The sequence below is a fragment of the Taudactylus pleione genome, unplaced genomic scaffold (genome assembly GCF_031769625.1).
Source record: "Taudactylus pleione unplaced genomic scaffold, aTauple2 ptg000161l, whole genome shotgun sequence".
NCBI lineage: Eukaryota > Metazoa > Chordata > Amphibia > Anura > Myobatrachidae > Taudactylus > Taudactylus pleione.
The window spans coordinates 6,147,920-6,220,008 of NW_028284563.1; the positions used below are offsets into that span (position 1 = coordinate 6,147,920).

A 72,089-nucleotide genomic window follows, 5' to 3' on the forward strand; every position below is an offset into this window, starting at 1 on the left:
GCTGACCTGCCATCATACAGTGTGTTATACAGTGTGGGTTGAATAGCATGCAGGGTACAGTGTGTGTCGATTACAGTGTGAGTCGGATACAGAGTGGGTTGAATACAATGTGGGTTGGATACAGTGCAGGATACAGTGTGGGTTGGATACACCATTAGTGCACTTACTGTGACAGCTGTGTCTGCAGTGCGGGTGCTGGTGGCATCCTCAATTCAAGGTGGCGTTGAATATGGTCATGCTTCCATTCATCCACGCCTCTGCTGATCGGCAGCCATTGGCCATGGTTCTACGTGCAACTTCCTGAAGAAGAGGATGGAGAGATATAAATAGGGGAAAAGTGGAAAATGAGGGGGGAGAAAGTTGTGGCAGACTAGCAAAGTATATGATGGTGGCAGATAGGAGAAGAAGATTGAGGAACAGAAAGGATGGGGAGAAATATGGGAGGAGGGGCAGAGGCACTCATAGGGAGGGAGGAAAGGCATAGGTACATATGGGGAGTGGAATGTTGGGCAGAGACACACATGGGGGAACAAGGGGAAATGGCACACATGGGACAGAGGCACTCATGGTAAGGGGATGGGGCAGAGGCAATCATCAGAAAGTGGAAAGGGGGCAGAGGCACACATGAACAGTGGAAGAGGAGCAGAGGCACACAAGGGAAGTGGAGGAGAGGGAGAGGCACACAAGGGAAGTGGAGGAGAGGGAGAGGCACACAAGGGAAGTGGAGGAGAGGCAGAGGCACACATGGGAAGTGGAGGAGAGGGGGAGGCACACATGGGAAGTGGAGGAGAGGGAGAGGCACACATGAGAAGTGGAGGAGAGTGAGAGGCACAGATGAGAAGTGGAGGAGAGGGAGAGGCACAGATGGGAAGTGGAGGAGAGGGAGAGGCACAGATGGGAAGTGGAGGAGAGGGAGAGGCACAGATGGGAATTGGAGGAGAGGGAGAGGCATACATGGGATGTGGAGGAGAGGGAGAGGCACACATGAGAAGTGTAGGAGAGGGAGAGGCACACATGAGAAGTGGAGGAGAGGCAGAGGCACACATGGGAAGTGGAGGAGAGGGAGAGGCACAGATGGGAAGTGGAGGAGAGGGAGAGACACAGATGGGAAGTGGAGGAGAGGGAGAGGCACACATGGGAAGTGGAGGTTGGGCAGAGAAGTGGAAGAAAAGCAGAGGCACATATGGGAATTGGAGGTGGGGCAGAGGCATATACAGTATGGGGTGTGGAGTGGGAGGCAGAAACACTTAAGGCCCTTACACACTAGGGATGTGCGCCGGACCATTTTTGCCAGATTTGGATTTGGTTCTAATTCGTTGTCCGGCTTTGGATTTGGATTTGCCAAACTGCGGTGACTGGCTTTGGATTTGGATTTGGATTTTTTTTACAAGAATTGACAAAAAAAAGCTAAAATCACATAAATTGGTCTTTTTTTTCTTTCTAGAGTATTATTAACTTCAATAACATTAATTTCCAGTCAATTTAGACCACCTCACAGCTTATAATATTGTTTTCAACATTATTGGCCAAAGGTTGCAGTCAGCTGACTGGTTACTAAGCGACAAAGCAGCAGCACAACGGCACAGACACCACAATTTAAAGCACATCTATGACACATTGCCACACAGCAGTGGCAGAAATGAAAAGTAGTGCACCCACCCAGTGGGGTACGGTCAGCAGAGTCACAGTACTTGTTTACATAGTGGGCTACAGTGCACAATCTTATTCACATTCCATCACATAGTGCCCCTGATTCACATTACACCATAAAGTAGTGTCTCTTATTTATGTTATGACACACAGTAGTGCCCCTTTTACACAATGCCCACAGTAGTGCCCCTTTTACACAATGCCCACAGTAGTGACCCTTTTACACAATGCCCACAGTAGTGACCCTTTTACACAAAGCCCACAGTAGTAATGCCCCTTATACAATGCCCACAGTAGTAGTGCCATTTATACAATGCCCCCAGCAGTGGTGTCCCTTACACAATGGCCCCAGTAGTGGTGCCCCTTATGCAGTCCCCTTAGTAGTAGGGCCCCCTATGCAGTGCCCCCCAGTAGTATGCCCCCCAGTAGCAGTGCGCCCATTAGCAGGCCCCCAGTAGTATGCGCCCCAGTAGCAGTGCCCCCAATAGTTGTGCCCCAGTAGTAGTGCCCCCATGAACATGTCCCCAGTAGTAGTGCCCCCATTAACATGCCCCCAGTAGTAGTGCCCCCATTAACATGCCCCCAGTAGTGGTATGTCCCCCTTAGCAGGCCCCCAGTAGCAGTATGCTCCCCCTTAGCAGGCCCCCAGTAGTAGTAATGCCCCCCCTTAGCAGACCCCCAGTAGTAGTATGCCCCCCCTTAGCAGGCCCCCAGTAGTAGTACAGAATCCGAACCACTCATCTCTACTACACACTAGACAATATTTTGAACAATTTGGCTGATTCAGATTCCCACGCATTGGAACAACAAATTGTTCAAATCGTCCAGTGTGTACGCACTATGGGCCTGATTCAGACCCGCTCGCAATCGCATAGCACTTGAGAAATCACTCGCTCCGGGGCTCGCAACAAAACGGGGCAGCTGTCAATGTTGATCGACAGCTCTCCCCGTTTTGTAGGCGGGGAGGGGGGGTGGCTGACCAAATGGAGGCGTTCCTGAAGGAATGCCTGCCGTTTGTGGGCGGCCCTACTGACATCACCAGTGATGTCAGTACTGAACTTCCTGCTCTATTAGAGCAGGAAGTTCACTGGGGCTTGCGGTGGACGAAACCCTAGCACAAGTTTCTCGTCGCAAGCCCGATGGTCGTGATAATCGTGAGCAGGCCGGACCCCCAAAAAAACGCTCATCAGACCTGCGAGCTGCCTCCGGCTGCGAACGGGTCTGAATCAGGGTCTATGAGCGCTCCCGTGGCATCGTTCGTCGCATTTTCAGATCTTTTGTACATGCAGGAAGATCTGTCAATCTCTGTAATGATTTCCCTCGTGCAGTGTGTATGCACTACCAAACAACCAGGCGATATGGCGCCGCCCCCCCCACCCTCTTAAATCACAACAGCCCAGCACACGCTGTTGCGTGCTGGGCTGCAGTGGGAGACTGCTCGTGGCTGCTGAGCAGCAGTCACAGCAGTCTCCTATGCCGGTGGGGTAGGGATGGACATCGGAAACCGATGGTTTGCAACCATCAATGTTTCCGATTCAATGGAAGTACTTTTTCCATCGAATACCGGGAATTTGATAGTTGCCAGCCATCGGATGTAGCTCTCCGATGCCCATCCGATGACTGGCTGTAGGGGTAAAGCACACACCGCTGCTCTACATAGCAGAGCAGAGGGAGAATAGATGCCATGCCCATGCACTCTGCATCTATTCTCTGTGTAGGGGGAACCTGGGGCAGCCCAGCATTTTGGAGGGTGCTGGGCACGCTCCCACATTTATGTGAACGGGGGTTGCGAGGCCCCGCCCCCATTCACAGAGGCTCTGTCCCCTGCCACTAGTCATTTAAATAGTTTCTACCATCAAATTCCTTTTATGTGATGGTTAGTTACCATCACATCGAAAGTTTCAATAGTGGAAGCCCAGCCATCATTTGATGGTGGGCTTCCGATGTCCATCCCTACTGTGCAGGGGGAGCGATCACACTGATTATGCCCCCCGTCGCTTTGCTTCGGGATGAGGGGCTCACGCCCACTTCACCCGGGCCTGGCTGGCTGTCCTGTGACCTGCTGCATTCTTCCTGGGCTGTTGCGTTCACAAAAGTCCCTACCCGGACAGTAAGGAAGACAAGTGAGGAAGAGAGGAGGGAATGAAGTAGAGGAGTGAACATTACAATATATTTCAGCTCCCTTAAACCTTGGGAAAACCGACCTCGTAGAACACCATACTAATGTTGTTTCTAATTTTATTTAAGTAGAAAAAAAAAACATTTGAATGCAGTACCATATTTTGTCAATGTTGTATAGCAATAATAAATACCAAATACACACAAAAAGTTATATTTTTATATAATTTTTTTTGTAGGTTCCTCTTCATCTGAACTCTCAGGGGTATATTTACTAAAGGTCGATTTTGATCCCCCTACTGTTCTGCGTTCCTTCTAGTATGCACACTGGGCCTGATTCAGAGCTGGACGCTATTTGTGGACGGTCGTTCCAAAAAAGGGGCCGGCTATTTAAATTGAGCGCTCGCTTATTGCGGTTTGTTGATGCCTCTATGTCTGAGCGAGCGAACGAAAAAATGCACTCACTATTTTGTAAAGACGCCCCTTTGCCGTTCTCATCACACGTCATCTCCTGTATTTATTTGATTAATCGGGTACATCGAAAGGCATCTGAACTGCTCGCAGTGCTTGTGGTAGGTTTTTCCTACCGCAATCACTGCGAGCAGTTCAGGCTAAAAGACAACCAAGTGACGTGGTTGATGACGCTCCTTTACTAACTATGCACTCCCACTAAACGTCGTTTTGACCGTTAGGCACGCCTGCGTTCGGATCTCCACTCCCCCGTTTTCAAGCACCTTCCCCTGTTACCACCCACAAATGGTACATTCTGTCAATCAAATTAGCAGCCCCTCGCTGTTTTGCGAGCGCACGATTTCCAACCGCAATGGCTGGTTTGCGCATGCGCATTACAACCGGTATGCATGCGCAGTTGTGCGAGCATCCCTCATAGCGAACGAGCGGCCGCTTACGAGCGGCTCTGAATCAGGCCCATTGTGCATAGGCAAAGTCCTTGGCACCAATGTAGCTATTGTTCTGGTTACATTAAATGTCAGTTCTCTGAAGGAGTACAACCCGTCCGGGATTCCTCCGGACAGTCCAGAGATCTCATGATCTGTCCTGAGTCTGAAGACTGCCTAATCCCATACAAGAATTGTCTGAAATTCAAGGGTCTCTCTGTTGGTCCTCCTCTGCATGCCTCCGCGCTTCCCACGTTCTGCCTCCACCTTCCATACGTCCCAGCTCCTCTGAATCACTTTTATTGCTCCCCTGCCCGAGAATCAGCAAATGAAAAGTCAGAAATCCACAGTCAATTTAATGCACTCTCCCCTCTCCATTGGTGTATCTATAATGAGTGCAGTGTATGGTAACCACAGGCCCCAGGGGCAAATTATGCTAACAATCTCACGCTGTATGTGACCAGGTTGGCTTTGCCTATTAAAAAATTGCCACTTTCATTTTCACAGCAAAATAGCTGAAAAATCTGCACTTTCGTCAAATTGCCCATTTAAAAAACTGTCTCTATGTGTGTGTTTGTAATTACTCTAGATCTGTACTATATGTTATCCACCTCCTATTATATGAAACTTTATTTCCTTAATATAACTTTCTGCATTGAATTGCTGCAGGATCTAGCTATCTATTTAGGTACTGAGAATACTAAATATTCACTTTTATTTATCAAGGACTTTATATAGATTTTTCTTGACAGCAGTGATTTTGTAGAATTTAGCCAGTGACAACTTTTCACTCTGGTATTGATTTTTCCTCCGCGGATTATGCCTTATTGTACTGCATAGACTGGCATTGAATAAACCCTGCAGGCTGGCGTTTACGTCTCACCTGCCTCTGTCCTTAGAATCTCTGCTTTACTATACAAATCAATTTTAATGGGTCAGTAGAGTTCCCAGACACTATAATTATAGTATTGCATGTCATGTACTTTATACGTATTGTGGTAGACTGCTGTCTCAGGGCAATAGTAATGGTAAAATGAAATATACTGAAGATTAGCATTAAACAAAAAGCCATTGTAAAGACCCTAAAAAGATGGCAGGGTGCTTGGAAATTAAGCTCTGTGGAGTTTTAGGGACCGTAATAGAAGTTCTTTGATAAGTATAAAAATAGACAATTTTTTGGTTGCCTGGGAAGACATAACTTACAGCGTATTAGGTGCTAATGTTTTGAAAAGAGAGACGAGATGGCAGAGGGTATTCATCTTTTTGTTCTCAGTATAAATTAGAGAGGGATGACTACTTGGCACAGCAAACCTAGATCTGATCAGCATGACTCTGGGGAAAAATTAGAAAAAGAAATGTACTGTGGGAACCGGTCCCTTATTGCAGTTTGCCAAGAAATGAGGGGAAAGACACAGAAGAGAAACAGTTGGCTGTTAAATCTAAAGATGTGCGGTTTGGTTTTCCTGAAAAGCAAACGTACCCAAACTTAGGGGTTCCGTGACAGATCGAGTCCCAACTGGGATCACTTTCGGGGTTCCGAGTAAAACCGAGTCCTGGCTTGGGTAACTTTAGAACTCAGATTTAAAAAACGTATCTCGGTTTTGGATCGCATGAAAACATAGGTTCAAATGACACGGTTTAGCTGTTTTTATTAATTTTAAAGCAATCCAATGCCAAAACCGATAGGGCATACTTGCCAACTATCCCTGATTGTCAGGGAGACTCCCTGAAATAGCAGCAATCTCCCTGACTCCCTGAAGAGTCTAGCAATCTCCCTGATTGCACCTTATCCCCATTATGTAGCTCCCTGCATTGGTTATATAAGGCACAATGATCCCTGTGGCTAAATGCATTTTCTGAGAAGTATCAGTGTGTTTTCATAAACACGTTGATCTCACTGACTGCTTTTATGACAAGCCTCCCAGATGTAGCAGCACACGCCCACTGTAACACGCGCTCATAGGTGCTGCTTTCACAATCTCCCTGAAACGCTTTTTCAAAAGTAGGCAAGTATGTGATAGGGTTAGTCTTAAGTGTCTTTAAATAGTGTTTAGTGAGTCACAATATGACTCATCACTGACTAATGAGTTTGCAGGTTCCAATATTCATTGATTAAGTCTCAGACATCACCAGCCAAAATAGAAGAAAGCTTGGTAGAAGAGGTCTGATGTTTCTCTGCTGTCAATGGTGATGTGGCAATGGTCTTTTATTCTGTTGTATAGTGCTTAGCCCCACTCTATTATGGCACACTGTTTAGCTCCACACTCCTTCTCTGATTGGCACACCACTGTCATTTGTCCCCACTAGTGTCGCCCATTGATGGTTCAAACCATGAATGGTTTTCTGTCAATGGTTTCCTGCCATTGATGGAAAGTACCAATAGTGCCATTGATGGAGACCATTGATGATGAGCCATTCGATGGCCACTCGCTGCCAAGAACATCTCTCTCTTTAGTTCCACTGAAAATCCCACACTGCCTTGTCCCTCCTGAGGGCAGATATCTTATTACCATACACCCATGCGAAGTCCCAAAGAGGGATGTGTAGGACATGGGAGACCTTCCATTGATTGGCTAAATTTCTCTTTTTGTGCAGGTGCCACTGATTCTATCTGCTCTCTTGGTGTAACAGTAGGAACTACCCAATGTTAATGAGGGGGAACGTATATGGTAATGACAAATCCCGTCATACATTAACCACTTCCATGCTTCATACCCAAAATCCCTCCTCCAGCTGACTGGAACTTGATTGGAATCAGGTCTATGGAGAGTTTTTTTGGGGCCTTTTGTAGCAATAACCACTAAATCATAAGAGCTCCACAGAGTGTTCATTTATTCAATATGATTGAAGCTACTGGAGTTATACTGTTATAGGCACTATACACATGTAAGCCGAGTACATACTAGACAATATGTCGTCCACATCGGCCAGTGTGTACCCGCTATGTTGCTGACGATGCATGCTCCCGTGCGTCGTCAGCAATATCGCCAGGCGCGACAGGCGATATTATCAGCATGCCGCGCATGTACACACTTGCCGATGCAAGCACCCCCACCAGGAGCGCCGCACGACACATCGGCTGGGTACACATCGTTAAATGTATACCCAGCATTACATCACTACTAATACTTGTGGGTGACAGTCACCCTACTCTAATTTGTTAATAAAATTATCAACATATATTATGAGTTGTACATACTCCACATTACACCCTGTAATTACCACCTGCCCAAGGGTTACATAAGTTTTACCCAAACACGACACTATACTCTCAGCCAAACATGACACCTTCATTACAAACACTGAATAGAGCATAAATACAGTGTATACAGTGTATAATAAAATATATTACTGTACAGATTAACTATTTAGGGGTTTTACATAATTTGTTGTTCAAAACCAACATTTAAAAATGCATCTTTAGTGAAAGTGACATTTTAAACAACAATTTTGAACCAAATTCGCTCTTGCGTGACCTTCTGAAAGTGAATCACTGGCCGTGACGCGCTGAATCTCAATAGAACCTTGGGGCTAAATTTACTAAAGGTCGATTTTTGGTCGATTTTAATTCGCTCTAAAGCCGACCAACATCCACGTGGTTGTTTATGTGTCCAAATTGCTCATTTACTATCCGTCGATTTTATGTGTCATGGGTAAGTCGACTTTGATGTTGGTCGATTTTGGTGCACTATATTGTTAGTCTCTTTTTATCTAAAATCGACCATAAATCAACCTCAAGTCGACATTTAGTTGACGGAACATCGGCCAAAAATCGACTTGACCAAAAAAAATGACCTTTAGTAAATTTAGCCCTCTCTAGAATAGTAGAATGTGTTTTCCTTACAAACTAACAATTTATATGAATGTTCTGTAAAAAAACGTGGCCATACATTACTTTTATTATTTATTTAATACCAATTATTTATATAATGCACACATAGGGCCTGATTCAGAGCCGCTCGTAAGAGGCAGTACGCTCGTTCCGAGCGATGTTCGCACATCTGCGCATGCGTACGGATCGTAATACGCATGCGCGAACCAGTCAGTGCGGCCGAAAAACGTTTGTTCGCTATATAGCGAATGCCTGCTACTTTGAGTGACAGGATGAGGCGTATGTGGGTGGTAACAGGGGAAGGTGCTTGAAAACGGGGAGTGGAGATCAGAACGCAGGCGTGCTTAAAGGTCAAAACGGGCGTTTTATGGGTGTGCATAATTAACACAGCAGCGTCATTGACCACGTCACTGGGTTATTTTATAGTCAGAACTGCTCGCAAGATTGTGGTAGGAAAAACCAACCACAAGAATAGCGACCAGTTCATACGCTGGTCGATGTACTCAATTAATCTAATAAATAGCGGACATGACGTAGGATGCGAACGGCCAGGGGGCGTAGTTATCCAATAAAACGACCGCAAGATTTGTTCGCTCGTTCAGACATAGAGGCGTGAACAGACCGCAAAGAGTGAACTGTTCATTTGAATAGCCACCCCCTTTTCCTGAACGACCGTCCGCAAATAGCGTCCGGCTCTGAATCAGGCCCATATTCCGTAGCGCTTTACAGAGAATACTTACCCATTCACATCAGTCCCTTCCCTGGTGGAGCTTGCAATCTATATTCCCTATCTCATGTATACGCACATTCAGCACAGTTAATTTTGTTGGGAGCCAATTAACCTACCAGTATATTTATAGAGTGTGGGAGGAAACCAGAGCACCCGGAGGAAACCCACGCAAACACAGGGAGAATATAAATTTGCACAGATTGAAATTTACTGTTGAGCGGTGAGAAAGTTTGTTTCAATCTGTAGCACGTAGGCATTTTCTGCTTCTATCATATCTGGTTCCAATTCAGATCTACAATATGAAGGTTATTTATTTTTTCAATGTTCCTTTAATCGTGATCCTTCATAATACGATTTTTAAATATCCCATGTTTGATCCACACTGGCTGGAAAGACCTCCAAATCCATACAAGTCTGACTTTATAAACATGCTTTCATATACTTTAATAAACGTTGCCCCAAGATATTACTTTGTAGAATACAATATTTCTTTCATTAAAGCAGGTCAGTCTTCATGGCTTCGTGTAACGTGGACTCGAATATTTCAGGGAACAGTTCACCCTTGACGACTACCGTTATAGAGCCATCATTGTCGATGGATAATTTTTCCCGTCATGGTCCATACAGAATGTTCACTGCTCCTCGACCTGTGACTGTCCAAGAAAAATGAATGTGTTTCTGGGACACATAAAAAGTACTTGTCTCTGACAATGGACTTCATGGATTCTTCACAAGTCAACTGAAATGGGTGAATGCAAAGCCAGTGGATGCACTATAACTCATGGTAAAATCCCTTTCGGGTCCTCAATGAAAATGAATAGTGTATTCAGCAAAATATAAAGCACCTGCTATTTACAGTAAATAACTGTGACAATAATATATATTTCAGAAAAGCCAACAAATGCTGGAAAAGCAATGGCTGCAAAGCAGATCTAAATAAGGACACAGTTGCATGGCACAGAATGCAGTCAACGTGTTGGCATTTACAATGATGACAATCATAATGTCGGCACCACAAAGTCGACAGTTAATATGCCGGCATTGTTAAAATCTCGACATGGGACAAGTCGACATCTGCAGAATGTTGAAATGTTCCCAATGTCAACAGCGGAAATGTCGTCATTCTCAGAATGCCGACGGTTACGTTTTTGCTGCTGGAGAGGAGGGTTAGGCACTAGGAGGAGCATTAGGAGTTAGGATTAGGGGCAATACTGCTGGATGCCGGATGTCATCATCGGCTGACACCACTGGATCCTGCGAATAAAGTCACAGGAGGACCAACAAGAACGTCTTGTTGACATGGCGACTATGTCGTCATTTTCATCTTGATAAAATATACCCATCCCGCATGTTAAATAATCTTAGAGACAGTAAACTATATTTCTTGAAACACTCAGCTAGTTACTAAAATGCTTTATGTGGGATACTTTGCACCAGGGCTTTGTTTTCTTGAGCGGCGATTTTTTTGTGCAGTTTTTCTGGTTGCTTTTAAAACAGGAATTTTATTTAAGGCAAAATCTTCCGCGTGTTTATAATTTCCAACACAGCACCTCCTGTTTTTCCTTTAATTGAATTGCTGTTCTAAGGTCTGCCGGGAAAATCACAGAAAATCAGGTAGTTTAAAAAAATAACTTGATAAGTCGCTGCACTCATTGTTATCTACATATGGCCTAACACACCTGTTTGCGTAAATTGGAATGTATTGTAAAAGTCACTAAGATGTTCCGTGGCAAAATAATGGCACAAGAGAGAAGGCAGAAAAGTGTAATTCTGTACTTTACATATATAATAAGAACATTTAAACACACATACAGTAATACCCCTTTCACACTGCCATCAAGTAATGTGGGTTATGGCACATGAGCGAGCAGCAACCCGGGTTAATGCGCAGTGTGAAAGGGGCCAGTTGAAATAACCCGGGTTGAGCAACCTGGCATTTCAACACGGCTTGCAGTGCGGTGTGAACAGGTAACCGGGGTCGAGATGACCCGGGTTCCGTTCACTGCATAGGAAGCGCCGCCTCAGCGGCGATGGCGGTGGCATCATCTAATGCCGGGTCGAGCCGCCAGTCTGAAAGGGGTTTGAAAGGGGTCTCAGGCGGGTCGCACTCGGGATCGAAGAGTGCACATATATCGGGTGCGACCCGCCATTAGAGATATGAAAGGGGGTATAAATGACACGTAATAAAGACATACTGTAGATGTAATTGGGTGTAGTATAAAAGATCGACAGTTTCTATATAGGCAGTCAATAGGTCAATGCCAGATGGTAATAAAACAATAGGTCGACTGGGTCAAATGTTCGACAGTTTAAAAGGTCGACATGGACTATGGTCAACAGGGTCAAATGGTCGACAGAGTCAAAAAAGGTTGACACAAATTGTCAATACAGGTAAGGCGGACACATTTTTTCAACCCTAATTCTCACCCTAACCCTCTCATTAGTGCCTAACCCTAACCCTCCCCGTGGTGCCTAACCCTCCCCCTGATGTCTAACCCTTCCCCTCATGCCTAACCCTAACCCCCCCATGCCTAAACCTAATCCTCCCCCTGGTGTCTAACCCTAAACTTCCCCCTAGTGCCTAAACCCTAACCCTAACCTCATCCCTGGTGCCTAACCCTAATCTTCCCCCTAGTGCCTAACCCCTAACCATAACCTTGCCCATGGTGCCTAATCCCCCCCCCCTAGTGCCTAACCTTAATCCTCCCCCTGGTGCCTAACCCTCCTCCTAGTGTCTAAGCCTCCCCATGGTGCCTAACACCAACCCTCCCCTTAGTGCTTAACCCTAACCATCTCCTTCTGCAGCCTAACCCTAAACCCTCTGCCAAGTGCCTAACCTTAATCCTAAACCTAACCCTAACCCTCATCCTAAAGCTTACCCTAGCCCTAAAAAAACTCCACAATTCATGAAAAACCATGTGGCGACCTTCTCTGTGTTGACCATTTGTCACTGTCAATCTTTTGACCCTGTCGACATATTGCCTGTCGACCATTTGGCATCGATCTATTGACTGAGGGCCTGATTCAGAGCCGGACGCTCTTTCAGAGCGCTCGCTTTGAATCAGTGCCCTCCCTCTCTTTTTTTAGAGCGGCCTCTTGGCCGCTCGCATAGCTGTGGGTGACCACCCACAGCTATAGCGAGCGGTCAAAAAGATGGTCGCGATGGTCAAGACGATCACGACCATCGGGCTTGCGACGAGACCCTTGTGGTAGGGTCTCGTCTGCCACAAGCCCTGGAGTGCTTTTGGCTCTATCAGAGCCGAGAGCACCCCCACTGACATCACTTGTGATGTCAGTGGGGCCGGCCCCAGACGGTAGGCGTTCCCATGGGAATGGCTCCATATGGGCAGCCATGCCCCCGGCACGCCCACCAAAGGGGGCATGCTGTCACTCACCATCGACAGCACGCCCCCTTTGTAGCGAGACCCATAGCGACGGCTTGCCCGGGACAGAGCCGGGTCCGTCGTGCGCATGCGCACTGGCCCAACAGCGCTCGCGTGCGGGTCTGAATCAGGCCCTGTATCTCTAGATAGTGTAGATCTTCCATCCAAATGCCGGTAAACTGAATGAATACCGTATGATGATCCTAAAGAAGCATTAGGATGATCTCTGATGTGAAGTTTTCATTCTATCTACAATGAACGTTACTAGTCAAACCCACAATCCCAAAAATAAAGGGGGATACTTCCAAAACCAGGATATGTTAGGTGGTCATAGCTCTGCATGGTTTGCACTATTGTAAGGTCCTTTCAGAAGTCTACCCTTGGCCCATGAGGAGGTTCACAAAACAGTCACTGCTGGTGCAATCTTAGGATACTGGAGACAGTATATAAAAGGCATAAGTTTATTTCCAGTTCAGCAACTCAGAACAAAACCCTATAGCAAATGTCAAGGTAAATCTAATTTTGTAAAAAATCCCTGGTTATAAGTATATGATGCAGTATATATCAGTGAAATTACTGCCAGAATAAGAAATAGAAAAATATATAACCAGCGCTAAAGAAACAGTTATAAATGATGGACGGTTTTATAATAAATAAACAAATGTTTATTAAACAATCCAAAAATCCAAAGTCTGCAATTTCATATATAGATATCTCTCGTATTGAGGTGGCATACCACTATAGACACAATAATAAAATGGGTAAAATAGAAATAGACACCACTTTGATCCGCTCCTGGAATGATTACTGATAATAGAAATGAGAGTTCTCTCCTTATGTCCCAAATTTAAAAGTCAATAGCAGCAATGAAAACTTCACCAAATCAATGGCTAAGGTACTGTAGCTTTGCAGGACAATCCTCTGGCATCCAGCAGGTCCAGAAACAGGGCTGAAGCTCTATCCACAAGGAACAATCCAAACGCTGCAGTATATCTTAATACCAGGAAACAGGGAGCCCAGATGAACACATCCAAAAATCCATGGAGTCCGGATTGTGGGTCAAGTATAGGGGTCGATATGAAATACCGCCGGATGTATGTCCGGGGGTTCAAATCCCGACGCCAGAAGACTGGCAACTGAAGATCCCAACAGGTAAGTATTTTAACTATAACTAACCTTACCCCCCCTAACCCTCCCTTTGGGGGAGCCTAACCCTAACCACCACTGTAAGTGCCTAAACCTAACCCCCCCTTCCCGCAGCCTAAACCTAAATCTAATGGAGGGTACCTAACCCTAAACTCCCCCCGGGGGTGCCTAACCCTAACCCCCCCTTTTCGACGCCTGTCATTAGACCCCTCCCGGGATTAGACAGTCAGGAAGCCGACGGTCGGCATTTCGACTGTATCCCCAAGTATATGATGCAATATATATCAGTGAAATGACTGCCAGGGTGGTGAGGTGTCCTTAAATTGTGCTGCATAGCGATCGCAATGGATTGGCAAATCTTCGCAGTGAGACTGTGCGCGTCATCGCTGTTGCAATCACAGTTGTGATTGGTAATGAATCAGGCACTATGTCAAAACAAGATTAAAAAAATGCTATCTATTGTAGGCTTGCAAACACATTGCTAACATGAAGAAAGCTTTAGTTTATTGATTGGGGAAGTTGTAAAGCTACGTACAGTACCGTACTCTGGCTTATGTGGCGCTAATTCTTGAAGATCATCTCATACATTCTGCTAATGAAATGGTAACAAATATCGTTCTTTATCCTGTATTTCCTATGTAAAATGACACAAAAAAAGAATATATATATATATATATATATATATATATATATATATATAATAAAATATATATAATTATATATAATAAAAAACTATATTAATCTGTCTTGGCTGCTTTACCCCCAGAAGCGGCTTTTGGCAAACGATGGTAAATAGTCTGTATATAGAGGGCACAGCAGTGCCGACAAAGTACCATTTATGTGGCTCTTCCTTTATCTTAGTAGAGTCTGCAGCGGTTAGTCAGGGTCCAGTACTAGGCACTCTGGTCATCTGCAGTCCTCAATAATCCTGACATCCTCTTCTATCTATGGTAACAGCCCTAAAATCTCTGTTGCTGTTTATTCTTGTGCAGCTCAATATTATGACTGAAGTATATGTTACAGCCAGATGGGTCCATCGTGAACAATGAGTAAGTAATCTGTCTCCAGCCTTTCTGAAAATACACGCAGTACTGTGATTTTTTATTTTCTATTTATTTGGTTTACTAATGCGGAAGCACCGTCATTATGAATATATTGTCTGAAAATGGAGGCTGTAAAATAAGGGGAAATTGGGGGCTCAATAAAAAGAGACACATTTGTGCACTATGCCGACAATCCACAATGCTCAAGTGCCATTTACCAATTAAAGTGTATCAGCAGGAGAAAGGCTGTGAAAGGAGAATAGGGGACAGAAGTACGATTACATTAGCTTGTGTTGCACCCTGACCTCAGCCTTTGAGGTAGAGAGCAGTTCTGGCCCTGTAGACCTGAGGGTCATGCCTCCCAAGTGAAGAATCAGACTATCCCAGGGCTAAGACTTAGAAAGAGAGACCCCGTAATGAAAGTCAGTCTTGTGTCTTATGTGAATCTATCCCGACTCCTGAAAATATGCATGAAATAACTGGGTAATAGGGACTCTAATAAAAAAAAAGTACACAGACAGTTAGTTGAAAGAACAAGAGTTTAGACGGAGATCGTACATTATATTGGGACAATGATTAGCAGAACACTGAGAGCTCTATGCTGTGACTAGTAAACCAGGGCTGGTTCTATTCTCGTTCAAGTAACTTGAAGGCTGTATTCAATTAGGTGTGAAAAGGCCGTTTCTGCGGAAAAGTATCGCCGGTGACGTCATTTCGCCAGGCGAAAACGTATCCCCGTATTCAATTCCAAAGACACGGAAAGTCAGTGCATTGGAATAGGCGAGAGAGATTCGTCTATGAAAGCTGTTGAAAAAAAGGGCAGAATTGGGGTTTTAGGGTGCAAACTTGGGACAGGCCCCCAAAGGTAAACCATGTCAAAAAAAGTTTAAAAAAAACTTAAGAACACCCCAAAAATGACTTTGAAAAAGGAGGCGAAAAAGTCCAAAGTTGGGGGACAAACTTAAAAACTAGCAAAACAGACTCCAGGGGGGGTCCCCAAGTATGCCCCAGGTGTTTTTAAGTTTGCAGGTGGTTGCGGCAGGTGGATTTTTAAAAAAATTTAAAACTTCACTTTAGCAATTTTAAAATATGCTAGCACCCATTTTCATGTACCCCAAATTAGCTGGGACTACTTATTTTCACAAAAAAAACCTGCTAAATGCTATTCTTCACCACTTATGCAAAGACGCTAAATAGCAGTTATTGAGATCATTTAAGTACCCCAAATACCTTCACCAGGCCTATTTGGGGGTATCTATAGTGATCCCCAATGTCAGTGCATCTTTTGGGGGGTGTCAGGCTGATTTCCCCAGATCTGACAGTACTTTTTACATGTTACAGTTTCACCGGGTCCCGCTTTTCGCTGATTTCTAATTGAATACGGGGATAAGCGGGGGCGAGCGCGATACTTTTTCGCATTGAAAACCTGCAATGTCAGCAAAAAGTCCAGCATGCGATAAGTACGGGACTTTTCGCGGCTAATTGAATATGCCCCTTAGTGGGAAATGGCAATTTAGTGGGAAATGGGCAAATTTGATTTCTTCCGTGTACAGGACTAGGCAGTAAGTGTGACAGATCACATTATTATACAATGCCTAGGGTTAAATTCAATTAGGAGCGAATTGCGGGTGATGCCCGCAATGTTCCGTTGCATTAGCCTTGGAACGCTGACAAAGACACCCTAAATCGTGCAGATTTCACTTTCTATGTGCCCCTTAATTGCACATTTTAGTTTGCAGCCATATACTGTAGGTGTTCATTATAATGTTCAATTTAGGGGCTACCCATGTGTGGGGAAGGAGCATGCTAAATTGCGAGCATCTCCTGTAATTGAATTGACCCTTTAGTGACTCAGAATTGCTCTAAGTTGCATATGTCGGCTGAGGCGCATTGCGCATTTTTCTAAAAATTACGAGAAAGGGCCACATTTGGGAAAAAGCCCCTATATGTCCAACTGTACAGACAGCCAAAACCAAGGCCTGATTCAGATATGTACGTAAATCAGATTTCTCTTGTGTGTTTTATCGGGTCTTATAAAATAACTCCTGATTCCAAGAACAGCTTCCTACTCAGGCTGTCTGCAGTATAACTGGGAATCGTACCTGGCTGTATAGATGTTGTCACTGTAGTGCAGATCTCTAGTGGGCACATAGTTGAGGTCACGAACCTTGTAGTATGGGTTTAACCAAACTTATGCACATGATGAATTATCAGAGCCGGCTTTGGCGAGGATGCTATTGGCCTGACTGTGAGCACCATGCAGGTCCAAATGCGGCCACATCTAGCAAGTTTTTGCAAACTGCACTAGTGGTGTAGAAATTTGTGCATCTTTGACTGAGTTGAACTGATCTTGGATATTTCTCTCCCTGTGTGAATTGGGCGTTGAACATTTTCAATACCAGGCTCATGTAGCCCTTAATCTGGCCCTGGGCAGGCTCAGCATTGCCTGTGGCCTATGAGTGTGTAGGGAAAGAGATAGAGCACAGGCTAGCACTGTCTTAGGGGATAGAAATGCTCTTGTATGTAGGAGTAGGACCCGGTGGAGCTCCACTGCTGTGGCCATGGCGCAGGCAGAGTTGGACTGGTCCACTGGGGTACAGGGGAAATCCTTGGTGGGCCCCACTACCTGAGGATCCCACCACTTGCTCTAATGTCAGGTTCCAGACTGTGCACTTTAATGTTACATTGCTACTTTATTAGAGAGTCAGTTACATGGTCTCAGATGTCTGTCCAAGTCTCTGTGGAGGCTGGCCTCATCCCCTGTGGTAACTGACCATACCCTAAAGCATGAGGCCCTATCACGGTATTCCCCCAGTGGGCCCTTCATGCTCCAGTCTGACCTTGGGTGCAGGAGATCAGTCATCTGACATGGGGCGGATCACCTTCTGAGCCTGAAGCACATAGATCACTGCCTCTAGACAGGGGGCATGGTTTGGGTGGACCGGCGGTTGCTGCTCAGCCCACACCACGCTCCCAGTATGGAGGCACTGATTTCTCTATGTGCTCTAGGTTCATGAGGTGATTTGCTCTCCAAGGATGATTGATCTACTGCACCCTGCAACCCTGCAACAGTGAGGAGGGGACATCGGAGTGGTGGGGTGGGGGTAACTGAGTGAAGGGGAGAGATCTATGTGAGGGTGGAAGGGGGAGAGCTGTGTGTGTAGGAGGGGGTCTGTTTGAGGGGATCTGTGTGAGGGGGAGATCAGAGTGCTGTGTGTGGGGGTGTCTGTGTGAGGGGGATCTGTTTGAGGGGGATCTGTGTGAAGGGGAAATCTGACTTAGTGTAGAGTGCTGTGTGTGGGGGTGTCCGAATGAGGAGGAGGAATCTGTTTGATGGGGAGAACTGTGTGTCTTTAGGTGAGGTGGTATTGTGTGAAGGGGTCACCTGAGTAAGGCTGGAGAGAGCTGTGTGGGGGAATCTGAGTTAGTCGGGAGAGCTCTGTGCATTAGGGTGGGGGCTTTGTGAGGAGAGGGGAGCTGATGGAGATGTGGGGAGCTGTGGGAGGGGAGTGGAGCTGAGTGAGAGGGATCTGAATGAGGGGGAATCTGAGTGAGGGGGGAGATCTGAGTAAGGGGGGGAGATCTGAGTAAGAGAAGGCGATCTGAGTGAGTAGGGAAAAGCTGTGTGAGGACTATATATACTGTATGTATTTATATACACATTAATATGGGGCCCCGAGGCAGTATTTTGCCTAGGACCCTGTGTGGTCTTAATCTGGCTCTGGGACTGAGAAGAAGGGAGGAGGATTGTTGCTACAGGCAATAACAAAGTGGGAGGAGGAGGTGGTCCTCTCCCATTATCACCCTCGGCTCCCTCTCTTTGCTTCCATTGAGCTGGTTACCACCTCCCACCCTGGCCCTGATGCCAGCCAGCCCGGGACGCACTAATTGAGCGCCTTTCACACAGGAAGAGAGAACATGGTGACTGTTACCCTGATGCTGAGGGGAGGCCTGAGCCGGGTGCAGCTGCTGAGAGCCCGAGGTGGAGCGCTGTGACTGGGAGGAGCCTGAGCAGTAAGTCTTGTGAAGTCATGCCTAACTCTTCAGATGCCACATGCCAAGAAAGGGCACTACTGTGGAATGTGTACAAGGGGCACTACTGTGGCATAAACTGTATAAGGGGCACTAATGTGGCATAATGTTAATAAGGGGCACTACTGTGGCATAATGTGCATAAGAGGCACTACTGTCTTGCATAATGTACATTGTGGGCATTACTGTGTAGCATAATGAGAATAAGAGGCACAATTGTGTGGTATGACAAGAATAAGGGGCACTACTGTAGTGTAACATGAATAAAAGACACTACTGTGTGGCACAATGTAAATAAGGGGAACTACTGTGTGGCATAACATGAATTGAGGGTACTACTGTGTGACTTAATGTGAATAAGGTGCACTGCTGAGTAGCATAATTTGAATTGAGGGCACTATTGGGTAGCATGTGAATTTTAGGCACTATATGTGGCTTAATGTGAATTGGGGGTATTATATTACAATACATGTAATGTAACATTGCTTAGATTAATGTTATATTACCGATGTATATATTTTATTAGTGAATTACGTTGAAATATATCTAGCCCTCTATGCCCCAGTTTGAGACTGCCACTAATGTTTATTTTTAATTCCCTTTAATTTGCCTCTACATACTGGATACACCCCCTACCAGGCACACTTGAAAAAGGTTGGGTGGTAGCTCACACACATGCTTCGGGCACCATAGCTACATGCTACACCTCTGCCCTGGAGGCAACTACTTTTAGTTTTGTCCCAGGTACAACATGATGCCATTTGAGCAATATTTTCCAGGGTCACTTTTAGCTCCCAATCCTTCCTTGCTTGTGGGGCATGAAATATAACCCAAATTACAACATAACAGACTCAGGCCCTGATTCAGAGCCGGACACTCTTTCAGAGTGCTCGCTCTGAATCAGGGTGTTTTTTTTTTTTTTTTTTGGAGCCGTCCTCCAGGCCACTCGCTAAGCTGTGGGTGACCACCCACAGCTTTTGTGAGCGGCCAAGTGATGGTCGCAACCATTGGGCTTGCGACGAGACCCTTGTGGTAGGGTCTCATCTGCCGCAAGCCCCAGTGAGTTTCCAGCTCTAAAAGAGCCGGAAGCTCACTACTGACATCACTCGTGATGTCAGTAGGGTCGCCCCCAAACGGCAGGCATTCCATCGGGAACGCCTCCATTTGGCCAGCCACCCTCCCCGCCTACAAAACGGAGCAAGCTGTCAATCAACATCGACAGTCGCCCCATTTTGTTGCGAGCCCCGGAGCGAGTGATTTCTCGCTTGCTCCGGGGCTCGCGCACGCGCTTGTGAGCGGGTCTGAATCAGGCCCTCAGACAAGAAAGAAGCAGATGTATAGAGTGTTACGCTGGGCACACACTGGTCGATATATTGGCCCTTCAATTGAACGACCGATATATTGTGGGTGCGTCGGCCAGTGTGTACAAGTGATATGCCTGTGAACGACATCATTCACAAACATATCGCGTCAGCTGTGCAGCAGAGCCGATGGTCGATATGTTTGCAAATATATCTGCACATCGTGCTGTGTGAACGGGCGATCAGCCGACTGCCCGTACACTGAGGCTGCCGGTGACTGACATCAAAACTGGGCGGGCACATGTAAATGCCCACCCAGTTGTGATGTCCAGGCCCGATAACAGTGGCGGTCTATGAGTACATCTGTAGCAGGCCGCAAGGTCCAGAGGGGCCCTTAGGTCCAGATAGACCCCGAGGTTCACAGGGCACAAAATAGGGCTGCGGGCTCACTGCTCCAGTGGGTGCAGAGCAGCCTCCACCGGGACCGCCATGCACCTTCCTTGTAGACTGGCCTGGGCAGTGCTGAGCTCTTCCAGGTGGATCAGACGCGACCCGGGGTGGACCTTGCAGTTGGTGACGCGGCGGCGTGACGTCATAGGTCACGTTGCCGGCACCGCACATCATCCGGAACAGCCGCAACTTTCACTGAAATTCATGATTACTTTTAATTACTGAAAGTAGGTGTTGGGGCCATGCAGTTCTGTGGCATGGATCGAAGCAAGGATACATTACTATAATAGTTCTGGAGGGGAGAAATAATAAAATGTTGGCCTGGACGCAGCGACTCCAGAGACTAGAGCGGCCACTGTGACTTCTACGGTATTTTATTGCAGGGTGTATATGTCTTGCATTTTATATGCATCACATATACACCGCCCAGATGATAATACACTGCCCAGATGGGTTCGGTAGATTTTGTCAACATTCATAATGTCGACAGGATCATCATGTCGACAGATTTGATATGCACCATGTTGACCGGGCCGTATCTAGGGGAAGGTGGGCGGTTCTGCCGCACAGAGCGCAAGAGCTCTGTGGATGGAGAGGATACTGCTGCTGCTGCTCAGCAGCAGCTGTCTCTTGCCCCCATTGCAGCCCAGCACACATCAGCATGTGCTGGGCTACTGACAGGTAAGAGGGATGGAGAGAGGCCTCCGAACCGGGCTTCAACCCAGCCCCTCCAACAAGTCCAGGCCCGGGTAATTACTAACTGCCCACCCTCTCAGCGCCCATGCATGTAGTACCTGTAAAGCCCGGTCAGTGCAGTTCTTCCCAGTGGTTGGCAGCCCCGCCACCTCTGCATGGTGTCATGATGGCGTGACAGGCACTGGGTACCGTAAATCCTCATTACGACACTGCATGTCGCCATTCAACACGTCAACACAGATGCCATGTCTGGTGACAATGTCGTCAAGCAGTTTTTAGATAAAGCCTAATCTCAATGCTAACACTAACCTGAATGCTATTGTCGGCAATATCTCCATGAAGCCATTTTGCAGATGTCGTTTTGTTAGATGTCGATATTTTAACTGTGCTGACATCATAACATTCGACATTCTGGTGTTGCCATTATAAATCTGGCTTCATATTGCCCAAATTTCTACCCTACAAAGTAGAGATGAGCGGGTTCGGTTTCCAGAGAACCGAACCCAACCGAATTTAGCAGAACCGAGTCGGATCCAAGCAGGATTGGATGTTCCCGCCTTACTCGGATCTCTCAAATCGAGGCAAAACCATACAGACGAAATCTCGCGGTTCGCGAGCTTTTGTCTCTATGATTAATGTAGTATATAAGGGACCACGCGACGGACGCCATTTCACTCCGGCTGTGGAGACTGAACAGGGACGGTGGGTAGTGTAGGGCTGGGAGAGGTGCTGGTGCTGTCTGCTGTGTCCTGGGCTGGTGGCGGCTGATCCATTCTGGGCTGGTGCCTGTGACAGCTGTCACTGTGCTGTCTGCTCAGTCCATTTGGGCTGTCTGTGCTGTCTGCTGTGTCCTGGGCTGGAGGCGGCTGATCCATTCTGGGCTGGTGCCTGTGACAGCTGTCACTGTGCTGTCTGCTGAGTCCATTTGGGCTGGTGCAGAACTGTAGATACATCTGGGCTGGTGCTGTGTCCATCTGGGCCCAAGTTCTGGACTAAAAATAAAAAAATAAATATGTAGTCAAAAAAAAATCAATCAAAGTGACATTTATATTTTTCTGTGTGTGTGTGCGTGCGTGTTAGGCTTAACCGCAGTACCACACAAGATCCAGCCAGCAACGCAAGTTGCAAGCTAGTGCAGCCCAACTCCAGTCGTGATCAATCTGTGTTCTGGGCCCAAGTTCTGGAGCATAAAAAAAATAAAAATTAATTGTCTTTTTTTTAAATAATTGTCTGTGTGTCTGTTTGTCTGTGTGTGTTAGGCTTAGCCGCACATGATCTAGCAAGTTGGCAACGCAACCCGACTCCAGTCGTCATCAATATGTGCTCTGGGCCCAAGTTCTGGACCCGAAACCCCCCCCCCAAAATAGTGTCTTTTGTCTATTTATTTTCTGTGTGTGTTAGGCTTAGCCACACAAGATACAGCAACGCAACCTAGTGCTGCCTGACTCCAGCCGTCACCAATCTGTGCTCTTGGGCTGGGCCCAAGTTCTGGACCCGAAAAAAAAAAATAGTGTCTTTTGTATGCTTTTTTCTGTATGCGCACGACTGCACGTGTGTGAATTTTGTAACCGCACCTTGGCTACACTATTGGTGCATGTGACACTGCTTCAAGACCGCAGAAAATAGGGAGTGCTGTCACATGACAGGAGAGCAAGGCCAAGAACCACATGTTGTAGCTGCTGCAAGCAGTCATCATCATAATGCAAGGCCGTCAACTTCCTTGTCCACTATGAAGGCCCATGCCTTCAATCCTCAAAGGTATCCCAACCATCATCTTTGCACAGTCCTCAACTCTATTAATAATTGTATCAATCAGTTTTGAGCCAGCAAGCTGGATGCAACCTTTTGGCCCTTTAACTAGATGAAAAAAAAATCAATATTGTGAGCTGTGAGGTAACCAAAATTGACTGGAAACTAGGGGTGTGCACCGGCCACTTTTCGTGTTTTGTGTTTTAGTTTTGGATCTGGATCTTTCTTCGTGTTTTGGATCTGGATTGGTTTAACCAAAACCACCCTTTCGTGTTTTGGGTTCTGGGTTTTGTGTTTTGGATCTGTATTTATTTGAAAAGAAGCATAAAAACAGCTACAATCACAGATTGTGGGTTTTTCTGCTCCTATGCTATTATTAACCTCAATAACCTTAATTTCCACTCATTTCCAGTCTATTCTGAACACCTCACACCTCACAATAGTGTTTTTATGTCCAAAAGGTTGCACCGAGGTAGCTGGATGACTATGCTAAGCGACACGAGTGGGCAGCACAAACACGTGGCCCATTTAGGAGTGACACTGCAGTGGCAGACAGGATGGCAGTTTGAAAAACTAGACCCCAAACAGTACATAATGCAAAGAAAAAAAGAGGTGCAAGATGGAATTGTCCTTGGGCCCTGCCACCCACCCTTATGTTGCATAAACAGGACATGCACACTTTAACAAACCAATCATTTCAGCACCAGGGTCTGCCACACGACTGTGGCTGAAATGATTGGTTCGTTTGGGCCCCCACAAAACAAGCTGGCAATTAATCTGTCCCTGCACAAACTGGCTCTACGGAGGCAAGATGTCGTCATCATCCTCCTCATCCACCGATTCCTCACCCTCTTCAGTGTTGTGTACATCCTCATCCTCACAGAGTATTAATGCGTCCCTGCTGGAATCCACCACCACAGGTCCCTCTATACGTTCTGGAGGCTGGTCTCCCTGGAAGAGTTGATAATTCATTTTTATGAACATCATCTTCTCCACATTTTGTGGAAGCAACCTCCTATGCCTTTCTGGACAAGGTTCCTGTCTGCACTAAACACTCTTTCGGAGTACACACTGCAGGGGGGGCAACTCAGGTAAAATAGAGCCAGTTTGTACAGGGGCCTCCAAATTGCCTCTTTTTCCTGCCAGTACAGGTACGGACTGTCTGACATGCGTACTTGGATGCTGTCACCGATGTAATCCTCCAACATTCTGTCAATGGTGACAGTATCATATACAGTGACAGTAGACATGTCAGAAATTGTTGTCAGGTCCTTCAGTCCGGACCATATGTCCAAACTTGGTCCTGCCTGCCCTACATCACCGCCAGCGAGTTGCTTAGGATACCTAAGTTGTTTCCTGGCAGCCCCAGTTGCAGGAGAAAATGAAGAAGGAACAGTTGACATGTCACGTTCCGCTTAAGCTGACAGTGTTTTCACCAGCAGATATTTACACCTCTGCAGGCTTGTGTCGGCCGGAAAGAGAGACACCACATAGGCTTTAAACTTAGGATCGAGCACGGTGGCCAAAATGTAGTGGTCTGATTTCAACAGATTGACCACCCTGGAATCCTGGCAAAGCAAATGAAGGGCTTCATCCACAAGTCCCACATGCCAAGCGGAATCGCTCCATCTTAGCTCCTCCTTCACTTTCTCCAGCTGCTTCTGCAAAAGCCTAATGAGGGGAATGACCTGACTTAAGCTGGCAGTGTCTGAACTGACTTCACGTGTGGCAAGTTCGAAGGGCTGGAGAACCTTGCACAACACGGAAATCATTCTCCACTGCGCTTGAGTCAGGTGCACACCCCCTCCTTTGCCTATGTCATAGGTGGATGTATAGGCTTGAATGGCCTTTTGCTGCTCCTCCATCCTCTGAAGCATATAGAGGGTTGAGTTCCACCGCGTCACAACCTCTTGCTTCTGGTGATGGCGGGGCAGGTTCAAGAGTGTTTGCTGGTGCTCCAGTCCTCGGCACGCAGTCGCTGAATGGCGAAAGTGGCCAGAAATTTTTCGGCCCACCCAAAGCGTCTCCTGCATGCCCCTGTCGCTTATCAGAAAATTCTCCACCACCAAATTTATTGTGTGAGCAAAACAAGGGACATGCTGGAATTTGCTCAGATGTAATGCCCGCACAGTATTGTTGGTGTTGTCAGATATCACAAATCCCCAGGAGAGTCTAAGTGGGGTAAGCCACTGAGCAATGATTTCCCTCACTTTCTCTAAATGGTTGTCGGCGGTGTGCCTATTACTGAAACCGGTGATACACTTAGCCTGCCTTGGAACGAGCTGGTGTTTCAGAGATGCTGCTACTGGTGACGCTGCTGTTGTTGCTGCGTAAGGTGATACATCTACCCAGTGGGCTGTCACAGTCATATAGTCCTTAGTCTGCCCTGTTCCACTTGTCCACATATCCTTGGTTAAGTGGACATTGGGTACAACCGCATTTTTCAGGACACTGAGGACACTTTTTCTGACGTTTCTGTACAGTCTCGGTATCGCCTGCCTAGTGAAGTGGAATCTAGACGGGATTTGAAATCGTGGACACACTACCTCCATCAATTGTCTAAATCCCACTGCACTAATGGCGGATACCGGACGCACGTCTAACACCAACATAGCAGTCAAGGCCTCAGTTATACGTTTTGCTTCTGGATGACTGCTGTCGTACTTCATCCTCCTCGCTAAGGACTGTTGGAGGGTCAATTGTTTAGTAAGAGTAGTAGTGTTCCTACTTCCTCTCTGGGATGATGAACGACTCCCAGCAGCAACAGCAGCATCGGCAGCAGTAGGCGTAGCAATGTAGGATCCTCCGGAGGAATCCCGGATAGGAGAGTCAGTCATGCCAGTGACATGGCCTGCAGGACTACTTCCGATCCTGACTAAGGAGGAAATTGACGAGAAGGGAGTTGACAGTGTGGTTTGCAGGCGCTTGGAAACAATAGGAAAAAGGGATTTAGGTGTCCCTGGACTGCTTACGGTCTAACCCAAAGTTTCTGAACTCGACAGTAACTTTTTATGAACGCGCTGCAGGTGACGAATAAGGGAGGATGTTCCTAGGTGGTTAATGTCCCTACCCCTACTTATTTCACCTTTACATATGGTACATATGGAAAGACAGTTGTTGTCCGGATTTGGATAGAAATATTGCCAGACCAAAGAGGTGGAATGTTTGGTCTTCTGCCCAGGCATGACCGTGATGGGCTTTTTCATCCCACAGACAACAACTGTCTCTCCCGGAGCCTGATTTAAACAAACCACATCACCTCAGAATCCTCCTCGTCAAGTTCCTCCTCAGCACCAGCTATACCAGTATCCTCATCCTGTTGTACTTCAACAGTGACATCTTCAATTTGAATATCAGCAAGTGGACTGTGGGTGCTCATTCCAGCACTTACAGAGGGCGTGCGAGTGGTGGAAAGAGCCACCTCTTCCCGTCCAGTGCTGGGAAGGTCAGGCATCGCAACCATCCCCCACACTTGGACTCTCCTTGGGGATTTGTGATGTTCTCTTAGAATGCACAGTTCTTTGCTGTGCTTTTGCCAGCTTAACTCATTTCATTTTTGTAGCGGGAGGAGGGCTTCCATCGTCATGTGAAGCTGAACCACTAGTCATGAACATAGGGGAAGACCTTAGCCATTCCTTGCCACTCCGTGTCGTAAATGGCATATTGGCAAGTTTACATTTCTCCTCAGATGATTTAAATGTTTTTTTTAAGGTCATTATCCTGAACTTTGTCATTTGGGATTTTATATGGCCTCTACTATGACATTGGGCATCGGCCTTGGCAGACGACGTTGATGGCATGTTATCGTCTATGTCATGACTAGTGGCAGCAGCTTCAGCACTAGGAGGAAGTGGTTCTTGATCTTTCCCTATTTTTTATTTATTGGAGAAAGTTTGGTCCTCCATTTATGTTATATTGATATATACGTGCGGCTAAGGTGCACACAAACACAGAAAATAATTTTTTATTTTTGTTGGAGTGCACTTTGGGGGTTACACCACCCTTTAAGAGATGAGCCAGCCGGCTCTTTACTTATGGGACACAGGCACACGCTTGGCGCTGCTCCTTTGTTGATGCACGTGCAGCTACAGTGAACACAATTCACAAACACAGAAAAATTGTTTATTTTTTGTGGAGCGCACTTTGGGGGTTACACAACCCTTTAATAGAGAGGCGCACGCTTGGCGCTGCTCCTTTGTGGATGCACGTGCGGCTACAGCCCACACAATTTACAAACACAGAAAAAAAGAATTGTTTATTTTTTGTGGAGCTTACTTTGGGGGTTACACCACTCTTCAACAGACAGGCGCACGCTTGGCGCTGCTCCATTGTGGATGCATGTGCGGCTACAGCCCACACAATTCACAAACAGAAAATATATATTTTTTTTTGTTGGAGTGCACTTAAGGGGTTACACCACCCTTTAAGAGATGAGCCAGCCGGCTCTTTACTTATGGGACACAGGCACACGCTTGGCGCATTCTCCTTTGTTGATGCACATGCAGCTACAGTGAACACAATTCACAAACACAGAAAAATTGTTTATTTTTTGTGGAGCGCACTTTGGGGGTTACACCACCCTTTAACAGAGAGGCGCACGCTTGGCGCTGCTCCTTTGTGGATGCATGTGCGGCTACAGCCCACACAATTCACAAACACAGAAAAAAAGAATTGTTTATTTTTTGTGGAGCGTACTTTGGGGGTTACACCACCCTTTAACAGACAGGCGCACGCTTGGCGCTGCTCCTTTGTGGATGCATGTGCGGCTACAGCAAACACAATTCACAAACAAAGAAAATATTTTTTTTTTGTTGGAGTGCACTTAAGGGGTTACACCACCCTTTAAGAGATGAGCAAGCCGGCCCTTTACTTATGGGACACAGGCGCACACTTGGCGCTGCTCCTTTGTTGATGCACGTGCAGCCACAGTGCACACAGGGCCTGATTCAGAGCCAGACGCTCTGACAGAGCGCTCGCTCTGAATCAGGACCAGCCTTCTGTTTTTTTAGAGCGGCCTCCTGGCCGCTCGCATAGCTGTGGGTGGCCACCCATAGCTATAGCGAGCGGCCAGGAAGATGGTCGCGATGGTCAAGACCATCGCAACCATCGGGCTTGTGACGAGACCCTTGTGGTAGGGTCTCGTTGGCGCAAGCCCTAGAGTGCTTTCGGCTCTAACAGAGTTCAAAAGCACAGCCTACTATTATATTGGCATCTTACCCTCCTCTTATAGCTGTGACATAACAGGGAAATTAAAGAAGCATCAGAGATATCTTTATGTGATCACTTTGTGGCTCCGAGTGCATACAGTAGGTGTTGCTTTTACCAACTACATAAACTACCATTTAATACGAAGTCAAGTATGCAGAGTGGTGTAATTGGCTCAAACACCGTGCTGAAATCTCGCTGCATTTTCCCAGATACCTTCCTGGAAGTCTGCTGTCATTGGCCCTATTAATTTCCTCAAAGGCTGCACAATCCTGACTGGCTGAGACTGAGGGCTCTGATTCAGAGATGGACACTAATGCGCTAACAGCTGCGTTTTCACACGGTACATGCCAATAGTTCCAAAGATCACCAGGACGTCCGTGATGTTTAGCAGGACTGCGAAACCATCGGTACAATCGAGTACCATCGCAGCCTCACGCACACTTGCACAAGCCCTGACTTTCCTCAGGAATTGCTAACATCATCGCACGCTGTCAGGCCTCAGACTGCGTATGGCATTGCAGTGGATAATTTATGCACTCCCCTGCAACGCCATTGAAACGCACTGGCACACCTGCGTTTAGTGTATAGATGTAGAACAGTGCTATCCTACATAGTGTATAGATGTAACACAGTGATATCCTACACAGTGTATAGATGTAATACAGTGCTATCCTACATAGTGTATAGATGTAATACAGTGCTATCCTACATAGTGTATAGATGTAATACAGTGCTATCCTACATAGTGTATAGATGTAATACAGTGCTATCCTACATAGTGTATAGATGTACTGCAGTATATCCTACATAGTGTATAGATGTAATACAGTATATCCTACATAGTGTATAGATGTAACACAGTGCTATCCTACATAGTATATAGATGTAGCACAGTGCTATCCTACATAGTGTATAGATGTAGCACAGTGCTATCCTACATAGTGTATAGATGTAGAACAGTGATATCCTACATAGTGTATAGATGTAGCACAGTGATATCCTACAAAGTGTATAGATGTAGTACAGTGCTATCCTACATAGTGTATAGATGTAACACAGTGCTATCCTACATAGTGTATAGATGTAACACAGTGCTATCCTACATAGTGTATAGATGTAGCACAGTGCTATCCTACATAGTGTATAGATGTAGCACAGTGCTATCCTACATAGTGTATAGATGTAGAACAGTGCTATCCTACATAGTGTATCGATGTAGCACAGTGCTATCCTACATAGTGTATAGATGTAGCACAGTGATATCCTACAAAGTGTATAGATGTAATACAGTGCTATCCTACATAGTGTATAGATGTAATACAGTACTATCCTACATAGTGTATAGATGTAATACAATATATCCTACACAGTGTATAGATGTAACACAGTGCTATCCTACATAGTGTATAGATGTAATACAGTACTATCCTACATAGTGTATAGATGTAATACAATATATCCTACACAGTGTATAGATGTAACACAGTGCTATCCTACGCAGTGTATAGATGTAACACAGTGCTATCCTACATAGTGTATAGATGTAATACAGTGCTATCCTACACAGTGTATAGATGTAATACAATATATCCTACACAGTGTATAGATGTAACACAGTGCTATCCTACATAGTGTATAGATGTAATACAGTGCTATCCTACGCAGTGTATAGATGTAACAGTGCTATCCTACATAGTGTATAGATGTAATACAGTGCTATCCTACACAGTGTATAGATGTAATACAATATATCCTACACAGTGTATAGATGTAACACAGTGCTATCCTACATAGTGTATAGATGTAATACAGTGCTATCCTACATAATGTATAGATGTAATACAATATATCCTACACAGTGTATAGATGTAACACAGTGCTACTGCTATCCTACATAGTGTATAGATGTAATACAATATATCCTACACAGTGTATAGATGTAACACAGTGCTATCCTACATAGGCAGCCCATAGGATCACATGTTATTTGTTTGTGTCTGTCCTCCTCAATGAGCTTTGAGACCACAGTGCTACAAGATTAAACTGTATATTAAAAAGTACAAATAGCTACACCTTGCTATGTGCATTGTATTAGCAATGATAATACTTGAAATTGTCATGCACCATTTAATTGATCTGATTCAACACTGGAAGGAACCAAATGGGTGTAATGAAAAATATAAATAAATAAACAAAGAAATAAATAAATACAATTCTGTAGCATCTGATCATGTACCGGCCAACACCGAGTACTCTCACTTCAAATTTGAAATGCTCTGCTATAGTACAGCGCCGTAACTAGACATTTTGGTGCCCTGTGCCAGAGAGAGCATTGGTGTGTCCCCCCCCCATTTTTAAAATAGGGACATAAGATAGTGCACCTGAAGAAAGGCCAGGGATGAGATAGGAGATGCTGGGGTTAAAAGAAGAGGAAGCTACAACTGAGAATGATAATAAACAGGAATACTGACAGGCCCAAACAGCGCCCCCTGCCCTGCGGTGCCCTGTACCATGGCTCGCACCACCCTAGTTACGGCCCTGCTGCTATATACAGTCCTGCACAATTGCAGGAAGTCATGTTACTGCATTTCTTTATTAGACATTGATTAATGCCATTGTCTACAAACTAATCTATAGCTACCTGTACTAATGGACACAGACAATTCCTTGTTTTGTTTCCTTTACACAAAATCTACCATACAGTATAGTAGTGGTGTGCTCAGTGTCATTAACGGCATCGAGCACCCGCACTGAGCGATGTATCGTTCAGTGACGTCACCCTCCCTCCTTGCAGAACCAGACAATATCGTCAGGTTGCCCTGCAAGTACCGGTGATGAAAGATGCCGGGAGCGCGCACCGCTGTTCGCTGACGGCATATCCACCGCACGATATTGCGGACGATGAATGATAACGGTATCGTTATCGTTCAAATTGTCCAATTCATAGTGTAGTGGATATGCGCCTTTAGTATTAGATTACTGCTGGTTCGAGGCGTAATCGAGAAACAATATCAATTTATAAGCAGCATTTCCTGCCAGGAGAGGTCAGTTCATTATCAGTGTAATTAGGTATTAGACGGCACTGCTGTGATCGCATATGAAACCATTTATTGACGGCCTGATTCAGAGATGTGCACTAACGCCCCCGATGTTGCAAATTTGTACGCAGTGGCTGAGCAAATATATGCAAATGTCGCAGCCGCCGGGATTTGTATTGAGATGCCCACCGGTGGCTTCGCAAGTCCAAGCGATGGCGTACAAAGCTGCAGTCGATTATCGGACTTCTGAGTAACCCGATGGTCGTGCTGAATGGCCACCAGAAATGTCAGAGTCATTGGTACTGCATAGCGGATCGCAGTCGCCGGTTGACACTTGCCCCGAAAATGGTCGTGACACTCCTGCGTTTGAATCGCCTCCCCCTCTCTTGCCGGCCACAAACGGTTCCTGCATGTCAATCACTTTTCATATAAATCCTCAGGCACATGCGCAGATCACCGATAATCGCTCAACTATGTAAACATCGGCTTTGCGTCCATCTCTGTATCAGGCCCTTAATCCCCTGACAATAATCAGACCACTAACCTATCAGTAAATGAGGCTACAAATGGTGTTATTACATTTACATTTAGTAGCACAATGCCAGAATAGCCCTGACATCATTTGGCCACACAGGGACATAAGCAAGAATCTGCATTATTATTATTATTATTATTATCATTAACATTTATTTATATAGTGCCATCATGTTCCGCTGTGCTTTACAATTAAAGCTTCATGTTGATTTAGGCTCCTAGCTGAACCCATGCCCAAGTGCTGACTTTTATACCATGCTATCATACTCAACCTGTGAGTTTCCAGTTATGTTTGATCTGATGTTACCAACTTTCTGGACATACTGAGACTTGTAATTCTACTATAGTATGTTTTATACTGACCATCCTTCAGACCGTATGAGCAGTCTTCCATAGACATTCGGCAGCATGCAGACACCACTTTATGTCCAGTGGGGTAGGGTACGGGATCTCTGCGGTCACAATCCCGACGGTCAGAACACCAACAGCGGCATCCCAATGGTCAAAATCCAGAAGGATTTTGGTAAGTATTCTAACCCCAATCCTAACCCTAACTCACCCCTCCTGCAGCCTGACCCTAACTGTCCTCCCTCGCAGCTTAATCCCAACTGTCCCTTAACCCCATCGGAATCTTTCGGCATTCTGACCGTCTAGATCCTAACTACATCCCATCCAGTGGACTAATAATAGGACAATGCTGTAGCGTCATTAAGGGTCTATTCATCAAGCAGTGATAAGAGTGGAGAAGTGTGCCAGTGGAGAAGTTGCCCATGGCAACCAATCAGCTTTGAGGTTGCATTTATCAAGTACATTATATAAAATAATAGGTAGGAGCTGATTGGTTGCCATGGGCAACTTCTCCACAGGCACACTCCTCTACTCTTTTCACTGCTTCATGAATAGACCCCATAATTTGATTGGACGATAAAGATATATAACACCCATATTATAGTAACGGTAAATACATCACTATTGTTTGAAAGTTTGTCAATGCTATATGTCAGAGGTTCCCAAACGCGGTCCTCAAGGCTCCCCAACAGCTCAGGTTTAGAGATATCCATGGACGAGCACAGGTGGGTAAATCAAATTGACTGAAGTACTAATTAAGTCACCTGTGCTCAACTATAGATATCTAAAAAACCTGAACTGTTGGGGAACCATGAGGACCGTGTTTGGGAACCTTAGCTCTATGTACAGTCATTTGTATCATTCTGTTTTGAGTGTAATGGCTGCGATTTTTAATCATCCTTTGTTTTGATAATTTAAGGGTCTAGATATATTTTATGATATATCTTCTTATTGCAATAATATAACAGTAACTCGGTCTAATTTCACGGCTGCAATACTTAAAATATTATATACCATACCATACAAGATAGTCATGCTACTTACTTGTTACATGTAATAATGAAACCGATTAAATGACCAATAGGACAAGTGAATGTTAATACATAAAAATAATTAAATAATTACTGATATTGCCCTGCTCTAATTTACAGGGCCCTAAAGAAGTAACATTTTAAGTTATTTTAAATTGCGTGTTTTTTTCCCCAAAAAGTATAGATTTGGCCACATTCATGTAATTAAAAAAAAACGACCTTTAAGTATAGAAGTATTGCTGTCATGTGTCACGCTTAAAAGGGGCTGTAAAAAAAAAGTCTCCTAAAGATTAGGACCTTTGGCCAAGCTGTGTGCAGGGTTAATCTCCCCTTGGCTACTCTTGTCTGCATACAGCTGGTATTTTGGGATGAAATTGGATTGAATTTTTGCTTCCAGTAGGAAAGCTGGTGAATGTTTGTGGAGTTGGTTTCATGGTGTGCCCCTCCTAAAGGGCTCTAAGCATAAAGGCTTCCCCCAGACACGTGCACCTACAGCCCCATTGCCGGGACCCCTTGCTGTACTCACAAATAGAGGATTTACCCTGAGCTATAGAAATGGGCTAAGCCCCCGAGCAATAAAGACCAAGTGAGTCAGATGCAGGAGACCTGGAACATAATGAGAAATGCAGAAAATGGAACATGCGGTGTAGGTGTATTATCGCTTTAATTGTTGAATAAAGTGATATTTGTGGCAGGAACTTCGTTGTGTTCTGCTGTTTCTTTTACTTGCACGTGTTTATTTATATAGTTATTATATATATATATATATATATATAATTATTTATATTTATATTTATATATATATGTACACACACGTGCGTTTGCATAATTTATTCATATTTTTCTATATCTTGCTTATTTGTATCGGCTCTTAATAGAAGACATTATGTTAGTGATGACCATTCACCTGTTTATAGCTACTGCAATAAGTACTACTGCAAACTTTACAGCGGGCTCATAATGGGTTTAAAATCAGTGCACGGCTGCCAACATTACAAGCTGTGTAATAGTGATCTGCCAGTGCTGGAAGGGACATAACGATCATTACTTTATGACAGAAGTTACTCTTTTTGCTTTGGGTTGGCTGAAGACTTTGCAGTAACGCTGCAGGCACCCACCTGTCCCCCTGCTTCCTACCCAACTGTCACTTGTATCGATCCCTATAATCCCTTTTATTTGAAAATCTGTCACAGGATAATGTTTTATTCTCACTAGGAAACAAAAACCTAATTATTCCCTCCCCCAACAGGTATCATTAAAGGAATATTAATTTTATTATTGTATGTTTAATATATTCTTGTGACTCTATAGCTGCAGGTTTATTGAAGTGTTATAAACTCCTGGAGGTTAGGAAAGAGGAGGCAGAGAAAGTGATATAATAAAAATGTAGAAACAATTTATTTTCACATCTGCAATAACAAAATGATACATAATAGAATAGAAAAATCTTTATATACACAAAAATACACATTTTCATATGAATGAAACATTTTTTTGAATAAATTAAACTCCCATCAGGCTCCCAGTCTGAGAACTTCAATCTACAGGATTGAGTTCCTACTCTCTATAAGGAAGACAGCAGTCCTGGAGGTCAGGATAAATAATGCATGAGCCCAACTCCCTTGTCTCCCCATTCAAGTCTTTTCTTTGTATTGTCAGGGTATCCAAACCAAATTTTCATGCTCATTTCTCTTCGTGAGAGTTTTACAAATTGTAAAATTGACTTTTCACCCAGTCTGCATGAGAAAACCTGACCTGTTTTTTTTTTTATAATTATTTTTTTTAAAAACAGACGCCTTGATAAAGAGGCCCTGGTCAATTTGCAACGAAAACAACGACACAATAAGAGTTTTGTGGAAAGTGCAAAACAAAATAGTGAAAACCTTATCGGCGCGTTGATCTAAAGTAGTCTCTAAAAAGTTCTGGAAGACATTGCAATTGTTCTTTAAGGCAGTATATAGAATTTTAGGTCACCCCTTATATTTCTATATCACACTACAGGACGTATTGGTCACAGAAAAAAGTTCACATGTTAAGGCGAATATATTAAATAAAGCACCATTTGGCAAAACCTATTGATACTGAATAAAGCATGTGGAGTGCTGAAGAAGGCTTTGTGGCAATGCGTGGAGGGTAAACAGGTTCTTTTTATGGCTGTAGTAGCAATCTTCAGACATAGCTGGGCTGCTGGGGTTGGAGGTGCAGCCTGAGAAAGATGAGGAGGATGAAGAGGATGGAGAGGCAGTGGACATCCAGGAACCAGCATCACTACCAGGGCTTGGTGGGTCTGTAGGACTCATAAAGCCAGGGTACACCAGCTCTTTCTGAGGCTTGTCTTTGGACTGGTCAGCCAGCCTCAAGGTTTCAGACAGTGCCCAGATATAATTGTGAGCAAAACGCAGTGTCTCAATCTTAGTTAACTTGGTGTCATCGGGAAAGCAAGGCAAAATTTCCCTGAGCTCGTCCAAGGCTGAGTTGAGGTTGTGCATCCTACTCCTCTCTCTGTCATTGGCTTTCACCCGCCTAGTCTTTTTGATGGTGTGGAGGACAGCTTCGTTCTTCACCCTGGTCCTGCCCCTCTTCCTCTTCTTCTCCTTGCCCTGCTCTCCGCACTTCTCTGGAGACTCTGATGGAGAAGTGAGCTGTCCTGAGGAGAAGGAACATGGGGACTGGAGACTGGAGAAGTCTTCATCCTCTGATTGGGAATAGGACATCTGGCTGGAGGCATCGTAGTCAGAGTAGGTTCTATCCATGCTGGATGGACTTCTGTGGAGATAGGCAAAATAGAATAAGATAAGTAACAAGCAAAAAAAAACAAAGCAAAAAACTTCTTCAATTATGACAGTTTGTAAAAGGCATAAAACAAACAAACAAACAAAAATAAATATCTAAAAGGCAATAGTGTTTAAAAGCAGCAATAGAAAATACATTCTAATAGTGTGGGCTTGGTTAATACTTAATGGCATTGCTGTAGTCTAGGAATCAACATGTATGCAAAAATAACACAGGTGCTTTATGGCTTATCTTATGACAACTGGGCACAAATCAAAGGTAAAGCTTTGCAAAAAAAAAGTGCTAATATAAATCAATAAATAAATAAAAATAATAATAATAATAATAATAATAATATTAAAGAAAAAAGTGTGGTTATACACATGGCACAGGGGCAATGCCTGCACACAAGCAGAGTGGAAACAAATACTTACAATGTTGCAATGCTGGAAGAGTTGAAAGCAGACAACTTCAGACCCTCTTGTCCTAAAAAAAAAGGGGGACACGCGACAGCCCTTGTCTTTGAAGTGATCCTGGCTGTGTGAGCAGTGAGTTTGGCACACGACTGGCCTCAGCCACCTTATATAGTGTGTAAGACAATAGCCCTCCCCAGTGCCCCCCCTCTGGGCTGAGGGATGAATGAGGCCAGGCATCAGGTCTGCCCCGTGCTGCACTCCAACCCCCCCTACCCCAGGGAGTGTGCCTGTAATTACAGCAAGCCAATGGCAGGGGGAAGCCCTATCTCTGACACCAGCCTAAGCCCACTTCTCTCAGCTTCATTAGGCTGTTACACGGAAGGGGGGAATGAAAGACAAGAAGAGTGATTAGGCTGGGGGCACGTTCCCAAATGCAGGGGCTGCAGAGGAGCGTGGTCACAGCAGCTTACCTTTCACAGGGTCACTGATAGTGCTGCTGACACAATATTACAGTAACTTTACATCCTGTCACCTCACTGCTTCTCTGTGGCTCAGTTATAGTATCCTCTATTATTCCAGTGCTCTCTCCTTACTATATGATTTTCTCTCATTATATATACGCTCTCTCTCTATTCATATATATATATATATATATATATATATATATATACATATGTATATATATATATTTATATAGATAGAAATACAATATATATATATATATATATATCTATACCGAAGTGCCAAAAGTCATGGTATGGCAGTATGTAAAGTTAACGGTGGCGTCACCGTACTGTGACATCTTGGAAATGCCCAGACCTGCACCATTTGTAATCTGACATCTCGTGAGTAATGGTGGTGTGACGTCACTGCACTGTGACATTTTGGAAATGCCCACACCTGCATCAGTTGTAACCTGACATCTCGTGAGTCAGTTTGACCACCGGCAAGCGACGTGAATTATTGGAGTTTGAATGGGGCATGATAGTGGGTGCCCGACGGATGGAAGGATGGGACATTTAATTTCTTAAATTGTGCGGACATTCAACATTCCTCAATCTACGTTGTCACATGTACACTGGGAATACCTCATGGAAGACATTACCACCCACCGTGGACACTACAGTGGGCATTCACAGGTGCTTAATGATCTTGACCAGCGGCGTCTGGCCAGAATTTTCTCTGGTAACAGACAAGAGACACTGGCTCAAATAATATCCATATTCAATGCAGGAGGTACCAAACTCATATCTAGCCGGTCAGTGCAGCGTTCTTTAGCTTCCATGGGATATGGGAGCAGAAGACTCACCAAAGTGCCCCTGCTAACACTGCAACGCCAGACACAGCGCCTAACCATTCGCACCCAAGATCCTGCACCTACAAATATCAGGGCACTGTGGGAAGTGATCCAGATGGCATGGGTCAACATCTCTCCAGTGGACTTCCGTCCACTTGTGGAATCGATGCCACGTCGAGTTGCTGCACTTTGCCGGGCGAGAGGGGGTGATACATGATACTAGGCATCTATCGCATGACTTTTGGGACTTGAGTGTATATATATTCAATTTATATTTATCTCTAATCTAATCTCTCTCTCTATACAGTGTATATATATATATATGCCATATCTATCTGTATCTATCTATATCGCTGTCTAATTTGCATATTGAATCTATCCATCTGTTTGTCAGTCTGTTTATATCTATCTGATCTATTTTTATCTATCTTTCTCTCTATCTAACCTATACATATCTATCTATCTATCTATCTATCTATCTATCTATCTCCTATCTATCTATCTATCTATCTATCTATCTATCTACAGTATCTCATATCTATCTATCTAGCTATCTATCTATCCATATCTCTCTCTATCTATCTGTCTATCCCAGTTTTATATGAATCCTTTTTATACAGAATATCAAACCAGTACAAGGTTCAGTAAATAAGAAAGTTCTTTTCTTTTTTTAATCAAAATTTGGGCACAATTTTATAAGCAGAAATATTCTGTTGTTAATTCTAATACTTTATTTTGTTAAAATCATTATTAGATTTTTCTTTTGTGAGAAGAACTGCTCTGTAAACCTCATCTACCAGTTAAGTATTCAATATACAGTAAGAATGTTTTATGTAGTGTGCGATATGTGGATACCTCTATTTTCTGCTTGTGTTACAGCCCACTGCAGTGAAAGTGTTTGGCACAGTATAATGAGTGGATGACTCAGATCTGGCACACTGACTCCACAGAGTATATTATACCAGTGATCTATTGCTCACAAGCTTGGTCCAATCAATCTTCTTACTGTATTCTCATTGTATATGTCTGAGCAAAGTCATTACCTAACTGGGCAATGAGGCTTCCCTAGAAACTTTGCCTGTCCAAACAATATTACTGTTAGTGTTTTTGTTTCTTATTTTTAATTGCTGAACTGAGGAAGATTATTCTGTCAAACATACATTTAGGGCCTGATTCAGAGCCGGAATCAGGGCCCTCCTCCATTTAAATGGAGCGTCCTCCTGGACGCTCGTATAGCTGTGGGTCACCACCCACAGCATATACGAGCGTCCAAAAAGATGGTCGCGATGGTCTTGACCATCGCGACCATCGGACTTGCGAGGGAAACCCTGCAGTCGGGTTTCCCAGCCACAAGCCCTGGAGTGATTTTGGCTCTATCAGAGCCAAAATCACTCCCACTGACATCACTAGTGATGTCAGTGGGGCCGGCTTCTGACGGTCCTCCGTCTGGCAGGCATGCCCCCGGCACGCCCACCAAAGGGGGCGTGCTGTCAATCAACATCGACAGCACGCCCCCTTTGGTGCGAGACCCCGAGCGATGGAAAGCCCGTCGCTCGCCGGGTCTCGCGCATGCGCACGACGGAGCGCCCTCCGTCGTGCGCATGCGCAGTGGGGAATATCGACCCACTTGTGAGCGTACTGCCGCTCGCGAGTGGGTCTGAATGACCCCCTTAGTTCCAATTCTCTACAATTACATTTAATATACTATCGCATCTCAAATGCACGGCTGTCAAGTTTGATGAAATAAGAACATGTCAAATTGGAAAACTGTTTATTATTATTAGAAAATAGGATTAATGTACAAAAGTAGCAGGTACACAAAACACGCTACCACATAAGTTCCCATTGCAGTCCAGGTTTTAAGGATATACAAGCTTGTACACATGTGACTTAATTAGTACCTCAGTCAATTTGATTTAACCATCTGGACTCATGCATGGATATCCTTAAAACCTGGACGATAATGACAGAGTTTGTGAACCTCTTCACTACTGAATACATGGATTTATTTTTGTGTATTTTCAGGGGTACTGAGAGGGGGGGGGGAGAGAGCAGATACTAATTACTAATTACAGCAGCTAAGGGGGACATAACGACATTGAGGGGGGGTGGCCAAGCCTCCCTAGGATTTGACCACGCCCACCTTAGTACCTGGGCCCGTGGCAGCTCTTGGCGCCCCTGTCATTCTTGATGTAGAATTTTGGCTCAAGACTAGTGGGGCAGATGTACTAAGCTCTGGAAAGTGATAAACTGGAGAGTGATAAACTACCAACCAGTCAGCTCCTAACTGTCATTTTTCAAACACAGCCTGTAACATGACAGTTAGGAGCTGAATGACTGGTAGTTTATCACTTTCCAATTTATCACATTCCAGAGCTTAGTACATCACCCCCTCTAGAAACTTTAGAGAAATTTGCCCAGATTTGCAAAAAAGGGAATAAAAACAAAACACTTATCCTAAACTCACAGGGGTTGGTGCTGCATAAAGTAATTATAAATATATCATGCACCAAGCATGGGTGTAACTGCCGATGATATTGGTGACTGGGGTCAGGTGCAATCACAAGTATGAGAAAGTGCTGTAACTGTTCCCCATCACTGTTCTCTAGTGGGGAGGGAGGAAGGGGGTAGTGGGGTAACCTTAATGAAGAGGTGCTAAATGGCAAATTCCCAAATCATCCAAATCGCCCATCTCTTCTGAAGCACTTCCACATCCATTATCCATGGTTTTTTATTTATTCTATCCAATTAGAATACTTCAGCACAAAGAAAAGAACATTCATTATGGATTTAGGTGACTAGTAAAGAGTTGAGTGATGGATATTGGGTAGTAATGTTTTTATGTAATTACTACAACAATACGGTATATACTTACTAATCAGTGGGTTGTCACAGCCGCCGACCGTCGCCAGCTTTGACCGATAGATTTAAGTTGGCAATAGCAGTAAATGCTAAGTAAGCCTGTTTAAAGACTTATTTCTATTGCCGTTTTAATTCTATCAGTCAAAGTCTGTGTTGTTGTTTTTTTTCTTTGTTATTTTTTACTATTACAGTAGGTACTTTTGTGGGACTACTTGTAGTTCACCAACAAAACTTAATGTTATTTACCTTTACACTATTACCGCAACACCACCGCCCAAGTTGTGCCAGCAGAAGCCAAAGGGCCTGATTCAGAGATAGGCGGAGTTGCAGCCGCATCTGTCTGTTTATGCAGATGCCTACTGAGATGCCCACTGGCAGCAGTGATATTCCGTTGTCGCATTTAATGAGCCATACCATTGGTCGTAACATCGAAGATTGCGCCAAATGCCAGGTGCAATTTTGGCATCTGAACATGGCCATGGACACCAGCGGTCATAGATCCACTGACATTCTACGTCTGCAATTGGCACATTGGCGGATTCGCGCCATGCCGAGTGGGCCTCTCAATAGGATGCCAATAGGTTGTGGCATTACCATATGGGTGCAGAAGCACCTGCACCAAAAGTTCTATGTCCATCTCTGAACTTCTTATTTACACAGTCCAAAAATGTCATAGCCCGCGAGTCGCGGGCAGCGGCTTTATTTCAGCAAAGTAGCCACTAGATTTAAAGTGGCATAAGTCAACAGGAATATTTATATATGTGTAGCCGAAGCTATATAGCATAGAGGCATCTATGTACTAAGCCTTGGCTAGAGATAAAGTGTATGGGGAAAAAGTACCAACCAATTAGCTCCTAACTGTCATGTTACAGGCTGTGTTTGAAAATGACAGTAAGGAGCTGATTGATTGGTACTTTATCTCTCTACACTTTATGTCTCTCAAAGGCTTAGTACATAGATCACAGAGTCTAACACTTATCAACAGTTTAGCTGATATATATGGCTGTCCTCAATACCAACTGCCTTAGACAGGCACCTCAGTGTCCCTCATCCCACGAACAAACATCCTCCCTGCACTCTCATTACACTTAGTTGCCTCGGGGCACCCATAATTCTTAATCCGGCCCTGGTTGTGGATCCCCCTGCTGTGTGTGCCCCTCTGGACCCAGGGGCCCATTATATATAACAGCCAGCACCCATTATTGATATATAGACTGCTGTGCTCTTTCATAGAGACATGCACAGTAGGGTCTTGTAGATGAGCAGGGGGGGTTAGCAACAGTGTAGCATAAAGAAATGATTGGCTGAGTTACCTTAAGAATAATTAGTGCCCAAGATAAAATGCAAAAATTAGAATAGATAACAGGTTACATAAAATCTATCTATGCTGTTCCTATGGAATGGGATTGATATGCCGGTGGCTATTTGGCCGCCGATTCAAATCCCGACAGCGGCAGCCCAAAGTGAGGAAATCCCGACAGCGGTACGTAAGTAACCTAACCCTCCCCTCTCCCCCCTCTAACCCTCCCTTAGGGGTGCCTAAACCTAACCTCCCCCCCTAGTGCCTAACCCTAACCTCCCCCCAGGAGTGCCTAAACCTAACCCCCCTCCCCGCACTCTTATTCCGAACCCTCCCGGGGGGATTCCTAACCCTAACCTCCCCCCGGTGGTGCCTCTAAGTCCCCCTGGGGTGCCCTAAACCTAGCCCTCCCCCCGCGGCTAAGAGGACGGGCACCGCCCCGGAATTAGCTCATTCGGGCCCGCATCATCCTGGATTCCGGCGTTGGGATTATGATAGGCGTCGGTATCTTGATGCCTATCATGGATACCTAGCATTCTGACGTTACGGGATACTGTATGTCCATTAACACTGCATTGTACTTATGTCAGGTTACACTGTTACTATGTACTGTATATTCCTTTATTATTTAATCAACTTTATTTAATTTAATTATTTAATAAGTAATTATTATTATTATTATTATTATTATTATTATAGCAACTGTGTATAATGTCCACTGACATCACCAGCACAGTGAACATTTACATGCAGGATCACCAGACTGCTCTGCCTAAAAGCTCATATTAGTCATTCTAAACATGGTACTGTGACAAATGATACATTTGGCCAATGCAGTAGCCCAGAACGTCCCGGAGAGGGGCTATCCTGTGGGCTGTCATGTTTTAGAGAGGGCAAGCGTTAAGGCTCTGAATTGTAAAACGTAAAGATGGACAGAAGGTGTTTTCCCAGAGGACATATCAGCCCCATGATTAAGATTTGGAGTCAGTTTACAGTTCAACTGCTTAAGGCTATAAAGGGTTTTAAACCACACAAAATGCTACTGCATGCTGGCAAATTCTGAGGCCACGTTCTAAATATAAATTCAATATATCATTAAAATATATATATATTTTTTTAATTAAAATAATTTACAGAATTTACAGAAGGTTACTTCTTGCTGCAAATGTGAAACGCCACCATATGTGTGGATCTCTATGAGTTGCACAAAATATTGTCCTGCAAAAGGAGTTTGTTCAAATATAGAAAAACGAGAAACAATCTGTTTCAATGCAGGTGTATTTTTTTTTTATTTGCGGCAATTAAAATGTTTTAATGAGACAACCATAACATCGACCATTAATTATTTATTTCAAACACTTCTGGCTCCTTTTGAACTGCCTCTATTTAGGAATAGTTTAGAGAGGACCCTGCCGTTTTATTATTTAGCTCGTATTATACATAGGAGTGAAGAAGTCATTTATAAATAGTTACACAATGTTTTGGGTCCCTTGGTTTGTATAATATATCAAAGCGATTAGTACACGCATTGTCCTATTGTAAATGGCCTTTTCTCTTCTCCCCATCCTTTCAATTTCACTTGCAATGTCTTCTTTCCTAACCCTTTTCTAAAAAAAAAAAACTAAAAAAAAACCTTTGTCTTCTCCAGTCTTTCCCCTTGTTACAGCCCTTACCCGTTATTTTTATTCAAACACTCACAGCATGCACAATGAGAGTTACTTCTGTCCGGTCCTACGTTACAACATAAACTTTCTACCACTGACTGATGCTGTACTTAATATATATATATTAATTAATATATATATATATATAGATAGATAAAATATATGTATAATATATATATATGTATGATAGAAAGAATTATATACATGTTGATATATATAATTAACTAAAAGTTGTTAATCAAAATTAAGCCACACATGGCTACAGTGTTGCTGTGCTTTAAAATTGGATAAGTCTATTTAATATCAAACATTTCCATTACTTTGCTCATTTTGGAAATATACAATTACTTCTAAAAAAATTTGAACATTTTACAAAAATGATATTTTTCACAATTGTATGTTGACTATATATATATATATATATATATATATATGTATTCCAGACACATAATTATTCTGCAACCCGCACACCTAATTATATATATATACAGGTAGTTTCAAAAATATTTAATGCCACAAAGTGCTATCAGGCCAGGCTATATAGCACATATAGCGCACACTTAAGCTCCATTGTACTCATCTGTGTAATTGTGTCAATCTTAAAAAAAAAGTTACTATACTAAACTACACCTAAATGAAAAAGAAAAATGCACATCAGGATTATAAATTATGCAACAGGAACTTAAGGAAACAGTAAAATGACATTGGAGATTGTGGAGGACGCTAATAATTATAGTAGCTCAGGGTGGTATCTCTAATTGTCTTTACTGGTAAGATCATTTCACCTTATTGCCCCTGTAAAATAATTAAAAATATATATATTTTTTATAAGCTGGTTGGGGCTGTGTTTGTAAAACACATTGGCATCCATGAGAGAGAGAAAGAGAGAGAGAGAGAATCCCTACTGTCTAGCCCACTGGTGACGCAGAATATCAGAGGGTCCTGCATCTGAGATAATTTTTCCACGTCTCCTTGTCCAAGGGGATTAAAAGTTCACGAGATAGGATCAGATAGATTCACAAGTCCTTTATAGAGGCACGTGAGAAAATGCCCCATTTCCCAAAGTTGAAACACAGCTAATCCATGTTATCCAATAGGGGGGGAGCTCAGGCTGAACACTATTCAACACTTTCATGCACAGTAGAGTTTTTTTTTTTAGCAGGCTATATTGTATCTATTGTATCTCGTTTCAAACAAGTCTTCCTTTAAAAACAAATATATATATATATATATGTATATCTTTAAAATATACAATACAACTAGTGTTCGCTTTATAAACCACCGAGCACAACAAAATCAAACATCCCATAGACAAATGCAACGATTAATTTCTAAACATATATATACTTTCAGACTTGTTAAGATATGTATGTGCTACCATATATGTATAAATATATATATATATTAAATGCATTCAGCAATCACTCTACCAACTCATAAAGCAATGGACAAACAATTTATTCATTTATGACCTGTGACTGTTGCCACATTCCAAGGGCAGAGAGACAAAACGTTTGATGGTCCCCTTAATACCTCTCAGGAACAAGGAGAGACCCCTCTGGTGTTCAGGGATTCGTCAATATATCAGCATTTGTGTATAGGGAGCGTTTAGCAATCTGTCAGGGCTCACTTCACATCTCCCTATGAACAACAAACTCGCTCCTACATTTGTGCCCGGGTGAATGCACATCACTAGCATTTTTTTTTATCCCCTCTCTCTAAAGAAAAGTCCCTGAAAAGTGGGCTGGGATCTATATAAATTTGCATAGCAGGTGTTTGATTCTTGTTCATCCCTACTTAAAGAACTTTTAATATGGGATAAATTACCAGGAATTAGGCACAGCCTTTGTGAGAATAAATGAAAGCAGAGCTCACTGCTTGCCTGTCTTTTTTTTTTTCTAGTTTAGGATTGAACACTGTGGCCTTGAAAAAAAAATTCCTAGGTTGGCAAGGGGAAAAAAAGAAGAAGAGGCAAGTTTGCCTAATTTGATTTTAAATTCAAGTTTTGAATGTGGTAAAGCAATAATCCTAGGGATGGTAATACGATTACTGAGCAAGGATCTTTGAGTCAGAAAGTCTGCTAGGAGTTTAAAATGTTAATCCTTGGCATAATCTTTGTACCCCCCCCATCCCCTTTAATGTATAATAGTGCTCAACTCAAGAGCGATTTTTTTTTTTATCCTCCTGTTATTTCTTATTACTGACATTAAAGGGAGCAAAAAAAAAGCGTGCAGGACCATTACTTGTAGATGGTAATTAATTCTTTACTTCATTGCTTCAATTGTGGAACAATGCTGCTCTCCACACTGAGAGCACTGCCCTTTATCTGAGCAAAACAAAGTTTAGCTGTGGAAACCGATCTCCTTGTAGCATTAGAGTCTCTGGATCTCTAGGCTTTTATTCCTTTTGGAGCTCTGGGCAAACTAGAGTCTTAAAAGACTTATGTGTTCTCCATCCTATCTTTGAATCATGTACAAACTTTATCCGAATGCCATTTTGAGCTCTGCCATTCCTGTCTCAATTGCTTATTTGTCAACCAGAATTGCTGTCGAATTGGTGGTGTTTCCTTTGGTAAATGGTTCAAGATAAACAGTATAGTACTTAGTTTTGGAACTCAATAAGTACAACAACAATATAATAACACATGCAACATATTAATTTAAAGATATACTTTAAAAACTTTGTTTATGCATAGTATGTCATTGATTTTTTATTATTATTAAAATTATTATTATTATTATTATTATTATTATTATTATTATCATCATCATTATTTGTTGTTGTTACTGTTGAAATAAAGTAAAAAAAAAATTAGGAACAATTCTATTGATAATATAATTAGAGACTAAAGGTGTGAGTACTTTTGTAAATAAGAGTTAAATATATAAAAATAAATATAGAAGACAAACATAACAAGATCAACAAAATTAACAATAACAACAACAACATAATAATAACATATAATAATAACACAAACAACATTAATTTATAAAAATATTTTTAAATATTGTTTATGCATTGTATGTCATCGATGTTAATATTATTTTTTATTTTTATTATTATTATTATTATTTTTGTTACTGTTGAAGTTATTTTTAAATATTTTTTAGAAACAATTCTAATAATAAAGTTATTTTTAAAATTATTTTTTAGTAACAATTCTAATAAAAAGTGGAGACTGAAGGTTGGAGCACTTCATTTACTTCATATATATATATAATAACAAACATATAAGACATACTGTACATAGCAATGCATTTGACTACGTATGCTTAAAAAAAGACAAAAATTTTTAGTGAACAAATTTACTGTCAATTTATATTTATGGCATACTTTTTATGCAAGTTAATAAATATTGATCAATAATAAAATAAATAACATGACAAAAAGTTGTGCTGCAGTTTAAAAGTTAAAAGTTTATTTAATGATACATATTACAAATAAAAAACAATGATATTTTAACAGTGGTTTACAAAATTCTGATTGTAATCTCTATTCTCAGTCGTTTAAAAAGACCCATATGGTTTAGACAGCAATAACTTGCAGTACACAAACAATAGGGAAATTGAGAAGTAGAGGTCAGTGTCTGAGCTAGCCGGGCTGCAAACCTCCTATTCAGCCTAATAAAGCTGTTGTCTGGGTGTAATGGTGCAAATGTTTCCAGCCTCTCTGCCTGTGATAGTCTAGGACGTGATTTGTCATACAATCTGAAACTTTGGGAGGACTTTGGACAGCGCCACCCCCCACCCCCCCTCTTCCCCAAAGATGGAGATGAGCCATATGTCCACAAGTTTTGCATGTGAAGAGGTGCACAGTGTAAGGAATGCATTCCTTTCCACTCTTCCTACATAGGAAAGGGTTTCTGCCAAAGGGGGAAAAAAAGCCTGACAACAAGAGGTATACTTTCCCTGATTAGCTACTTAGACCTAACGCTTTGACACTGCTTAACCCCAATTAGCCAATGAGGAAGAAGCATCTAAGCAGCTTCTATAGTTAGTGCGCATACAAAATGCTTTTATAACGTTTATTAAAATAAACAGGGAGAAAGCAGGACAAAAAAGAAAACATCTACTCTGTTTCAGTATTTAATTGTAGCAAATGTATAACAAATATGGTATAAACCAAATGATGAAAAAACAATATACAGTATTTAGGGTCGGTTCTCCAGAAATCTGAATCCATCCGAATGTCATGAATCTGGATAAATCCAAGTCGCGGTTCTGATATCCTGAGGAGATCCGGATAAATCAAAGTTGTGGTTCTGATCATTTTGGGGATCAAAATTTGGATTTTAAATCCGAATTTTGGGTTTTGGTTTGCATAAATTACACTATATTAGCTGTTTTTAAAATTTTTTATCAATTTAAAAAAAAAAACACTGGAGGATGGTTTTGCAAATCTAAAACCAAAACACGAAGATGAATCCAGATCCAAAACCAAAACATGGGGGTCCGCTCACATCTCTAATTTAAGGGTATATTTACTAAAGGTCTATATTAATAAATTTTGATTAGCAGCAGCATAGACTGGCAGTGGCGGAGGCAAGGCGGCGCAAACGTGTCATCGTACCGAGATCACAAGCATTGCAAAGCGGCGGGCGGGGCAACAATGACTCGATTCGGTGTGAACAGCGTCATCGCCCCCGGAACCGCCCACTTTGCTCGGTAAGTGGGCGGCTGCGGAGGTATGGGCGGCTGCCAGCTCCAGGAGACTTGCCCATTCTATTGGGTGTCTGGGAGCTCCACGCGATTTTCAGGAGCCTCCCAGCTGTTCCAGAAGAGTAATGCTAGTGTAAGCATTACATCAGTGCATCTGAATGTGCAAGGACTGATACACCCACTTTAGACGCAAATATCGGTTGCACCATCGAACCTTACACAGCCCCATTTTAGGCGCAAATTATCTGCCAGAGTATGGCCTCCAATGCAAACAGTCATGCGACACTCAAATAAGCGCCCATAAGACAGCGTATAAACAGGCGTTCGAAAGGCCACCTCCCAGTCACCACCAAGGCCTAATACATTTTTCCAGTACATTTCACATACTGCACGTCTCAATCGTTACTGAGATCCTGTGCATATATACACAGTGTGACGCATGCACCATACAAGCTTTATAAGATGTTCATGCTCGCTCAATGGCATAAAAAATTGCAAAACTCTGTGAACAACGACATTGCGTGAGACTCAGAATTAGGTCCGTAAGGGTAAATTTACTAAAGTGAGAGTTTTTAGAAATTGAGATGTTGCCCATAGCAACCACTCAGATTCTACTTAGCATTTAAATAGCACCTTCTAGAGGAAAATAGCTACAATCTGATTGGTTGCTATGGGCAACACCTCCACTTCTAAAAACTCTCACTTTAGTAAATTTCCTTGGTGTCATAATTGTGCGATATTGGGCCTAATGCAAAAAGTTATTCTATTATATTTATATGTACAGTATTATGTATCATTTTCTTTCTCTAAAAGTAAGTGTTATTCAGTATATATATTACGTTATACACATTACCACAGTGACCAGGAAAATAAAGGGGTCAATTCAATAACATGTGATGTAAAATGGCATCTTCTGTCGAAAGATATTGGCGATGTGCAGTGCACACATAACATCGTGCATTCAGCGACCTAACACCCGCAATGTATGAGCAATGTTAGGGCGATGTCAGGTGCCATTACCAGTGTTCAGATGACGTCCCAACAGCACAACGACTGCAGCGCCCCAATGCATTTAATTGAATTGCCCCAAAGAGTTTTTAGCAAACAGTTGAAAGCATTTCCACTCAGAATAGACTGTAGTCACATCATGCAGCCAGATTTGCAAGTTCTAATTCTATTTGAAAATCAAATAGCATAAATAGCCTAATTTGCATATATAAATTATTATTCTCTTATTGTAGTATTCTAGCACATACTGTATCTGTCCTGCAGCTCTTGCTATCTTCCTGAAGAGGCAGTAGTGAGTCCTTTGGTGACAACTTTCTGCGTTGTCTCTATTGTGTCATCTTGCAGGCATCATCAATGTAGCTCGACTAACAATTTGCACTAAAGTCAAGCCTGTTGATGTTGGGTTTGTGACATGGTGGTCGAGACAGAAGACTCACCACAACCCTGAAGATTGCAGGAGCTGCAGGACAGCTAAGTGTTACATACACTGAAACTTCTAGAAAGTGTATATAGCAAAAGATTACCAAAAGGATAGAGAATATATTTGCAAATTACATCCTTTGAGCCTTATTCTGAGTAAGATGAATGACCCAAAGCATAGTGCACATTCTCCGTCCCAAAGGTAGAGATTTAAAGTGTGGATGGATTAGTCCGCCCATTGTCGAATCTGAAAATGAGCATCTCTAAGCGGCAACTGTACAGTTACCATGAGAACAAACGGACAGACCGGTCCCATGGGAGCGTGGTGGGCGCGTCGGAAAACTTTAGTGCTCTTTTGGAGGGTGTTTACGGAGATGGCACAGCTGTTTCTGATGGATCTTTTGCACCTGACAAGGGAGGGTGTAAGTCTTTATAGTAATGGTGACAGCTGCGGCTGTGGATGGAAAAACAGTGGGCGGTATGACCTTTCTGCGTGTAGACGCACGGATAATCGCCATACACAGGCGGATACTTACACGTAAGTGGGCTGCCACAGCAAGATGGAAAAGTGGCTGGGGTGTGGATTAGAAGATCTACAGTAAACAGGTCAACAGTGTCTAGGTAGACACCAACTGATAGGCAATAGGTCGACAGGTACAGAAGATTGACACACAAAAGGTCGACATGGATGAAGCTCGTCAGGTACAAAAGTCGATATGGTCTTTTTTTTCTAACCCTAGTTTTCACTTTAACCCTCTCTTTGGTGTCTGACCTTAACTCTCACTCCTGGTGCCTAACCCTAACCATTGGAGTAAGTGCCTAACCCTCCCTCCTAGTGCCTAACCTAGCCCTAACCATCCCTTCTAGAGCCTAACCCTCCGGTAAGCGCCTAACCTTATTAAAAAAGTGTAAACCATTTTTGGGTAGACCATTCCAATGTCAACCTTTTGAATATGTTGACTTTTTGTACCTGTCGATCTTCATCCATGTCGACCTTTTGTGCGCCAACCTTTTTATCTGTCGACTTTTGTACCTGTCAATCAATTGCCTGTCTATCAGTTGGTGTCCACCTAGACACTGTCAGACTTTTTACTGTAGATCTAATCATTGGATCCCAAGTGCAGTGGCGACAAAAGGGGGGTGCGGGCCGCCCCTGGTGTCATCCGCCGAGGGCCAACACCAAGGTGCCGACTCTCGCTCAGTGACAGGAGCCAGGTGCTGCACTGTAGCATTAAGTGCAGCACTCGGCTCCTGACACACTGAGGGATCCAGCACTGCACACTGGGCAGTGCGGACCTCCAGCACCCCCCACCACCACCACCCCCAAGTGATGAGAATGGGGGTTTGGCTTCTAAGCCGTGCCCCTGCCTGCAAGGTCACACCCCCTTTTGTCGGCACACGGATTCGCACTTCAGCCCTACCCACACTGGGTGGCAGCGCGGGCAGGGACGCCACTGCCCAAGTGGCTGCAAATGCATTCAACTCAAGGCTCGTTAAGAGTCAACTGCAAATTGCAAAAGTGAAAAATGACATCTACCCACTTTTGTGCAAGTGTACTGCCTAGTTTTACATTAGATGATGGTAGGACCTGAGGAATTTATGGGGCAGGATAGGCATGAGTGTACTGTATGTAATTTTGCCCAGAAATGCATAAATAAGATTTGATTTTGTGGGACAGGTCTATTTAAATAAGTAATAGGGTGGAGAGGGTACATGTTCACTGCCCTACGGGATTCCATCTCTGCAGAAAGGCTTAAAATTCTCCTCTTCCCATGAGGTCCCAGAGATGGACTCTCATTCCAATACTCATAGCCGAATGCACTTTGCACCTGCCATTTACAATTCTATGGCTAAAGTGCATTCGTAGGCGCATTTCAACCAATGTAATAAAAAAAACCTTTGAGCACACAAAAGGGACACGTGTAATAAAAACAGCACTGATATCCCCTCAGTAATTTAACGATAAATAAAGCTGAACCAAGAAGTATTTTAGGAGAAACACAATAAAGGTTTATATGAGCAATGAGGGTGGTCCTAAGGTTCAGTAGGTTACTGTCTCCACTCTGTGCAATCTCCAGAGAACCTGCCAACCTGTAAAACTAAGTGAAGATTGCTTTTATAGGGGTGTATGACAGACCAAGCAATGGGCACTGCACTAGGCAGACAAGTAGGCACACATAAAGAAGCAGGTGCCATGCTAATGAAGCTGTAGGTGAGGAAAACGGAGAGGGCATGAGGAGTAAAATACCAGCTGAACCACCTCACTGGGAACTCTGGGTCCTGCAGGCATACTACAGTCACGGGTGCCAAGAAATATATTGGGCACCGACACTTTGGGCACATGGCCGCTGTGTGGAGAGGGGCATGGCTTTGTAGATCTACTGGAGGGCTGTGGCCATAATATGGGTGCATGGCGATGCCTCCCTGGCAGGCTGGGTTGCCCAATACATGCCTGCAAAGCTGCAAGGGCCTGCTTCAGAGCTGCATGCAAATTGGCCGTAAGTGTGTCCGCGGCAGATATTTGCCTGCATGCAGAGATGGCATCAGCTATGCGGACACACCACCTCTATCCCTCCGCTTATGAATGCACGACTCTACATGTGATGCATTTCTGCCTACATGCCCACAACAGCATGCAGTTGGGATGCCGATGGTCGAAATGCCGACCGCCACCTTCCCGACTGTCTAATCCTGACAGGGGACTAATGACAGGCGTTTAAATACCGACACCTATCATTATCCCTATGCCGGGAGCCTGATGCCCGGCATACCAAACGAAGGTAAGCAGGGCGGTGGGCGTGGAAAGCCGCGGGGGAGGGTTAGGTTTAGGGCTCCAACGGGGACTTAGGGTTAAGCACCCCGCCCCAGCAGGGTTAGGGTAGGGGAAGGGGGGTTAGGGTTAGACACCCCCGGGGGGAGGTTAAGGTTAGGCACCCGCCCGGGAGTCTTAGGTTTAGGGTGCGGGGTTAGGTTTAGGCACTTACAGGGGGGGTTAGGGGTAGGCACTAGGGGGGGAGGTTAGGGTTAGGCACCCCTAAAGGAGGGTTAGGGTTAAGGGGGAAGGGTTAATAACAGTTAAAATACTTACGATCGGGATTTTTGATGCTGCCGGTGTTCCGCTGTCGGTATTTGAACCATCGGACATAGGTCCGGTGGTCTTTCATACCGATCCCCCCATGACACGCCTTCAGAGCACTGAAGCCTATGTGTGAGTGCACCCTTTGTTGCCGAGTAACATCTATTTAATTGCATGTGGAGATGCGTCCTAGTTGGAGTTGGATTAGCAACCAATCTGATTCTACTTAACATTTATAAAGCACCTTATAGAAGATAATAGCTAGAATCTGATTGGTTGCTATGGGCAACATCTCCACTTCTAAAAACCCACACTTTAGTAAATATACCCTAGTTGTATAGGTGTATCCACATGATCAGGAAGGGATGTAGTTATCAGAACAGCGGATGGCATGCGCCGGTTTGAATCCTGACGCTGAAAGTCCGACACAGTACTTAAGATAGGCGTCAAAATACCGACGCCTATCTTAATACTGATGCCTGAACACAGACAGGTGCCAGCCCGAACCAGGTAAGTCCGGGGCGTCTTAGCTGTTTGCTACAGGGGGGGAGGGGGAGGGGATTGGGTTTAGGTAGCATAGTGGGGTTAGCCTTAGGTTTTGAGGGGAGGGTTATGGTTAGGCACACCTAAGGGGGTTAGGGTTAGGTACCACTGGGGAGGGATAGGGTTAGAGTGCGGGGTAGGGAGGGTTAGAGTTAGGCTACAAGAAGGGAGGGTAAGGGGGAGAATAGGGGAGGGTAAGTATACTTACCCAACCCCTGTTGGGATACCAACCATCGGCATGCCGCTGTCAGGATTTTGACAGGAGGCATCCCGACTGCCGGCAATACATACCAATACATACCAATTCTGATCAGGAATATAGATTGTAAGCTCCAATGGGGCAGGAATTGATGTGAATGACTGAAATATATGTAAAGCGCTTTATAAATGGAGAGGAGAGAGATGGAATGGAGGCCAGATAGGAGGAGGTTACAGTAGTCCAATCTGGAGATGACCAGTGAGTGTATGAGGGTTTTTGTAGCATCCTGGGTGAGATAGGGTCTGATCTTAGAAATATTTTTGAGATGGAAACGACAAGACTGTGAGAGGTTCTGGATATGTGGTTTGAAGGAGAGGGATGAGTCCAGGATAGCTCCAAGACAGCGCACCTTGGGACTAGATGAGATAGTTATACCATCAATTGATAAAGAAATAGTGGGAAGTGAGGTTATGTGGGAGGGTGGGAAGACGATCAGCTCTGTCTTAGATATATTAAGTTTAAGAAATTGCTGGGACATCCAGGAAGAGATAGCAGAGAGACAGTTGGAGATACGAGTGAGGAGAGAGGGGGAGAGATCAGGGGAGGAAATGTAGATTTGAGTATCAACAGCATAGAGATGATAATGGAGGTCAAAAGAGCTGATGAGTTCACCTAGAGAGGAAGTATAAGAGGCTGTGGGGGGGAAGAGGAGTCATGAGAGGAAACTAAGAAAGATCGGTCAGAGAGGTAGGATGACAGCCAGGAGAGGGCAGTCAAATCCCATCTCTCTCCTCTCCAGTCTATCCTTAATGCTGCTGCACGGCTTATCTTCCTCTCCAAATGCTCTACATCTGCCTCCCCTCTCCTACAAGCTCTCCACTGGCTCCCCTTCCATTTAGAACCCAATTTAAGGTTCTCACGCTCGCTTACAAAGCCATCACCCAATCTTCCCCCATATACATCTCTGATCTCATCTCCCTTCACTCTCCTCTCCGCTCTCTTCGTTCAACTAATGCACGCAGCCTTTCATGCCAGCTGATTACTTCCTCCCACTCCCGCCTCCAAGATTTTGCCCGCACTGCTCCCCACCTCTGGAACTCTCTCCCACTCCCCATCAGACTCTCCACCTCTTTGCAATCCTTCAAACGGTCTCTCAAGACCCATTATTTCATCAAAGCCTTCAAGCTATCATTCTAACTCCCTGATACATACACCTTCCTCCCCATCTGTGTCACCCCTGTTTGTCTTCCCCTCCCCATTTAGAATGTAAGCTCTTATGAGCAGGGCCCTCTACCCTCTTGTACTTCTCCCTACTTTAGTTTCATCTACTTCTTACTCACCACTATGGCACCTAACACTTGGTTGCTTATGCTCAGTTGCTTATCTGGGTGTTATGGTCACTAATGTAGCAATATGTATTATCCATGTCCTTGTCCTGTATTGTATTGTTCTGTAAGTCAATTGTCTACAACGTTTATGTGCTTTATAAGGCGCTGCGGAACATTTGTGGCGCCATATAAATAAATGATAATAATAATAATAATAATAATAATAATAATAATAAAGAACTTTAAATAAGGAAACAACATTTTAAGCTACATATATACCGGAAGTCCCTCCATCGCAAAGGGCGGCTCTTACCCACAGAGTGGTTCTGGATCGTCATGCATACTGGCGTTAGCAACGCCGGCATGCATGTGATGATCGGCGGAATGCATCGCTTCCTGAATGCGTTGTGTCATGCATCCCGCCAAGAGGCATATATACTGTCGCGTCTCCTGGAACCCTGTCACACAGAGGCTCTAATACAGTCACATGTCTCCTGGAACCCTGTCACACAGAGGCTCTAATACAGTCACATGTCTCCTGGAACCCTGTCACGCAGAGGCTCTAATACAGTCACATGTCTCCTGGAACCCTGTCATACAGAGGCCCTTATACAGTCACTTGTTGATTGGGATACACTTTTAGGAACCTTAAAACACTAATTAACATCTTTTGTTTTTCTTTAACAATCAGAGTGGCTGTAGGAATTGCTCTATTTGTGGACACCATGACAGTTCTCCAACCACAAACTAATTTCCATGTGCCATAGCGACTTTGTACCGTGGGAGATGCAATAGTCCAAGTAGGTTACCTCTATGTTTCTAACAATGCCATTCATTTTGTCTCAGACACCAGGATATTCAAAGACCATTTATATTTCCTGAGCTCCTTGTTTATTATAATACAATGGCTCATAAGTTTAACAGCAGTAGATTTAGGCACTTCTTGGTTCTCTAAAAGAGTCCATGGTTGTGTTTTAGATCATGGCCCATGGCAGGACCTTACTTGTGGGAACCACCATTGTAATATTAAAAAAAACAGGGGAATTACTGCGTGCCTGACAAAAAAATATATATCTACAAAGTTTTCCCTTGTAATAGAAGCCTATTGTATACCTATTCTTATCATTACAGTCATTAAGTAAAATACAGCACTGTAACAGGGCAATTTTCTGCCATGTACCAGCCTGCCCCCGAACATATGACATCACAACATCAAACATAGAGGGCGGGGCCACCAGCTCCAGGAAAAAGAGTACTGCCTGCAATGTACTAAGGATGCTCTACAGGGTGTCGTTACAGGCACCTGCAAGCCAAATGCAGATACCCTGGGGCAGTTACAGTGCAAATGGGGGGGCCCCCCCATAGGCCCTGCACCCTGGGCTGCGGCACCACTCCACGCCCAAGTTATGAGTTATGGCCCTGATAAAAAATTCTAGCCATTAGTGGTGAAGCTGACGCATTTTACACCTTGCACTTCTGTGCAAGTGCTTGTTGTTCATTTACATGTAGATTTTATGACCTACTCCATAGAAAACAATGGTACCTCTTTCGCCAGCTATAAAATAGCCATTTCAGCATTGACTTTCACATCCGTCTTATGTGACAGTTATGGTACTCCCACACATGACAGAAAAGTGCAATCAGGAGTTTATCTACCATGTACGACGCCCGCACACAGTTTTGGATTATCAAGTTAGACAATAGTTCCATCTGCACATGTGAGAGCTCATTTATCAACCCTTATATGATACAGTAAGATGGGCATTCAGACCCCATTGGAATGCACCCAAGTTCCTCATGGACCCAGTCAGATTGCATTGTCCGATATGATTACAATGAAATGGTCAACACAAGCAAAGTTCACCGTATCAGTTTTTTTTTTTTTTTTAACCACTTACCGTCTTTTTTAATTTCCTGGTGACCAATGTCATTTACTTATTTACGCATCTAGCCAGCAGGGATATTGAGCATAAGCATTTGGGGTGCAGCCACTAATTTAGGACATTGTGAGTCACAGTGGGTCAAGTCAGCCCATGCTGTTTCCAAACAGCTCTACAATTGTGCTGCCTGCTACTATACTATATATATATATATATATATATATATATATGTACAGTATATATGCAAGTGAGTGGCGGACGGTCCATTCCGTTCTATTTTAACAGCTCATACAGTACATAAAAACTACAAATATTCCAGATGCCCAATTCTGCAAATACCTACTAGTTCTTTAAAAAAAAATAAAAAAACTTTGACATTTGAAAACAATGGAGGATTTGGTGGCCCGGGGTGCTAGGCTCAGGCAGCTAAATCAAAACTATTGACATTTTATGTTGTTTAAAGTATTGTTCTTATTCTAATGCATTACAGTTTGTGTACTGTTTGGGAAATTACATGCTCAATAGCAACCACCCACATTGTATTGATCAGGACTATGCAGCTTTCATCCCATTCAGACCTCCAGAGGGGTCCTTTGTATTGAGAACAGTGGACTGTGTGCTTTTCAAGAAAAAAGCAAATAGCGCCATAATCTGTGGTGCAGTGAAAAACATTAACAGTACACATAATCAACATCCATATTCATGCATTACACAAATAACCACGTATCAGCATTACCTTGAATAATATCCATCTTATGTCTTTGCACGTCGTACATTGCAGCATAGGATATCTGTAACATGTTTTCCTATTGACCTCAGTTGACCTACAGTATTTGTCCTAAATTGATAAATGGAGAATGCAGGGTTTTTTTGGGGGGGCCACTTATTCAGTATCCACTACTGTTCTGCTACCTAAGATACCTTCATCCAAAAAGACAAGGCAATGTGACACTGCCACACCGCATAAAATTAGTACAGTATATAAGACTGATTTGTTAGTTAAACAAAACATTTAATTGGGATAAAATGAAATGACTGACCTCAGAGTCGAAACTAGGATTTTTGTCACCCAGGGCAAGATAGTAATTTGGCGCCTCCCACCGCAAAAAGAAAACCAAAGAGGGCGCTCGAGAAAAGGGTGTGTGGTTTCGTAACACAGTAATGTCCCTTATACATTATGCCATGCTAAGTAATGCCCCTTACACATTATGCCACAGTAAGTAATGCCCCTTACAAAACATTGTGCCATACAGTAATGCCCCATACATATTATGCCACAGCAATGTCTCTTACACTTTATGCCACAGTAATGCCCCTTACAGATTATGCCACACAGTAATGCCTCTTACAAATTATGTGCCACTAAGTAATGCCCTTTAGACATTATACCACAGTAATGCCCCTTACACATTACAGTATGCCACACAGTAATGCTCCTTACACATTATGCCCCTTCCCCTCCAGCAGCCTCTCACCCTAATCCTCTAGCAGCCTCTTACCTTTCCCCACTCCCTCTCCGTGAGCCTCTTACGGTCCCAGTCTCCTCCTCGGCACCCCCCTTAAGTCTATTACCCGGGGCACATGCCCCCTAGGCCCCCCCCCCCCCTATTTGCGGCCCTGATGACCTAAACACTATAGAGGCTGCTTCGCTGTGACCACAGAGACTTGTATTTTCAGTGGACCTTGGTTCAGTGAACTCACTTAGTGGACAAGGGGACTAATTCAGCACAAGACACAGTTGAATGGATCACGCAGACACCCGATGGTCGGGAATCTGTGCATGCACCGGACCCGTACTGCTCATGTGCATTATGGGTCAGCGGTCTTGCACGCAGTGCAGTAGCAGACTGGCAGTGATTGACAATCTATTGCTGCTTCTGGGTGGGGAGGGGGCAGCAACGGCCACGGCTTCCCAAAATGCAGGCAAGTCTCCGCCATTGGGAGGGGAGTGACGAGGCCAGGATCTCCGTAGGCTGGCAGTGATTTCCTGGCCTCTTTTGTGCATCTACGGCGGCTGACTTGCGTGACTCCATGGGTAACACAGCCAGCTAATTTGATCACAGATGATCCGATGTCGCATTCTAGACTGCAACTCGAATCAGTAAAGCATGCAGGAGGCATGACACCTCCTGCTGCATTGCCACATTACAGCTATTGCAGCTGCTACCATGTTAGCAGCTGCGATAGTAAATGTGTCCCCAGGCCAAAAAGTATTCAGTGCTGTAACACTGCCAGCCCCACCTCATGATGTCACATCAAGGGGGCGGGGCTGCTGGGATCTGGAAGAAGAGATTTGTCCGCAGCATCCTAAAGACGCGCTGTGCAATTCTACAGGCTGCAGGATGCCGTTCCAGGCAGCAATGGTGCCGTCCCCTTGGTTCTGCTACCTGGTCACATTCCCCCTTGTTACAGCCCTGGATGTTTTATCATATCACTTATCGCAGCAATGCAGGATATTTTTGCGCAGCAATGTATTAAAAAGAGAGTCAATAGAGAGATGTTATGGCAACTCACTCCTCCAGTGATCTCTTGTCTGTCCATAGTGGCTAATGCAATACGTAATGACTAGGTGGGCTGCGTTGAGAAACTGCTAAATCTTTTATTCAAGCGAATTGCACATCTGCAGGTGATGGGACATGGAATTAACCATAGCGCCATCCCGAGATGGCCCTGTCTGTAACCGGACAAGAGGAGGTCATTTCTGCAGGAGGAAAGGTGAGTGGGCATACAGGTTTTTTGGGGAGTTGGGTGGACTCGGAGTATAGTGGCTAAATGGAGTGTTTGCATGTATGGGGCAGACTCAGGTTTATAACAGAAGACAGACCAATGGTAGAAGCACCTGGGTCTCTCCTAACTAAATCAGGCTGGTGAGGGTTAGCTCCATTCCCATGTTGTTTCATCATCATCCTCATCCTCTTATCTGTGTCTACACCCATGAGCTACTTTATTTCCTGTACCCAACTCACTCACTCATCTACACAAGCAGAAACATATCTCACACCCCCAAATCACCCTCGCACTGCTCACCCTACTACCAACCAACCATGGCTCCATGCAATCCTCGCTATCTACTTATGTTTCCCATTTCACAAAATAATATCCCATCCCACCTCATACTTCCAATCCCCCTAACCTTATATCTACACTACCCTCCCTCTGTTTTTCATGTACACTGGAGAACAACATCGGTTTGTAACATCCATCAAAGATCTATTCATTTCCAAATTCCTCAACCTCCGTGCCATTAGAGAAGCGTGACAGCTCCCCTGACACTATGTCCCCTGCTGCTCCCTCCTGCTTTCCCCATGTTGCACCTTCTATCTCATTCCATCCAAACCCTCCCTCTCTCCTCTTCCTTCAAAGTCTACATCTCCTGTCTATTCTCTCAGCTCTACCTTCACTTAACTCTACCTCCCTGTGTCATGTATCCCACCAACTTCCTAATAAACCAATAGAACCGCTTTCAGTCTTCATCTGTAGCAGCCCCTAAATCCCTTACAGCACTATGTGCTCACTAGTACTCAATTGTCCCCAAGGTCTCATGTGATCTACAATAGGTTCATATGTTAGACTGATGCATACATAAAATACATTGGAATCTTAAGGGGTTGGGTACGATTGGTCGAAAGTTATCACGTCTACATTCATCAAGTCTACATGTATCATAATTCAACATGATGGACTGTCACCAAACGGTCCCCGGGGGTTTACCTTGTCACTGCAGCTGCTCCAGCGTCTTCTTCCAACCCCCTCTCGGTCACATGAACATTAGTTTCAGTAGCCATGTCTCAGCATCGGGGCTTTGGTGAGCATTTTCCTCACTATCCCTACTCTTAATCCCTACCCCCTAATTCTCCCCCTTGTACCTAACCCTAACCTCCCCCTGCATCCTAACCCTCCCGGCGGTGCTTGGATATTTCCTCCTGAGCAGTAACCCTAATGGATGAAGTCTGTAGGGACAGATTAAGGGTCACATGGGACTGGGGCTGAAAATGTTAAAGGGCCTATACTGAGAAGGGGAGGAGCAGTGATATGTGGGTGTGGCCAGTGATGTGTGCGTGTGGCCAGAACCACATGCTTTACACTGAATGTGGGTGCTGTTTTAAACATTCACCTGCAACCCACTGGGAAGCAACAGCTTTACAACAGTTGCTGCTTTGTAAATACAGCCCCTTGAACCCAGGGTATACTTTATGTTATTATGAGCAAAACATTTAAACCTGTCTGGGCAGAAGACAAGGGGATCGTGGGCCTGCAAGAGGATGTCATACCGGAATGTTATTGTCGGGTCGTTTACTTGACATTATGCAGTCTTTTGGCAAGGGGGTTCTCATGGGTAAGATAGATGTTGATAGATAGATGTCCGGTTGTTGCCCCTGTGGCCTGATGCTTTTCATTATATGGGTTTTTGGCTGGACGATGGCTATAATTTAGATAGGTGTGTGACAATGGGTTGCTTTGTGTCTTGCACTTACAGCATTTTGAGATATTCAGCAACTTTGGAAGTACTATATGGCGGGCAAGTCCAAGTCAATTGGGGGTAAAGCGTTGGCCTGCATCTCATACTTTGTGTTTAAGGGGTAACGTGGATGTCACCACAATTTTCATACTTACACGTGTTTGTGGAAGGTTGGGCTATGGTGGCCCGATCTCCTCCATATTCCAGGCACCCCCTTGATTGCTTCCCCATCTCCTCAATGGTGTGTCGCCTGTTTGTGTGACCACTTATGCGATGTTAGGTTTTCATCTTTCTTTTGCCATTGCGTTCCATTGCACATTTTGTGTGGATGAACTGGCGGCCCTTTTGAGGAGGACCATTTCACCCATGTTTACTTTGCATATCTTTGTTAACAACAATTCTTTACTAGGTAAGACGGATCAAAAGGGCAGAGGTTGTTGGGTCTCTATGCCGGGATTTGTCCGGTGTCAATGGCTTCTTGTTACAAGCTTCATAGAAGTAGGGTTGCTGGGGTTTGGATGATGCATCTAGATACTTCCCCAGTTACCCGATATCAATTCTGATGGGTTTGAATTGCTCTACTCTGTCCCTCAGCCTCCCCCTGCCCGAGCTTGGCATACACTCATTCCTACTTGGCACTGATATGTCGGCTAGAGAGGACGGTTTTTCCATTTCGGAGACTTGCACATTCGGGAGATGGAAATCTAATGTGTACAAATGGTACATTAGATTTTCTAGTGTAATTCTGTCCTAACTTGAAGGCTAGCCTTTTGACACCTTTGGTGGGGGTCCATGAGGAATTTAGTTTTTTCCTGTTGGTTTTATTTAAGTTTTGGCTTCATGCCTCACTGGCAGGTTTTTTGTGTTTTGCCTCAGGTCAAGTTATGACACTGCCTCTCACCTGCTTTCCTTTTCTGCTCCTGTTCACTATGGGTTCGTGTTAAAATTTGTTTCCAGTTGGGTATGTTTTCTTGTGTTGGAGTTGTTTACAGTTGGGTTTGCATTTTCTTATTTCTAGTTATTAAGTTTGTGTCGTTCTTTTTTTCGATGTATCATGTCGATTGTAGGGTTTTTTTGGGTGCTTGGCCGTCCTTATGTTTACTGGGTGGCTCTGTCTCCTGCTGCAATTGATTTTGAGTGGTTCCCCGAGTTACGTCTCTTTCGTCTGATCTCTTCCATAGGGGGATGCGCTGGCATTCCCTTCAGTAGGTGTTAGCTCTGTATGTGGCTTCTTTCAGTTGTCTGTTGTATTTAATTGTCCATTTAGGTGGTAATTAATTCATGCCCTGTATGTCACTAGATTTGAGATCTTCCAGTAGGGACTTGGAGAGCTTAGTGGGGAGGTGGCCCTTTTGTAGTTTCTTTGGTCCAACATCATTCCCCAGCATGGTGCTGATAGTAATGTGGTCATTGGCAAGGAAGAGGGTAAATGTAAAAAATTGCATGTCGACATTATGGTGTTGACATTTTTGAATGTCAACATATTGCTTGTTGACCTAAAGTCCATGTCGGCATTCTGTTGTCATTCAGAATTTGTCGATTTTCTGATGTCGACATTCTAAATAATGCCATTTAGAAGTTCGACTTTCCATACCGCACCACTTACAAAGAATATATTGGAACCTATGGATAAGAATAATGGTGTACTGTTATTCAACTGTGAGCAGGACTAACTGTGGCAGAGCTCACTCACCAGAGGACAAGGCTTCACTAGGTATGCAGGCCACACTAGGGTTCTTTGGTTTAGAGAAGGATTATCACACCAAAATGGTCTCCTCTCTGAGGGAAGAAGGTGGAGAAGGAGGGGAGGAGCAGCATGCCTAGTAGGAGAGGGACTCTCGAAACAACCGCAAGTGTCACAGTGCCAATGTACTGTTATAGAGCTGGACTAACTGTGGCAAGGCTCACTCAACAGAGGCTCAGGCTTCACTAGGTATGCAGGCCACACTAGGGTTCTTTGGATTGGAGAGGAACTATCGTGCCAACATGGTCTCCTCTCTGAGGGAAGACGGTGGAGAAGGAGGGGAGGAGCAGCACGCCAAGTAGGAGAGGGACTCTTCAAAACATCCGCAAGTGTCACAGTGCCAATTGTTGCCTACCCCTGCTCTATAATATGGGTTGTAATAAAAAATTAGATAAACTGAATGCTGACATTGTAGTTCTAGATCCCATACTACATTCCCACATTTGTTCAGGAATATAAGCACGGCCCTTAATCCATACAAATTCCACCACCAAACCATGTACACCCCACCAAACATGTGACATCATGATGTCACTCCAGGGGGGTGGGGCAGCAGGTAATAGAGTTCTGCCCAGAGCATCATGAATATGCTCCGGGCAGGCTTCCCTGCTGGCTGCAAGGTGTCATTACAGGCACCCTACAAGCCAAATGCAGGTGCCGTGGAGAAGTGACGGTGCTGAGCCCAGAGTCCTATGCCCTCTCCGATGGTGCTGCTCGCACACCCCTAGTTACAGCCCAGATTTGTATTGTTCTTATTATTTTTTATGTTAATATTAATTGTATTAATCACAATAATACAACAGAGAAGCGATTGCTGGGTGGTAATGATTGGTGGTATGCAGTTGGGATGCCGACGGACGAACTGCCGACCGTCGGGATCCCGACTGTCTAATCTCGGCAGGGGTCTAATGACAAGCATCTAAATCCTGACGCCTGCCATTCTACCTATGCCGGGAGCCCGACGCCCGCAAACCGATCAAAGGTCGGGGGGGAGGGGGCTCCCGGGGAGGACTTAGGGTTAGGCACCCCCTTGGAGGGTTAGGGTTAGGTGAGGGTAAGGGGGGGTTATAAGGGGGGGTTAGGGCAGGCACCCCCGTGGGGAGGTTAGAGTTAGGCACCCCCCTGGGAGACTTAGGTTTAGGCTGCGTAAAAGGAGGGGTTAGGTTTAGGCACTTACAGGGGGGTTAGAATTAGGCACTTGGGGGGGAAGGTTAGGGTTAGACACCCCTAAGGGAGGGTTAGGGCTAGGGAAAGGGGGTAGGTTAGTAATAGTTGAAATACTTACCCGTCGGGATGTTCACTGTCGGTCTTCCAGCGGCCAGCGGTATTCCATACTGATCCCTGATTGGCTGCTCTTGACCAGCGAAATGTAATAACTCAGTCATACAAACGGGCAGTACCGGGTGGCCCAGTGGTTAGCATTGCTGCCTTGGATTTCTTTCCAACCACGCTACTATGTGCATGGCATTTGTACAGTTTTTTTCTCCCCGTATTTACGTGGTTTGTGTCCAATGGCCCACAATCTGGCCTCTGACTAAATTGCTCCTAGGGAGCATATGTCCGGGACAGGAATTTAAATGAATTAAACAACATAATGTGATAGTGTATCACTGTATAATCTGTTGGTGCTTTATAAAGGTTCATAATATATATATATATATATATATATATACATTTAGTTTTGTAATTAATACAAATATTGTCAGTGTACTGGTGGTAACTTTCATTACACAGCTGCTGGAAATTATGGCATTTACCAAAATAATATTTTAAAATATGATATGTAATAATAGGTGAAATTAGGCTTTTTATGTGACCAGACTCATCATAATTTATTTATATATTGCCTAAACTTAACCTGCATAAACAGCTCCCCCTTGTGGTGGCCAGTGGTAATTGCACATTACTTTAAAGTTACCACTTATTTGTTTTAAAATAATTTATCTTTTTCATCTACAGGCACTCTGTACCTCTTACAGTGATAAATAACTAACCACATAAATACATAAATCTACAGTAAATATATAACAGGGGTAGGCAACCTGTGGCATTCCAGCTGCTATGGTACTACACATCACATCTTGTATATAAGTTCCAACACGAACCTAAATAATAACAGTTCAAAACTTAAAATCATGTAATTTTTGCAATTTAAAATCCGAATTCCGAACCGCGACTCGGCTCTGTCCAATTTCACGCAATTCGGGTGGATTCGGATTTTTGGAGAACCGAACCGCACATAACTAATTTGCATATTATCACCGCTGTGACTGCGTTCTACTCTAAATCAGGCCCAATATGTCTTAGGCATCTATTTACTAAGCCTTGAATGGAAATAAAGTAAACGGAGATAATGTACCAACCAACCAGCTCCTAATTGTCATTTTTCAAACCGCATTCAATTAGAGGCGAAAAGCCGCAGTTTCCTAGTATCACCCTATTCAATTCCAGGACGTTTTTTGGAAAATGGGTAAAAAGTAGTGGGCCTGGTATTTTGGGGGGCTATATGGATGAGACAGGTGTTTTTAGGATTGCAGGAGGCTGCAGCAGGTGTATTTTTTAGATTTTTGAAATCTTCACTTTGGAGAACCAAAATATACTAGTCCCCATTTACATGCACCCCAAATTTAACTACAGTACTTATTTTTCTCAAAAAACTTTGCTTTATATATTTTTTCCACACTAATGCCAATATGCATATAACAGCGCTTTGACTCAATATAAGATCACTAAATACTTTTATTAGGGCTATTAATACTCAATATATAGATTCCCAGGGTCAGTGAGGCTTTTTATGGGGTACAGACTGATTTCCCATAAATATGCTGTCCTTTCTGCTATTCCCTACATTCGCCTATCCACGTTTTCGCCTGTTTTGGAATTGAATAGGGCGAAAAGCGGGGACGGCATGGCAAAAACATCGCGTCCAAACAGGCAAATTTGAATTTGGCCTGTAGGAGCTGATTAGTTGTTACTTTATTTCCATCCACCTTATCTCTCTGGCTTTATTACATCCCATGTGAGCTGGGTGCTAGTAATGTAGGAGGGAAATTTTGGAGACGACCGAAAGGAGTTTTCTTAAGATTTTTCTATAATCATAAGTATGTACCCCCCCAGTTACTGTGTATGTGATGTGAGGGGCCTATGTTCACCTCTTCTCTCTCACTATCCTCTGCTCAGGCGAGCTCATGAGTGTGGGCTACAAGGGCCTGATTCTGAGAAACAGCAACAGAAATGGACGTATCTCGCAATTTTCTGCCACCTGTGCGCGTGTCAACATCTAAAAATGGGGTCTGCACATGCGTCTTTTTGAAAAAGCATTTCAGGAAGATTGTGAAAGCAGCACCTATGAGCGCGGCGGTAAAGTGGGCGTGTACTACTACATCTGAGAGGCGTGTCATAAAATTGATTTACCTCCAAATGTAAATGAGCCCCAGAGCAGTCAGTAAGATCTACGTGTTGATAAAAACACACTGATACTTCTCAGAAAATGCATGTAGCCATAGGGATCATTGTGCCTTATGCCCAATGCAGGGAAATTATACTAATGATCCCATTTGAATGTACAAAATATATATATATATATATATGTTTTTTCTTTAATATAACAGCTATATAATGGGGGTAAGGTGCAATCAGGGAGATTGCTAGACTCTTCAGGGAGTCAGGGAGATTTCTGCTATTTCAGGGAGTCTACCTGACAATGAAGGAGATTTGGGAAGTACTGTATGATCTGATGATGCGTCCAAACTAGCAAGTAGCTCCTTGTGAGCCAAATCAGCCCCTAAGCGTCCAACGGGTCTCTGCCTGCACATGCAGATTTAATAGCAAAGTCACAAGACATAGTCACCAGAGCCATAGCTAGACGGTACTGCGCCCTGTTGCGGCTACGCCCCCTAACCAGGTGGTGTCATGGTGTTATGCGGAGCGCGCGGGGAGTGGGGGGGTTAGACACTGCCTGGAGCATAGTTTGTTATTCTCAGTTTCTATATTTGATTTGCTTGCACATCTGCAGGGCCTTATTACAGTGGGTGAGGGTGGTGAGCTAGCCAAGCTCTGTATTGTTCTTTTTTCTCCTTTGCATTTTGCAGGACAGTCTCCACATAAGTTCCTCTGCTGCAACTCTAGATATTTGTCCATTTTCATGGAGGGTAAATGGTCTTTTCATAATATGGTACTGAAAACAGGTAGTGGGCACTTGGAAGGGAATTTCCAGTGGTACATAAATTAAAAATTATAACCATTCATCAGTTCAAGGACAGCTACTGCCCTCAGGTGGTGATTTTGGAGATAACAGATCAGAAGAAAAGTTACTGCATGCAACAGTATAGTAACTTTCCTCTTTCTAGTACTGCATATTGTATGGTTTACAGAAAATTAGAGGTTGTTTTTAGCATTACAGAGCAATCCGCTATTATGGCTCCAAGATGTAGGTGATATTTGGGTAAAACTCTTTCATCCTATGGTATTATTAGTTTATGGTCAGCTTTTATCGCCTTTGCAGACTCACAGCTAAATCTTGTGCTGGGTACACTGAATATTAGGCATATTGGGCACATCGTCTTGTGTTTACCCACAATGCGGGGACGACTGGGTATGTCGTTAGTGAGGGCCATGCTGCCGAATGCGGCATGACCTCCGTCGTCGCTGCCCGCATCGGCAAGTGTGTATACACTTGCCCATGGCGGCTTCCCCACTGGGTCCCATCACTGTCTATGTCGGGCTGGGTACACATTGTCTAGTGTGTACCCAGCATTACAGTATAAAGTCAGGCTGCAGTGATCTTCAGGAATATGTAGTACCAGGCCTTAGTATTATCTGTCTTTTGGAATCACTGGAAGTCCACTGATTATTATTTGGTATTGACTGTGACTCCGTATACCCCGCAGGCACCAAAACGTATTAGACTTCCACAGCTACTGTATATAGTTATATTAATCCATCTCAGGATGGATCATACTTACCTACCTTTTACAATCTCTTCCCGGGAGAAGCCCGGGTAAGAGAAGCAGCAGGGGGCCGATGGGGGCGGGGTCTAATGAATCGCGTCATTAAGCCCCGCCCCTCGCGCCAAAACTGCCGCGATTGGGTAAAATTTACATAGGGGGCGGGGTCAAATGCTGTGATTCATGCAGAATCACATCTTAAGCCCCGCCCCCTTCACGGAGACCCGCGATCGTCGCGGGTATTCTCCTCATTCTGCCCACTTCACTAGGAAGTGGGCAGAATGCGGGAGAAATGCCTACCCTTCCGGGGGTGCGGGGGGGTTACCCGAAAAATCGGGAGCCTCCCGCGAAAACCGGGAGGGTAGGCATGTAATGGATGGATCCTTTTGGCTCGTAGCAGCTTTTAAAATATCTTGTTCTCTCAGGCCCCTACCTGGTGTTGGTTCCATGATCACGGTTACCAAGCAACTGAATAACCACAATCGGGCATAGAAATTTCTACCTACAGTGAATGAAAACTTCCCAATAAATTTAAGGCCTTTATTATATATTTTGAGTTTCCAGAGACATGAAAAATGTTATTTAGGGGAATAAGGGCCTGATACAGAGCGATACAGGGGCTTGATACAGAGCGATACAGGGGCCTGATACAGAGCGATACAGGGACCTGATACAGAGCGATACAGGTGCCTGATACAGAGCGATATGGGGGCCTGATACTGAGAGATACAGGGGGCTGATACAGAGCGATACAAGGGCCTGATACAGAGCGATACAGGGACCAGATACAGAGCGATACAGGGGACTGATACTGAGAGATATAGGGGGCTGATACAGAGTAACACAGGGGCCTGATACAGAGAGACCCAGGGGCCTGATACAGAGCGATACAGGAGCCTGATACAGAGCGATACAGGGGCCTGATACAGAGCGATACAGGAGCCTGATACAGAGTGATACAGGGGCCTGATACAGAGCGATACAGGAGCCTGATACAGAGAGACCCAGGTGCCTGATACAGAGGGATACAGGGGCCTGATACAGAGAAATACAGGGGCCTGATAAAGGGGTCTGATACAGAGCGATACAGGGGCTTGATACAGAGCGATAAAAGGTCCTGATACAGAAAGATACAGGAGCCTGATACAGAGAGACCCAGGGGCCTGATACAGAGAGACACAGGGGGCTGATACAGAGCGATACAGGGGCCTGATACAGAGTGACATGGGGGCCTGATACTGAGAGACACGGAGGCCTGATACAGAGAGACCCAGGGGCCTGATACAGAGAGACACAGGGGGCAGATACAGAGCGATACAGGGGCCTGATACAGAGTGACATGGGGTCTGATACTGAGAGACACGGGGGCCTGATACAGAGAGACACGGGGGCCTGATACAGAGAGACACGGGGGCCTGATACAGAGAGAAATGGGGGCCTGATACAGAGCGACACAGAGGCCTGATACAGAGCGACACAGAGGCCTGATACAGAGCGATACAGGGGCCTGATACAGAGCGACACAGGGGCCTGATACAGAGAGACACAGGGGCCTGACACAGAGCGACACAGGGGCCTGATACAGAGCGATACAGGGGCCTGATACAGAGCGACACAGAGGCCTGATACAGAGCGACACAGGGGCCTGATACAGAGCGATACAAGGGACTGATACAGAGCGATACAAGGGCCTGATACAGAGCGAAACAAGGTTCTGATACAGAGCGATACAAAGGCCTGATACAGAGCGATACAGGGGCCTGATACAGAGCGATACAAGGGCCTGATACAGAGCGATACAGGGGCCTGATACAGAGCGATACAAGGGCCTGATACAGAGTGATACAAGGGCCTGATACGGAGTGATACAGGGGGCTGATACGGAGGGAAACAGGGGCCTGATGCGGAGCGGTACAGGGGGCTGATAGGGAGCGGTACAGGGGCTGATAGGGAGTGATACAGGGGCCTGATACGGAGGGATACAGGGGCCTGATACGGAGCGATACAGGGGGCTGATATGGAGTGATACAGGGTCCTGATACACAGGGATACAGGGGCCTGATACAGAGAGACACAGGGGCCTGATACAGAGAGACCCAGGGGCCTGATACAGAGGGATACAGGGGCCTGATACAGAGAGACCCAGTGGCCTGATAAAGAGCGACACAGGGGCATGATACAGAGCGATACAGGGGCTTCATTCAGAGAGACACGGGGGCCTGATACAGAGCAACACGGGGGCCAGATACAGAGCGATACAGAGTCCTGATACAGAGGAATACAGGGCCTGATACAGAGAGACCCAGGGGCCTGATACAGAGGGATACAGGGGCCTGATACAGAGCGATACAGGGGCCTGATACAGAGTGACACATGGGGGCCTTATACAGAGAGACCCAGGGGCCTGATACAGAGGTATACAGGGGCCTGATACAGAACGATACAGGAGCCTGATACAAAGCGACACAGGGTCCTGATGCAGAGCGATACAGAGGCCTGATACAGAGGCCTGATACAGAGCGATACAAGGGCCTGAAACAGAGCGATACAGGAGCCTGATACAGAACGATACACAGGCCTGATACAGAGCGATACAAGGGCCTGATACAGAGCTATACAAGGTTCTGATACAGAGCCATACAAAGGCCTGATACAGAGTGATACAGGGGCCTGATACAAAGAGATACAAGGGCCTGATACAGAGCGATACAAGGGCCTGATACAGAGCGATACAAGGGCCTGATACAGAGTGATACAAGGGCCTGATATGGAGTGATACAGGGGGCTGATATGGAGGGATACAGGGGCCTGATACGGAGCAATACAGGGGTCTGATACGGAGCGATACAGGGGCCTGATATTGAAGGATACAGGGGCCTGATACAGAGCCATACAGGGGGTTGATACAGAGCGATACAGGGGCCTGATACAGAGGGATACAGGGTCCTGATACAGAGCGATACAGAGTCCTGATACAGAGGAATACAGGGCCTGATACAGAGAGACCCAGGGGCCTGATACAGAGGGATACAGGGGCCTGATACAGAGCGATACAGGGGCCTGATACAGAGAGACCCAGGGGCCTGATACAGAGGTATACAGGGGCCTGATACAGAGCGACACAGAGGCATGATACAGAGCAATTCAGGGGCCTGATACAGAGCGATACAGGGGCCTGATACAGAGCGACATGGGGGCCTGATACAGAGCGACACGGGGGCCTGATACAGAGCGATACAGAGTCCTGATACAGAGGAATTCAGGGCCTGATACAGAGAGAACCAGGGGCCTGATACAGAGAGATACAGGGGCCTGATACAGAGCGATACATGGGCCTGATACAGAGAGACATGGGGGCCTTATACAGAGAGACCCAGGGGCCTGATGCAGAGGTATACAGGGGCCTGATAAAGAGCGACACAGGGGCATGATACAGAGCGATTCAGGGGCCTGATACAGCGATACAAGGTCCTGATACAGAATGATGCAGGAGCCTGATACAAAGCGACACAGGGTCCTGATGCAGAGCGATACAGAGGCCTGATACAGAGGCCTGATACAGAGCGATACAAGGGCCTGATACAGAGCGATACAGGAGCCTGATACAGAACGATACACAGGCCTGATACAGAGCGATACAAGGGCCTGATACAGAGCGATACAGGAGCCTGATACAGAACGATACACAGGCCTGATACAGAGCGATACAAGGGCCTGATACAGAGCTATACAAGGTTCTGATACAGAGTGATACAAAGGCCTGATACAGAGCGATACAGGGGCCTGATACAAAGCGATACAAGGGCCTGATCCAGAGCGATACAAGGGCCTGATACAGGGCGATACAAGGGCCTGATACAGAGTGATACAAGGGCCTGATACGGAGTGATACAGTGGGCTGATACGGAGGGATACAAGGGCCTGATACAGAGTGATACAGGAGCCTGATACAGAACGATACACAGGCCTGATACAGAGCGATACAAGGGCCTGATACAGAGCTATACAAGGTTCTGATACAGAGTGATACAAAGGCCTGATACAGAGCGATACAGGGGCCTGATACAAAGCGATACAAGGGCCTGATCCAGAGCGATACAAGGGCCTGATACAGGGCGATACAAGGGCCTGATACAGAGTGATACAAGGGCCTGATACGGAGTGATACAGTGGGCTGATACGGAGGGATACAGGGACCTGATACGGAGTGATAGAGGGGTCTGACGGAGCGATACAGGGGCCTGATACGGAAGGATACAGGGGCCTGATACAGAGAATACAGGGGGTTGATACAGAGCAATACAGGGGCCTGATACAGAGGGATACAGGGTC

At 44.6% G+C, this 72,089-nt stretch overlaps 1 protein-coding gene across 1 annotated transcript; it reads right to left on the bottom strand.

Annotated features, from left to right (window-relative positions):
* Positions 1–35,257: 35,257 nt before the first annotated feature.
* NEUROG1 (neurogenin 1) lies at positions 35,258–35,938 on the bottom strand. Its single transcript, XM_088475084.1, has one exon. The coding sequence runs from the start codon at positions 35,936–35,938 to the stop codon at positions 35,258–35,260; it is 681 nt and encodes a 226-aa protein (XP_088331210.1).
* Between the last annotated feature and the right edge of the window lie 36,151 nt (positions 35,939–72,089).

Coding starts and splice junctions, on each gene's coding strand:
- NEUROG1 (XM_088475084.1), bottom strand. CDS start 35,938: ATGGATAGAACCTACTCTGACTACGATGCCTCCAGCCAGATGTCCTAT.